Source organism: Leiobunum rupestre, chromosome 9 (genome assembly GCF_980474605.1).
Source record: "Leiobunum rupestre chromosome 9, qqLeiRupe1.1.hap1, whole genome shotgun sequence".
In the NCBI taxonomy this organism is placed as follows: Eukaryota; Metazoa; Arthropoda; class Arachnida; order Opiliones; family Sclerosomatidae; genus Leiobunum; species Leiobunum rupestre.
Window position 1 is genome coordinate 12,308,012 of NC_143392.1, and position 72,089 is coordinate 12,380,100.

The window sequence follows — 72,089 nt, forward strand, 5'->3', positions numbered from 1 at the left end:
CAAAAGGCTCAAATTATCATTTTAAAAGCATATACAGTTTATAGAACCTCAACTGTGTTTAAATTTCAGTCTTTTCCCGCCAATTTACATAGTAGTAACAAGTACACATGTATTCGGAGAAGCTACACTCCATTAAAAATTAAAAACCACTCTCTAGACCCCTTTTCGTTTATCTTTGCCCCCTCCAACTTCTAGAACGTTCCTACGCCCCTGCGTCATCGAATCTCAAATGCCGATTATGCTCTACGTCTGATAAACCGATGGCCATTATTTTAGTGTTCAAACAAACCGGTTTGAACAACCAAGACTTAGGAGCTAAAATGAACTACAATATACTGTCAGATGCTGTTAATGCAATTAATATGCAAATTAATGAAGTTTTCGGAGACTCCCGTTCTAAAATAAATTTGCATTGTAAAATAAAATAGCAGGTTTATTGGAAAAAATAGTTTAAATTCAGTTAGATCTTTTCTGGGGCATCTGCAAGGTTGGAGTCTTTGCAGATTCTTTTAAGCCTAGGCCTAACTCTTCTTAGTCTTCTAGGCCTAACTCTTCTAGGCTTGGCATGGGTTTTAATAAAGCTGGTCGAATATCCCGTTTCGACGATCACTGAACCGTATTGGTCATTTTCCCCAACCTTTTTTTTTTATAAACTACTCATTATTTATATATTTTATAACTTCATCCGCACAAACCGAGTGAGTTTCTAAATTTCAATAAAGCTACATTGTACATTGGCTTAAATACATATGTTAGTAGCCAATAGTGTGACTCCCAAAATTACTAGGATGAATAAAAAGGTTAAAATCTAACGTAGTCCACCTTTTTACTGGTTCGTGGTGAAACAAACCGTTAGTGAAGATGTTTGAATGGAATAAAGGTACAGTGGCATACTTATGAGTAATTATGTTACATATGATATTATGTTATTATTACCATAATTGATCTTTCTAGCCAAACAAAATAGAGACAGGGGACTATATTGGGGCTATTCTCTTCCGGTAATTTCATGACGTCAATATTGTTAACAGGAAGTTCTCAAGTAAAAGCGCAAGAAAATAGGGGGGAAGTAAGTTTCTGCATTTGGTTTCTGTAGCTTTGGGCCATGAAATAAAATAGATCCCCGGCGAATAGGCCAAGGATTCTATATTTTTAGAAGGATAGGAAGTGACTAGGTTCCCTGTATAAACGGTCTGGCGGGAAGCGCGTGGAGTTTTACAAAAGAGGGACGTCACTTTTACCCCTTTTACTCACCCCTACGGCCAAATCGTTCAACGGCGAAATGGGCTTATCGCCTTCACGGTAGCGATATTTGACCTTGGCTGGGTAATTTTTGGAAGAAGCTACTGCGCAGTCGCGCGTTTTCTTCCCGGCGCGAAAGCGCCATCACTTCCTATCCTTCTAAAAATATAGAATCCTTGACTAGGCTAAGCCTTACAATAATCATGCAAGCAAGAACCAGCAGTCGTGAGGTAAATTCAGTAAAAAGCGCCATCTGAAATAACAATTCGAAATTATCAAAACTTATACTGTAGTATTTTAAAAATAAACATACAAAATACGAAACGTGATGAAAAAAGACATCAGCGTTAAGACACGACGTTTCGGACTTAACGAAGTCCTTTGTCAAGTGTAGTGGGATTAATAAGAACAAGGGTATTTATAAATATTAGCAGTTGGTTAAATGACGTCATGTTTCTAGGTAAATTTGTATACAGAGTAGTGACATAAAGTATAAATCTAACAATATTTTTAACAAATACATTTTTTTTAGAATTACAACAATTAAGTTTATGAAGATGTAGTTATAGAGACTACGTCAATATTATCGATATCCCAAATAGGAGATATATCACCGTCTTTATCTAAGTTTTTTTTCGAATTTAACGGTTTAATATACAAACAAATCAAAGGCCTACCAATGGGCGGCCCCCTTTCACCCTTGTTAGCAAACATGAATATGCAAGACCTCGAAAAAAGATTCATAATAGATCATAAAAATCAAATACTATTTTGGTTTAGATTTGTCGATGACATTCTAACTTCAGTCACGGACGAACCACTTAATATACTAAATATATTAAATACTTACGATAATAACATTCAATTTACGTTAGAAGAACAAAACGACCATACAATAAAAAAAATTTTAGGTATAAAAATTACAAATACAATCAATTGCCCCCTAAAAACACAACTGTACCAAAAACCTACCCATTCTGGTCGTTTCTTAAATTTTCGGTCATTTCAACCATTTAAAATCAAAAATAATCTAGCTTATAATATGTACAGTCGCATAAACAAATATAATTTTAATAACCTCAATGACAAAGATACTATTGATTCCCAATTAAAAATTAGTGGATACCCAACTCGCTTGATAAAAAATTGTCGTTTCAAATCTAATACGCTCACCTGTAAACAATTTAAACCAAATAAAAAACGCATATACCTCAAACTCCCATACCTAGGCACTAAAAATAACGCCCTCGAGCGGAAACTTAAAAATATAAATATTAACGTGGTGTACCAAAAAGGAAATTCGTTCAAAAAATTATTCAAAAATCCAACAAAAAATTTAATTAACAATTATAACAAAAAACAAAATCCCGACGGTGTAATATACCAAATCCCTTGTGGCGCTTGCCCCAATAAGTATGTTGGAGAGACTATGCGACCAGTCCTAACCCGAATTAAAGAACATCAACGCGCAATAATTAACCGCGACCCTCACAATAGCCTAGCACATCATACAATAAACTCCGGTCACATTATAAATTTCAACAACAAATCAATTTTACACACCGAGAAACATAATTTCAAACGTAAATTCGTAGAAAAAATTTTGATTAAAAAATTAGGCAATTTAAACTTAGATAAAGACGGTGATATATCTCCTATTTGGGATATCGATAATATTGACGTAGTCTCTATAACTACATCTTCATAAACTTAATTGTTGTAATTCTAAAAAAAAAATGTATTTGTTAAAAATATTGTTAGATTTATAATTTATGTCACTACTCTGTATACAAATTTACCTAGAAACATGACGTCATTTAACCAACTGCTAATATTTATAAATACCCTTGTTCTTATTAATCCCACTACACTTGACAAAGGACTTCGTTAAGTCCGAAACGTTGTGTCTTAACGCTGATGTCTTTTTTCATCACGTTTCGTATTTTGTATGTTTATTTTTAAAATGTTTTAAAATTATTAAAGTATTTTCTAAATAGTACAATCAATCTCATGAGTTGTCCGTAATAAATTCATATATTTTTATTTAATACCACCATGACAAAAATCAGTTCTTTTATTCATCTTTTATTATACTGTAGTGGTCGGCATTATCCATCCATTACCCGATGAAATTTCGGTTATTTTTCAAAAAACCGCCAAAATCGGTTCTTTTTCTCCGTTCTTCTACTTCTAGTTAATTGTAAAGATAATTTAAGTAAAAAAAATCAAAAAACAAATTAAATCCGATAAAATAACTGGGCCATTCCACGTGAATTCACCCAATGATGTTACCATGGGTCAAGCGATTTTTTTTTAAATTTTGCACACAGTTTGGTCAGTATTAGGAACGACTATTTCTGAGTCTTTAGCTAAAAGTTCCTAGTAATTATTGAAATACGCCCTTACAACTACTAGCCCCGGTTTTTCGTGTGGTGCGTTTACGTAATTCGCCCCCCTTGATTAAAAGTTGAATTTTTTCTATCTAAGCAAAAGAAATTAATGTAAAATTAGTTTCTTAGATAAATTGGGGTGCAGAACGCAGTAGTCGTATTAATCGTTTTGTAGATAGCAAAGTCTATGAGTTAAAGGCGAAAAAGTAAAAAATTTCAGGGGTAACGTACTAAACACTATAAGATGATGTGGAAATGTGATAAGTTGACATTTTAAGAAATACCTAGAGAGCGTACAAGCGTAGCTTTCCAGTGATACGAAAAAACATACACTTATTGGATTTTGACATAATTTACCAAAACAAATACCGATTTTTTGATATTTTGAAAATTTTCAATTTATTTAAAAAAAACAAGTTATTATTTTCTTACTAATTGAAGAGTATTGAATTAAATACGGATATCTTGGTATAATTTATAAATAAAACATACACATTAAACATTGAATATAGTTATTTTAAATGTTTATTGCATAAAATCATAAGTTACATACTAAATAAAGTATGACACTTCCTATTCACCCAATGCAATTTTTTTATTGATAGTCTGTTTCGCCAATGACAACGTAAGTCATTATGTGACAAAGGATTAACAAGCTTTCGCGAATTGCGCTTATTCTTTGAAAACTAACAAGTAACGATACCCGCGAAATCGCCGAGTGAAAATTGAAATGCTTCCAAAGGGTAAATATAACGCTTACTTTGAGGAAATAATGATGAATTATTAAACCGGGGGGATAAAAATAACTATTATTAACATCCGCTTAACTTGATAAGGTAGTTATTTTATAATTTGAAACATACACGTGTTTTCACTCGTATCAGAAACTGGCAGCTTTTTTGCCAAAGAAAATTGTAAGAAAGGGAGCTTTTCTTGTTGCAAAACGTTCGATTACGCAATCGCTCTATGACAGACTACTATTAAAAGAAATCGCTCAATGTCTTACTTATTACTTTACTTATGATAAAAAATATAAATTACTGTTTGTTGGGTTGAAATTTTTGACCTCGGGGTTCTCCGATTCACCTCTAACGTTCCCGTGGGAGTTGAAAAAATGTCAAGGTTATAAGGGGGGTACACCCGTTTCGTATTACTCCCGAACTTAGTAGACGTAGCATGCGGTTTTCTAGATTTTTTTGGACTGTGATCTCCGCAGTAACAATAGCGGCAGTGTAGATTGCATTTTAATGGATCCTCGCTTGTCCGTAATGGAATCTTATTAGCTTTAAAATATCTGATAGTAGTACTTAGTATCTTGAGTAGATATATTTTTATATGCTGCTCTGTCGGTGAAATCAACAACGAAATTTGTCACATTTATGTGTATACAAGGAAAACTGGATTTGTCTCAAACTGACGATGAAAATCTTTACCTCATTGCAGTAAGGCCAAGCATAGACAAAGGTTGTATAAAACCGTTATGTTACCACCATTATTGCGCGATGCTTACAAGATATTCATCACTGCAATTAAAATGTTGTGATCCATTTCAAGTGCACAAAAAACCAATACGTGGTCCTACTCTTACAAAGGTTATTTCTTCAGAAGATTGTTTAATTATCAATCAAATCACGGAAAAGAAAGTAAAACCAGGTCAGAAACTCTGTAAAAACTATTGCACTAGATTTATTACCCTAAAGACTTCCAGTCCAGCTACAATGTCCTACTCGTCGCCATACCTGAACACCAAGACTTGGTCTCGGGCTCAGTCTCACCAAATCTTTTGTTTGGCCTTAGTCTCGTCTCGGTCTCACAATAATTTCCCCAAAAACACGAGAGCTCGTCTCGGGCTCATAAGTTTTTTTCCCTAAATACGAGAGCTCGTCTCGGGCTCATACGTTTTTCTTCTAAATACAAGAGCTCGTCTCGGGCTCATTAATATTTTTTGAAACACGAGAGCTCGTCTCGGGCTGGGCTCATATATTTTTCTGTTACTAACAAGGGCTCGTGTCAGTCTCATAAGAATTTGCATAACTCATTCCAATCTTTTAATAACTTTTTAAATCTTAATATTTTTTCATATAGATAAATAAATAATTCCATAAGTAATATAAGAACAATAAGTACTAAAATTAGCAAATATTATAACGTAGCTTATATTCAGTTATTACATCACCTTTTTTTAAATCGGATGTTTTTCTTTCCTATCCCCTATCAACTCAATCAAGAATCCATACCTCTACTCGGAATGCTTATCCTTCCGTACCGCGTATGGTAAGATCACTCTGACGGTTTTGGCCCCGCCTACGAGAGTAAAAATCTCCCCTCTCACGTTGTTGTTTGTGAAGTTAACATAGTGACGTCATAAAAACCGTCCGCCGGGTCCTTGCCTTTCCCTCTAGGAGTAGGAATAGGAGTAGGAGCAAGGGCTAGGCTACCTTACACACGCCGGTGACGCAGCACAGCACGATACAAAAGTCAAACGAAACAGCCGGGCAACCAGGCCTGGTACGCTCTTCACTACAACAATCTTCGAAAATTCTAGAAGCTAGTTTACTTTGGATCAATCAGAAAACGAGTGGGTTAACTCACGTTATCCGAAATAGCCAATTACGTAAATTCCGTGTTAACCCAGTAGGTGAGAGCTCTATTCAAGGGCGACACGGCCAACTGCGATCACGTGCTGTTCACGCTTTAGCCATAGCGCAAACAGCACGTAATCAAAGTTGGTCGTGTCGGTGAGAAAGAAAGCGTTACGGTTAGGGCCGTTTTGCTCTGCGCCACAGCGCTCCCCAGTGGCCAAGGGAAACATAATCGAGCAAAAACGGACACAACCGTCTCTTAAAAATTATAAGGTCTCATATCCGGCTCGTTACAAAAATATGGGCTCAGCTCGGGCTCGTAGTAATACACTATACTATATAGGACTCAGCTCAGGCTCAAAGAAATTTACTATATTTTAATGGTCTCATCTCAAGCTCAAATAAAATGACCACAACGTTTTGGTCTCTTCTCGGGCTCGTATCATTATCATAATAAAGCCTGGGCTCAGTCTCAAATCGAGCTCGGGCTCTTAGTGTGAGACGAGCCCGTTTAGCTATGCTCGTCGCTATAACGGATAGTTTAGGAGAAGGAAGCCAACCCCTTTCAAATCCAGAAGAGATAAAGTCAATAGAGCTGGAGACTTTGAATGAGTCCTTACAAGTTTTTGAAACATCGCGTATAAAGTTGCATGGATCAATGTCAAATCAGCGACAGTCGTATGGACAACGTAAAGTTACGCAAACTATGTATGGTATTAAAAGCAAAGTATTCAAAGTGCCCAATATTAGTGAAGACGCTTCTGACCCGTGTTCTTCTAGTTCCAGTGATTTTGATTCATTTATTAAAGAATTAAAGGAAAAATTTGGAAATTCCAGTACAAAAAGACAGGTTGAAATTACTCACTATAGTCCCTAAATCGTGGTCGATAGCGAGAGTATCCAAAGAGTTCAATGTATCCGAACACATGACGAAAAAAGCCCGTACACTTAGGAGTGAGTTCGGAATTTTACCAGACATAGATCAAAAACGTGGTAATAAATTATCTATGGATGTACAAGTTAAAGCTTCTTCATTTTATGAAGAGGATTATGTATCGAGAATTATTGTGTCCTGGTAAGAAAGAGTTTGTAACGATTCGACTGAACGGGACTAAAATTCAAAAACATAAAAAAGGCTCCTTTTATCCAACATACGAGCGATATACAGGGTGTCTCAATTTGCTCGATCAGGCCATTTTTCTCAAAATGTATTTATGCTAGGGTTCTGACATTTTCAGGGTTTATTTGTTAGGTATGGAAGGCATTGGTTACTAAATTTCAGAAAAATCGAACGATTTTGTGCCGTTTTGGAAAATTTATTTTTTCACCAGTAGGTGTCACGCAAAATGTTTCAATAGAAAAGTTGTAGGGCATAGTCGAAAGTGTAAAAATAATTTTGTTTCGGTTGAAAAAGACCTATTTTTCACTGAGTTGGAGGTCGGGGGAAAACAAGTTGTACTAGCAGGCAATAGTCTTTAACGAATTGTAGGTAAGATGCATTTCAGTTATAAGATTTCGAAAAATAAACAAATAATAATTAGCCCAAGTGACAAATGTTTTTTAATGACTTCTACAAAATGTTTTCAAAAATGCCACCTTCTGATGCAATGCACAAATATGCACGATGTTGCATATTGCGAAATGCTCCCCGAACCATTTCTGGAGTCACCCGGCGACATGCTTCGATGATTCTTTGTCGTAAATCTTCAACGCTCGTCACAGGTGTTTGGTATACGTAGTCCTTTACGAATCCCCAAAGAAAAAAGTCGAGTGGTGTTAGATCAGGGGATCTTGCAGGCCAACGAACAGGACCAGTTCTTCCGATCAATCTTCCAGGAAACTCGTCGTTTAGATATGCAACCACGTCACGATATTGGTGAGGTGGCGCCCCATCTTGCTGGAACCAGATGCGTCTGTACTCGGCCAGAGGAATGTCATCCAACACGTTGGATATTTCATTTTGAAGGAACTCCAAGTAGTTTTGACCGTTCAGACGATTTGGCAGGAAGAACGGGCCAATAATTCTGTCACCTAACAGACCAGCCCACACATTTAAGCGAAACTGCACTTGGTGGCGGTGAGGAAATCCCCAGTGTGGATTCTCGTAGTCCCACATATGTTGGTTTTGACCGTTGAAAGGCCCATCTCTTCCGAATGAACATTCGTCGGACATCAGTAGTTGATCGTGAAAATCCTGGTGTGCGTCAGCCATGAGGCAAAACCAATTGCAGAAGTCGAGTCGGCGCTGTCTATCACCGTCATGCAGTCCTTGGTGAAGTGTCGCTCGAAAGGATGAAAATTATGTCTTTTGAGTGTTCTCCAAACGTAGTTTCAATCCAACCCTAAGTCAAAGCTGGCAGTCCTGACGCTCGCTCGAGGATAGGCGACGAAGTAGGCAAGTATGGTGTTTTCCATGTCAATGTCCTGGAGACCACGACCACGAAACCTCGGATTGATATTACCCCAGTTGTCGAAGTCGCGGACCACTCTAAGAACCGTCGTATTACTTGGTCTGCAATTGGGAAATCTTCGTCTAAATAACTGACTTACTAGAGTAGCATTACGACGACCTTCTCCTTAAAATAATTCTAGCGAATGAGCGCGTTGATCTCGAGTGTAAAGAGGCATACTGGACAACAATCGGCCAAGCTGAGATAATGTTTTAACTTTGAAATGTAAACGCTTGAAATACTACTCGGACAATTGATATTTCACGTTAAAAAACAACAAAAGAAAAATAAGCGTAATTTTTAGTCTACAAATCTTTGTTTGGTGATACTATTCGTAACCACGTCGAAATGGAAGACGCGGTCTGTGTCAACTTTGTCTAATTAGGTGTTGAACGTAATAATTTTCTTTAACAATAACTTTTTGCAGATCTGATTATTAACTGCATAGCTGAAAGCATAAGTTCCCTAAAATAAATGTACATGTGTGTTGTGATTATGTACGATTGTTTACGTTAAAGGCTATTGCCTGCTAGTACAACTTGTTTTTCCCCCGACCTCCGAACTCAGTGAAAAATAGGTCATTTTCAACCGAACCAAAATTATTTTACACTTTCGACTATGCCCTACAACTTTTCTATTGAAACATTTTGCGTGGCACCTACCGGTGAAAAAATAAATTTTCCAAAACGGCACAAATTCGTTCGATTTTTCTGAAATTTAGTAACCAAAGCCTTCCACACCTAACAAATAAACCCTGAAAATTTTAGAACCCTAGCATAAATACATTTTGAGAAAAATGGCCTGATCGAGCAAATTGAGACACCCTGTATATACAATTTAAAACTATTCACCCAGACTTGAAAATTGGATTTTCCACGTTTTGTAGCCTTAGACCAAAGTGGTGCTCAACTGTTTCGTCCAAAGGAGTCCATAATGTATGCGTGTGCGAAATTCACCAAAATATAAAGTTTGACTGTTGCTTTACCTGTTAAAGTTGATTATAAAGCGCTTATTTTGAAACCAGTTTGCAACATCGATGCGCGACAATGCATGCTTCACGGTTGTGAAAAGTGTCCTGGAAATGAGTGGTTTTCGAAATATCTGATGGTATTATTCGAAGAAGCCGAGGTAGACCACGATGATGAAATTTCGTATAAGTTATGGATACATGTAGATGGTCGAACCAAACTAATTGACATTAAAGAAAGCGTGAATGATTATGTTGCGAATTTTTGTGAGCGTGTGCAGAAAGCGATTCCCCATCATTTCATTAGCAAATCACAGGCTTCTTACCTAAGGAAACTTAAAGAAGAATTACCAGAAAACCACGTTGTGACTCTTCTAGACTTTGCAGAAAACTATTCATTTATTGACCAAGACGCTGTCCAGGGTTTTCACTGGGAAAATAGTCCAGCAACATGTTTACTACTTCAGTGATGGAGCCGCGTCACAGTACAAAAATTGTAAAAACCTCTTAAATCTTTCCCACCACGAGTTCGATTTTGGCGTAACTGCAGAATGGAATTTCTTCGCGACTAGTGACGGAATCGGAGGAACAGCAAAGCATTTGGTTTCAAGAGCATCGATTCAGGATACAACAGAAAATCAAATTTTAACGCCTATTCGGTTCTACGAAGTTCTTTAAATCTAAAAAAAAATGATAAATATTGTTTTAATCGCTTTAGCTTACTTAGATAGAAATTTTAGATAGATTTTATTTGCAAGTAAGCTAAGAAATTAAGCGGGTCATATAAATTATTGTAAAACGACGAAAAGAAGTTTTTGTTTAAGTGATGTTTACCTGTTATTTTTTACAATTGATAATTTATATAATATAAGTATTGATTTTTTGTCATGGTAGAATATAATAAAATATTTATTTATTACGGAAGACTCATGAGGTGATTGTAATATTTAAAATTTAATAAAATAAAGTTTAAAATACTTACAAATTTTCGGACGAGATGGATAATACATTAACGTTAGGACAATTGTGCTGAAAATGAAAACAGCAAAACACAAGATGATATTTGTACATTGGTGCTGTACACTTTGTTAAAACTTCAACGTTTTTTTATTAATAAACAAGTTGGCAAGCCAAAATATACCTCTCCTCGGTAGAATTGTCCCTAGTGGTATTAATTTCTCGAGATAACCCTTAAAGATATATCTCCGCAATTTAGAGTTATTTGTTAAAAATATTAACCCATTTCTATCCCGCCCGGTATAAAATTTTAATTATAATTAAAATAATTGAGACGAAACGACCAATTTTAATTTATTCAGAATATCATAAGTTAAGTAGTTACAACAGTAAGTTAGACGTACTATAACAATGCACAATTGAATTAAACCCTTTTACAGAACAAGTTTATCAGTTAAATATAATACGAAGCAAATTTTAATGAAAGAAATATCTACAGAGGCTTTTTGGAATTACTCGCTTACGAAATACTTGCCGCATCTTTAACGCTCATTTTATTTCAACACTCGCCCTTGATGAAGATACCGTAGATATCTGGTAGTGGACGACTCGTTCACTTCCTGTTGACGTTGTGACGCATACCACATGAAAAAGACCAATGCCGTCCAATTTCCAATATCATATAATGACTCGCACACCCAAGAAATCATTGACTGCGTTAGAAATCGTAGATATCCAAATATCCACACCAAATGTATTTACAAGAAGCAAAAACCTTACCATCAACAAAGCACAGAGAGCCACTTGACTAACCGCCACCTCTTAAAGCAATTAACGTTAAATTATCTCCTTTGAATTAACAGAACTATATATAGGTCGTTAAGAAAGTGGACCACCCACAGGGTCTACCCTTTAACCCTCTAATCTCGGCTGACTGCGCTAAAACAAGATTTAACCTTTAAAAAATACCAGATTAGGCCTTCATAAATTCATTAATAAAAAAAGACTTTATTACCTATTATGCTTACGATGCCTGTCTTAATTTCAGTGAATCTAAGCAGCTATCGGTGGTTCTGTGGTAGAGCGCTCGACTGCCAAGCCGAATGGTCTGGGTTCGAAACCTGGGTGGCGCATTTGTTTTTAATCAATAGAGAAACGCTAAATTAGAATTTCTTCGATGCAATAATTTCAATTTCAATTCTATTTCAATTAAACCAAAATTTCGTACTCTATTAAATACGCTTCCGATAAAGCTGAAGGTCTAATTTTCAATAAGGCGTAACAAGTGTCGGTGGTTCTGTGGTAGAACGTCCGCCTGTCAATCAGGAGGTTTCGGGTTCAAATCCCGCCCGATGCGATCGCAAATTGATACTAAGACGAATACCGTGTACAACTGGTGGAAACCCTGCCATTGGACGTTGAGAGGTAGCATTACACTCAGCATTCGGTCCGTCCCAAAGTCATTAAGAAAAAGTTGGAGAGAAAACGCCCATATAAACACAACAGACTCAACATGCACAACCATCAGAACACAAACACAACGAATTCAACACTTATAACCTACGCATAAACATTACAAAAACGTAATACACCAAACCGTCACGACGGTGAGCGAAAAAACACCATCCAAACCAAACCGCAAATGCATCCGTTAACGCTCACCGTCACACGGTGGTTTTGCCAACCCTTTGAGAAACTGCGTACGCAGTGATTACACTTTGCACCGAAAATGCGAACGCGTTCGCAGTCCTGACAGACAGACAGACCCACCCACAGACCCACCCACAGACCCACCCACAGACCCACCCACAGACCCACCCACAGACCCACAGACAGACACGGTCGTTGTATAACCCCTCCTAGGGGACTTTGTCCCCTCGGAGAGGTAAAAACTCGGTTTACGGGTAGTAAACAATTGTGGTTGCCATTACGGTTATTTAGTTTTTAGTGTGTTTTGATATATGCATACAGCGTCGGTTACTAGAGGGCGATAGTCAAAAACTACACAATTTTAAAAACCTAGAAAATATTAATAAAAAATTGATATCGAATTGAATTATTTTACATTTAAAATTATTTATTATCCACTCAAATACCTGTCCCTTCTCGGCCGCAACGAATGACTCAGGGATATCACCTTCTTTACTCAGCGTAGCTGAGCTTTTTCCTATAATTTATGTCCCTTCTTACGAATTATACACGCATATATTTCTTGGAATGTTTTATTTGTTAGATTTTATAAATTATATAGTTATTTTATATACAGGGTGTCCACTGAAAATGAACCCGGGCAAATATCCCAAAATCTGTTTTAGGTACGATTTTGAAATTTTCAAGTCGTATACAAGATGTAGGGGGAAACCTAATGCGAAAAAGTCGATGACCTTGAATCATGTCTTCAAGGTAATCCAAAAACTAACGCGAGAACCGTAAGTGTTAGAAAGTTGGTTCCAATTAGAAAAAGTGTTCCACGTCACATTGTAGGTTTAATTAGCCTTGATTCGATCGAATTTGACCAATAGGAAGTCGAGGAACTGTTTTTCAAAATCACAAAAGTCGTTAAAATGAAAATTGAAAGAAAACGCACATAACTCGAAACCAATTCGTGTTAGACAACTTTAATCAAAAATAACTTCTCACCAATGACGATCGCGGACTTACTTAACTTAACTGAAATGTGTGTCGGAACACTTAATTTTAGCTTTGACGGCCTCTATTACAAACAAATACAAGGCCTAGCGATGGGGTCACCGCTGTCTCCTATACTCTGTGAAGTTTTTATGATGGAACTCGAATTAAACTTTTTTAGTACATTATATATTGACCTGAGACTACGGCTGAGATACGTCGACGACACATTCATTGTCTGGGCAGGCAACCAAACACACTTTGAAAGTTTCTTGGACGATTTAAATAATTTCAACCCCTATATAAAATTCACGGTAGAATTCGGTACAAATAATAGGAAAACCCTTCCGTTCTTAGACACAGAAATAACAATTCATGAAAAACAAAGCACTAATATCAGTCTTTAGAAAACCATTCTCGGTATGTGTTCCACCCCACTACACCTCAGCACACCCCAGAAGCCAGAAGACTTCTACTTTCTACTCCTTTGTTTTTAGAGCGTATAAGATATGCAATACGAATGAAAATATTAAAAGAGCACTTGGATATCTAAAACAAATCGCGACGGATAGAGGTTTCAACACCGACATTATTGACAGAGCTGTAACGAAATACCATAATAGAATGACGATAACCAACTCAACTACACTCTTGTCCCAGAAAAAAAAACAATTTCCCGCAGAATAACTTTCCCTTATTACCCAGGTTACTCCTCGGTCATAGGTAACGTTATAACCAGGGAAACGGACTGGGGAGTAGCACTAAAACCACAGAATAAGATATCTAGCCTTTTTACGAACTTAAAAGACCAACGAGAAATTTTAGACTACCCAGGAGTCTACAAAATCACCTGCAATTGTTCAAAATGTTATGTAGGCCAAACGCAACGACGCCTAGCGACCAGAATAAATGAACACATCAAAGATATAAGTCACCAAAAAACCGAAAAATCAGCCCTTGCCTCACACTTAAAGGAAAATCCATCTCACGTCATTGACTTTAATGAATCGGTGAAACTCATATCAAAAATCGAAGAAAACTTGAACATAGTGGAATCATACAATATCGCCCTAAATAAAAACATTATGCTAAACAGAGATTTAGGCCCCCGACCGGACATTTTGAAAATTTGGAATTCTATACTGTACTAACAAAATTAATATAATTCGTATAACCCTCTTAAAAATTGTGTAATTCCACGACTCATATTTACTCTAATTTTTTCTTAAAATTGTGTAACTTTACGACTCATACTTACCCTGGATTTCCTCGATGATACGCGGACCAAAGTTGGAACTTCAGATTTGCTTTAACGTTTGATAACGGCGGCGTACTCGCATAGTGCCGAAACATGTAACGTGTGACTTTTTGTATATTTTGTATATAATAATAAAAGTTTTTATAGTGTATTGCAAAACGTTGACTTCAATGAAAATTGTGAATAGTTTAAAGCCTACATTGACACTTATCATACCAAAAGTATATTAATGAACATTTAAAAATACATTACAAATTTTTTTATATTTCTTTCCACTAGGCTTACTGTGTTGAAGTGGGTTAAATAATTAAACTATCGTATCCATAACAATAACAGTTTAATTCGTTAATAATAACAAAACATGATGGTATAAAACAACACTGACAATTAAGCGGCCTCTCATGTGGGCTAGAGTTAGAGAGAGAGTGAGCAGAGTAGAATCAGAATGTGTGCATTTTGTACAGGCGCCCCCTAGTGGCGATATATAGTAAATGTTAAAGTTTAGGGCTCCCCCTTTATCACTCCCCCTCTTTAACATTCACAGCATTAAGTTACAATAAGTTAAACCAAAAGTAGCATAAGACCCAAAAGTGTGTCAGAACGGTATAGTTTTTAATGAGAGTTTGTTGCAAAGTAAACAAGTTGGCAAGCCAAAATATACCTATCCTCGGAAGAGTTTCTAATTTTCAGTGAAGTGTACAATGTATCCGTGGTTCTGTGGTAGAATGATCACCTGACGTGCAGGAGGGCTCGGGTTCGAATCCCGCCCGGTACTAACGCAAATTGAAAAAAATTTATACTACACCCAATGACAACAAAAACGGGCCCTTTTGGAAAAACCTTTTCCCTAATTCTAAGAAACTGCGTACGCAGCGATTACCCTTTGCCCCGAAAATGCGAACGCGTTCGCAGGCCTGACAGACAGAGCCACAGACAGACAGACAGACACGGTGGTTGTATAACCCCTCCTAGGGTACAAAGTCCCCTCGGAGAGGTAAAAAGGGAAACGAAGAGGGGGTCGGAAAACACGTCATCAAAATCGAGTTACTCCAGCGCCACCGAGTGAGGCGTTTTAGAACGTATGTCTACGGGCGAGTAAATCGAAGAGAGAAAATCGCGCCAGACTAAAGACTAAATATAATGTTGCTAGTACTATTCCAACTAGTAGGTTATGTAGTCTATAGTGTGACTAGGTCTTACTAGAAATTTAATAGGCGCGAAGGTACAGCTGACACACTTTTGGGTCTTATGCTACTTTTGGTTAAACGTTACTCTATATCAATCATGAATATTCAATAAATTTACACAATGTACAAAAGCAGTTTTGTTGAGGGATTTCGTTAAGATATCTGCAACATTATCTGAGGTTTTTACAAATTGTAAGGTAAAATTGTCTTTATCAATATTTTCTCTTATGAAATTGTATCGCAAGTCAATATGCTTAGTGCGTTGGTTTTCGATATTATTTTTGGTAAACGCGATGGCTGATTGGTTATCACATAATACTAGGGGTTTGTCAATATGTGCATTAAAAGTTTTAAGCTCATGGATAATCGGCTGCAACCATAAAAGTTCCTTTATAGCCTCAGTCAAAGCAACATACTCAGCCTCTGTCGTAGAGAGTGCCACGGACTTCTGTTTCATGGATCTCCATGACACTGGTGTTTTTCCAAGATAAGCAACATAACCGCAATGAGAACGTCTGGTATCTCTGTCTGCTCCCCAATCGCTATCACTGTATATCACCAACTCTGGATTTTTCATACCATGATAAACTAGCCCATGATTTGCTGTTGTGATTAGATAGCGCGTTAGTTGACTTAGTCTATACTAATGAGTATGTCCGGGATTTGAGTTGAATTGCGATAATGCAATTACCGAAAATAGAATGTCCGGGCGCGCCCTCTGTGCGACGAACATTAAACTTCCAACCAAAGCACGATACGGAACATTTTTCATGAGAGCCATATCTTCTTCCGTGACAGGACAATCCTGTTTTGTCAATATGGTATTATGTACCATTGGTAAGCTCACCGGTTGTTCCAGGCATATTCCAAATTTCATCCCTATTTTGTTGATATAGGATGTTTGATGTAACTTTAAGGTTCCTTCCTTGAACTCCAACATGACTCCCAATAGTTTACGAATTGGTCCCAGACATTTTATGTGGTACTTTGTAGACAATATATCATGAGTTTCTTGAATGTAGCTGTTATCTTTCGCCAACACTATGAGGTCGTCAACATAAGCCATAAGGATAATTTTGAAAGGTATGTAATAAATACAATTTGTGCCTCTCAACTTAGAAAAACCCAAGTCAGTGAACCTTTTGTCAAGTTCTCGAAACCACTGTCTGCCACTTTGTGGTAAGCCATAGAGTGACTTTTGGAGGATTAGACAATATTGAGTAGGATCTGCCTTAGTATACCCTGGCACCTGTTTCATATATACGGGTTTATCAAGGTTGCCATACAGATATGCATTTGTCACATCCACGTGACTATGCACCCATCCGAAACACATGACAAATAGTGAAATAAATAGTCGTATAAGTGAAAAGTTTACGACTGGAGAAAAGACTTCATCATAATCGACGCCTTCAATTAATCCAAATCCTTGTGCCACAATCCGGGCTTTATATCGGACGATTTTTCCATTATGGTCCTTTTTCAATGCATAGACCCATCGGCATCCCATTATTTTACCACTTGGTTTCTGGACTATTTCTGCTACCTGTCGTTCTTCGAGGGTCTTCATTTCTTGATCCATGGCTTTTTGCCATTCATTCTTTTGAGGTGAAGTGAGAGCTTCTTCGTAATTTTCGGGTATCTTAACTTCCATATAACAAACTTCAAATACCTCTGCTACATCTGCCGGAGTAATACCAGATAGCATCATTGAAGTCTTGAGGGTCTTAGAAAAATCAAAAACATTTAAGTCATAATTCATCTTATTTTCCTGCATGTATCGTGTTATATCAGGCTTTGATCGGAGCTGAATACCATCTGGGTAGTAATAATATACGTCTCTCTGACCTGCTGTTGACCCTGATTTACGGGTTCTAATTTCTCTTGTCCAACCCGGTGGTAATCCAATAACTGGTTGTCTCCCTGTATGCTCCATGGTTATTTGAACTGGATTTTCTGTATTGTTGTCAATTATATCTATTTGTACTGGTTCCACTTCTGGCTTCACTTCCATTGGTATTTCAGGTTCCTCCTCAATTGGCCAAATTACAAGATCTCTCTCATCTTGGGTAGTATATCGAATATTGTCAATACCAATCTTGCTTTCTGCAAATGTAACGTACGGTTTCGACTCTATTACGGTTCTTTCTTCAGGCAACCATATTCGATACCCTCTTGTATTTATGGCATATCCGACGAGCACACCAGGTTTTGCTCTTCTCTGAAAATTATTTTTACGGGGTTGTGGTGGAACGTGTAGAAATGCTATACATCCAATGCGTTTCAGAAATCTCCCACTCGGTTTCGTTTTTCGCCAGAGCTCTAGAGGTACTTTATTCCCCAACTTTGCATGTCTGGAGCGATTCTTCAGTGACACAGCAGTGTGTACTAACTCAGCCCATAAGAAATGTTGCAATTTGGCATCGTCCATTAGCGCTCTGACTGTATTAAGCAGAGTTCGATTGATGCGCTCTGCGACGCCATTCATTTGAGGGGAATACGTATTGGTGCGTTCATGTTTGATCCCAGCATCCTTACAATATCTTGTGAACCGATCTGCTAAATACTCCAGTCCATTATCAGTTTTCAGCGCTTTGATTGTAAACCCTGTTTGATTCTCCACATCCGCTTTAAATTCCTTGAACCTATCAAATGCTTCGCTTTTATGCTTCATCATGTATACCTTTGTATATCGGCTTTTATCATCGATAAACGTTATGTAGTACCCTAATGAAGTAACGGGTGACGGGTCCCAAACATCAGAGTGAACAAGTTGTAATAGTTCTGTACTTCGTATATTCTCAAGTGTGCTTTTCGCCACCTTGCAGAGAACGCAAACTCCAAGATTGCCCTTTGATAGTTCCAGACCTTCGAGCATTTTATGTGCCGCCATGTATTTCAGGTCTTCTTCGTTCATATGGCAAAACGTGCATGCCATAAGTGAGTTCCGCTAACCTTCTCGCTCCAGTCCGGTGAAGCGGTTATTGATAAATTTTCTACTATCTCCTGCTCTTCATCTACATCTTGAGGTCCATCCGGTAAGACAACAGCTTTGACAGAGTAGAAATTGGCATTGGTTAAAGGCGCTTCAAAACCGAAAACTCCATTCGCAAAATATGCAGTAAAACGTGAGTTCTCTATTATGGACTTGAAACCAGCTTGATCAATGAGGCGGCCAGATATCAGGTTTCTGCGCATCCCGGGTGCGTGCATTACTCCTCGTAACTTAAATATATTCTTCTCCATTTGCAACCATATATCTCCACGACCAATGACATCAGACTTGCCTTCTCCCATGGCTGCTTCCGTAACAAAAGGTGAGTAGGTGTGGAACCAATCTCTACATCGACAAAAATGGTGAGTTGCAGCGGAATCAACTATCCATTCATTTGCACTTGTATCTGTTATAAGGGCTGACGCAATGAAAGCTCCTCTGCTTCCCTTTTTTGTTTGCAGTCTATCATCTTTCTTATTCTCTTTTGGTTGAGACATTTTATTTCTACAATCTGTGGCTCGATGTCCCCATATATGGCAGCTATTGCATCGACCTTGAAATCTTCTACTTGGCTTTGTGTTACCAAAATCTTTCTTCACTTGCGCTGAGAAAGCATTTGATGCTTGCGATGAAGTTTCGTGTAAAGTCTGCCGGCTATGTTCTGCAATGAGTTGATTCTTTATTACGCTTGGTACGAACTTTGCATCCGGAGCATCGTATATAATTGAGACTAAACTTTGATAGGACTCGTGCAAAGATCCAATCATTTGGTATGAAACTTCCTTATCAGCTACAGTCTCCCCTGCTTCCTCTAATTGCCGTCTTGCATAATAAATTCGTCCAATAAAAGCTGGCATTCCTTCACCATCTTGATATTCTATGTTGTAGAATTGTTTTCGTAGCATGCCAACGCGGGCTCTGGAAATTGGTTCAAAAGCGGTTTGTAATGCTTTCCACATGCCTGCTGCTGTTTTCTATCCCTCTATCAGGCTTCTAAGGTCTTCAGACAATCTAAGGGCGATAGTAGAATAAGCCTTTGCTTCTCTCAGTTTAAATTTCTGTTGTACCTCAGCTGCCGCTGTTGCTCCTGGTGGAGATTCTGTTTGATCCACGATCTCCCATAATCCTTGATTTTTCAGCAGCATTCCCATCTCAAACCGCCAGCTCCGATAATTATTAATTGATTGTAATTTCCTGACTTGCCCCAACATCGTTAAGCTGCCGTCCGCCATTTTCTTTATTCTACGTAACTGCGTTGTTATGAAACCAGGCCTTTGCTGACGTTGTCGTCACACTATTCTATTTGTTAATTTAACCCTTTGACTCCCCAGCAGAGATGCCATTTGTTGAAGTGGGTTAAATAATTAAACTATCGTATCCTTAACAATAACAGTTTAATTCGTTAATAATAACAGTTTAATTCGTTAATAATAACAAAACATGATGGTATAAAACAACACTGACAATTAAGCGGCCTCTCATGTGGGCTAGAGTTAGAGAGAGAGTGAGCAGAGTAGAATCAGAATGTGTGCATTTTGTACAGGCGCCCCCTAGTGGCGATAAATAGTAAATGTTAAAGTTTAGGGCTCCCCCTTTATCATACTGTTTAGTAGAATCGTAGACATATTTCTCCAATTATCCTTCTTTATAATATTTTTTTTAGTAGTACAAAATTATATTTTTCAAAAACAGTTTCACGTGAGTACAATACAGCTAGTAATGTTGTTCTACATTTTTTAGTTATGGAATGGTTTTCACTAATCTTTTCAGTTGCCTTAAAATCCCGTATTAGGTAGCCTGAATTTCTTAGTAGAAAATAAATGAAACGAGAAAACACCCTTGATTTAAATGGAAACTAAAATACGGGTCACATGAAACAAATAACTTAATTTAAGTAAATACTAAATGAGAGGTCAAGCGTTTTTTTTCAAATGGTGAGTGTACTTCGGGTAGTAAGCCAGCTCTAGACATTTCGCCACCTTTTTTAAAGCAACAGTTTTTTAGTTCATTCACGTTAACTATTCCAAAAGTGATGGTGCCACATGAAGCTGAAGGACAACAACAGCGTTTGAATTTAGTCACGCCTTTAGATGAATGTCCAAATTTATTTGGTTAGTTCCCATCAGGACCTAAGTACTTCGAGGAACTAGAGAAAAACACTAGAACAAATTCGTCAATATTTTTCGGAACTTTACAAGAATTGCGTCTTGTCCTTACAGTGTCATGTCTCCAATACTTTGTTGGACAAACGTCTTTCAGACTCTTTGAAAAGATTTCGTAACTCTTCATTTTTATCAAGTAATATATCTTGATCTTTAAGATTTTTTCAAATTTAGTATTATCAGTCCAGTTGAATGGAATTATAGGAATATGCGAAGAGTTCAACCAATATGCTAACTTAGCAGGGTAACTACACGCTGCTTCCAAAAGTTCAGTGGCTTTGACGAATCCATGATATTAAATATGGTTTTTTTATGATGAACATAATTAAATTCAAGCTGTATAATTTGATTTTTGACTTTTCATACTAAATAGCATTTGTTGCCAAGGTACGAAAATTGTTCCTGACTATTGTGTAGACATTTAGAGCTGGCTTCCCTAAGATACTTTGAATTTAATACGAACAACGTACTCTATATCCTAAGTGAAACTAGCTTTAAGGAAAATATATACTTAAAGGACATGTGTTAAATTATAAGGAACGAAAATAAATGGGACTTCTACTACAAAACGCGTGGGATTTAATGTCAGCTACTCTACAAATATACTAGGAAGACGTAAATCTATACTCAATCTAATTTTTATTAAGTAGAGCAAATACAATCGTTTTAAATTCTAATGAGAAAAATCAATATGTTAATGCATGTTCTTGCAATATTATGACAGTATTTTGATAACAAAATTAAGGACAGACTGTCCATATTTTGTGTCAAAAATACTGTCCAAATTATTTAGGCGCGGTTGGCCTCCAACATATTATTCGTTATTTTAGCCTTTTTTGTTAAAGGGTATCGATGTCCTGCCAATAGTATAAAAACTAATTAAAGGCAAATTCACCCTTAGTATTTTTGTCGCCCCGAAAGGGTTAAAAATTTTCAGCTCCCGCTTTGCCTTAAGATATTTACGGCACTGCTAGAAAATCCCTAAAATTATAGGGTCTACGACAAAGATCGCCTTGGAGATAACCTCCCCTTTAGCTGGTTTTAAAAGATTCGAATATTCTGTCAATATCGTGTAAGGACTAATTAGAGTAGTTTACCATTAATTATCTGGATCATTTGCAACTCTTGGCAATACATGTATATTACTCTTATTCTCAATTAATATATATTAGTTAGCCAAGAATAATTTTTAGCGTATTCTTTATGTCAGCACAATAGTGATATATTCCTTCTTCCGCTGTGTGTTTCCTTAAGGACCTCAGGTATTTGCAATTCCATATATTTCGCAAATTTACTCTTTTTCTAGAAATTAACCATAAACGTTAGTTAAAGTGTTGTAAAACCTTTCTTGAAGATACTTCGCTGTCGTTGCAAACTGTCCATTCCGTTCCAATAACAGGGTTTTTTAGAGCAACTATGTAGTGGCCACTTTCGCAGTCACTTCCTTTGTGAACTACAGCGGCTTTAGGTTTAAAAAAGATTTCATTAATTTTTCACTTTGTCAGAAATGAATCCTTTTATTGGAGTGTCAATTTTAAACCTTTCAGCCCCTCTATCAGAAAACCTCGCCAGATTAAGAAAGAGTATACTTACTGGAAGAATATAATGTCGTTCGACGGTCTTTCACTTCATTTTGACATTGGACACATTTATTTTCAAAAAGTTCCCAGTGTTCCAACAAATCGTTAAAAATTAAGCTACTTTTGTCAGCCAAAACATTAACGAGGTACACATAACCAAAAATTAATTTTCTATAGTAACATTTTCGTCTTTAAGCTTCTGTAAAAGACTAATAAAAAATTCTACGGAGACCTCTTGATTAAGAATAACAATCCAAATAAGAATGAATTAACTCTGAAACCAGATCGTATTTGGGACATTTACAGCTTAAAAAGAGTCTGATTTGATACTAAAAAGTTACAACTTCGTTTTTGGGAAGGGATAGCAATCATATACCGATGATTTTCGTTTCTTCGTTAGACTTGGAACCAAATCTTCATCGACTATAATTTCTTCAAGGTAATTGTCATTTGCACTTCTTCCTTCTGTTGCTCCTAAACCAGTACTTGATAAATTATAGGAACTCAATTTCGGACCCTGGCCGAGTAGAATGTCGAAAACCAGTGGCGGACTTCGTCTAATATTTTGGGCTGCCAGAAGACAAAGGGCCGCAGCTTTAACAACTACATGTATAACGCTATCATGTTTGAGGGGCCTACACTCTTAAAAATGAAGAGTTAAAAAAATTGGGTTGTCTCACTGCAACCCAAATTTGGGTTAATAACAACCCAACATAAGTTAATTTTTTTAAATTTGTTAATTTTTTATGGGTTGTTTTATTAAACCAAAATTAGGTTAAAAATTTGTTTTGAAATCCATATAGAATCTTTTTAAATCTCATTTGGTTTCAAAATTTTCAACAATGGTTAGCTTATTCCTACCGATTCTCATATTTGTTGAAAAGTACATATTTTGTTACTTTAATAATTAAAAATAAAATGAGTTGAAAATACAAAAAAATGCATAAAAATAATACAACGATACGGACATATAGAAATTTTCAGTATGCACTCTTTGGGGGGAAATCGTTATTATTTGTAAATTTCAGAAAAATCGTGAAATGTTTCACGGTTTTAGAAATGTTAGTTTTTGAAAGCTACGTAGTAGACGAAAAGTTTCAATAAGCAAGTTGTAGAGCATAGTCGTTAACCTTAAATTTAATTGGTAGGGTGGAAATCGGACATTTCGTCACTGAAATGATTGGTCATGAAAAACAAACACGCTGGTACTACCACGTAGCGTTCAAAACCTAACACTTCTAAAGTCGTGAAAAATTTCATGATATTTCTGAAATTTACAAAAAATAACGATCTCCCCGAGAGCGTACATACTGAATATTTCAAATTTCTAGAAAGTATAGATTTCAAGGAAAATTCCTGGGCCGATCAAATGATGACAACCTGTATACGAAAAATTAAACGTCCCTCTTAGATATGAAGATTTTTTCATGGAGAAATTGTAGGAGTAGAAGTTAAATGGAGGACACACATGGATTATTATTTATCAAGGCAAAAACTGTCTTGAGTTTTCGACCCGCGGGTCTTTGTCTAACTAACTTGAACGAAACCAATTTTCTTATACAGGGTGTCCACTAAAAATGAACCAAGGCGAATATCTCAAAATCTGTTTTAGGTGCGATTTTGAAATTTTCAAGTCGTATACAAGATGTAGGGGGAAACCTACTGCGAAAATTTCGATGACCTTGAACCATGTCTTCAAGGTCTACCAAAAACTAACTAAGTGTTAGAAAGTTGGTTCCAATTAGAAAAGTGTTCCACGTGACTTTTTAAGTACAAATAGCTTTGAACTGCTCGGATTTGACCAATTGGAAGCCGAGAAATGCTAGATGAAAAACAAGAAGGTCGTTAAGTTGATAACGTGTCGAAAGCGAGGTTCGGGAGCTGATAACTCTATATATACTCGTGTTAGAGTACTGAAATTTGCTACACATCCTCATCAGGATTGAGAGTCTTTAGTTTAAAAATTTCAATGACCTTGAACAAGGTCTTCAAGGTCATCAAAAAACTAAAGCGAGAACCGTAAGTGTTAGAAAGTTGGTTCCAATTATAAAAGTGTTCCACGTCACATTGTAGGTCTAATTAGCTTTGATTCGATCGGATTTGACCAAAAGGAAGTCAAAGTAATGACCTTGAACCATGTCTTCAAGGTCAACCAAAAACTAACTCGAGAACCGTAAGTGTTAGAAAGTTGGTTCCAATTAGAAAAGTCTTCCACTTGACTTTTTAAGTACAAATAGCTTTGAACTGCTCGGATTTGACCAATTGGAAGCCGAGAAATGCTAGATGAAAAACAAGAAGGTCGTTAAGTTGATAACGTGTCGAAAGCGAGGTTCGGGAGCTGATAACTCTAAAGATACTCGTGTTAGAGTACTGAAATTTGCTACACATCCTCATCAGGATTGAGGGTCTTTAGTTTAAAAATTTCAATGACCTTGAACAAGGTCTTCAAGGTCATCAAAAAACTAAAGCGAGAACCGTAAGTGTTAGAAAGTTGGTTCCAATTATAAAAGTGTTCCACGTCACTTGTAGGTCTAATTAGCTTTGATTCGATCGGATTTGACCAAAAGGAAGTCAAAGTAATTTTTGAATGTCTTTGAAGACATGGTTGAAACCTACTTTGATGATAAAGTGGTGATTCACAAATTTCATATTGAAACCTAGTTTCTAAAGACAATGGATCGCGAGATAATGTTTTCACACCTTAAACCAGGTCTTCAAGGTCATCCAATTTTACAAACTTAAAAAACTCCCACCATATTGAGTTTGTCTAGGAAATTTCAATATAACACGAATTGGTTTCGAGTTTTGTGCGTTTTCTTTCAATTTTAATTTTAACGACTTTTGTGATTTTGAAAAAGAGTTCCTCGACTTCCTATTGGTCAAATTCGATCGAATCAAAGCTAATTAGATCTACAATGTGACGTGGAACACTTTTCTAATTGAAACCAACTTTCTAACACTTACATTGCTCAAGGTCATTGAAATTTTTAAACTAAAGACCCTCAATCCTGATGAGGATGTGTAGCAAATTTCAGTACTCTAACACGAGTATCTTTAGAGTTATCAGCTCCTGAACCTCGCTTTCGACACGTTATCAACTTAACGACCTTCTTGTTTTTCATCTAGCATTTCTCGGCTTCCAATTGGTCAAATCCGAGCAGGTCAAAGCTATTTGTACTTAAAAAGTCACGTGGAACACTTTTCTAATTGGAACCAACTTTCTATCACTTACGGTTCTCGAGTTAGTTTTTGATTGACCTTGAAGACATGGTTCAAGGTCATCGACATTTTCGCAGAAGGTTTCCCCCTACATCTTGTAAACGACTTGAAAATTTAAAAATCTTACCTAAAACAGATTTTGAAATATTTGCCCTGGTTCATTTTTTAGTGGACACCCTGTATATATCGTATCGTAAAAAACTTAAAAGGTTATCAATCGTTAAAAAAATTTATTTTTATTTTTAACAATTGATAACTTTGTAGGTTTTTTACGAAACGATATATATAAGAAAATTGGTTCCTTTCAGATTAGTAATTTCTCCATCGGTCCTTTAAATGATTCATATCTAAGAGGGACATTCATTTGGTCTTATATAGGCGGACGAAAATTTTCAGTTCAAAAACTTACCTACCTTGCTGCACGGCAAATCACGCGATTAAAATTCAACCCAAGGTGGGGTAGATTTCAACCCAAAATCAAGTTGAATTTTTAACCTTTAATGGGTTGAGTCTAAACAACCCAAATTTTGGGCTGGGTAAATACGGACCCAGGTTTGGGCTGAATTTTAACCAATTTTGGGTTGAAAACAACCCAACCTTTTTAAGAGAGTACTTCATGAACGGTCCGTGGGGTCCACTTTCCTTCGGGTAGGTTCACTCTATGGCCAGTCCGCCACTATCGATAACTAAAAGTAAAACTAGCTCGTGCAGGCGGCGATACTATTTTCGATTATTTCCACATATTTGGAAGTAACATAGAACACGCGGTGAAATAAAAACCAAAAGTTTGGACAAAACTAAATTAAGAGATTTCTAAATACAACGGTGTTTCCTTCCAATTGAGACAATAGACATAATAGTCCTTGTCACTTGTCACTGTTAACAGTGGTTTATTTATTTTTTTTTCGCGGCTTTTTCAAAAGTAATAGTATTCGAAAAGTATTCGGTTCTTTCGGTTTGGTCCGGTTCGGTTCTACATGAAACCTAAACCGAATCGAACCGGGAATTTCGGCAACACTACCCGGAAGCATGGCTTTTAGTAACCCATCGGTTTGCCCTTCACAAGCACCCAATTGAAAATATCAATTAGAAGGGTCCGTGAGCACATAAATTTCCCCGGGGCCCGAATTGTCATTGCACGGCTCTGTTTATTTTTTAAGCTAATTTAATCAAAACGTAACATAATTTGATATTACATGAAAAAATTACCAATAGCATATCTTTATTATCAGCTTTAGTCTTTTAGATTATTTTAACAAATGAAATGTTTGAAAGGGTACTCGTGGTGAGGAAGTAGTTCAGTTCGGAGAAGAAAGAGAGAGAGGCTGTTTATGGTGGAGAACTGGCACCCAGCACGATGAGTAATGTAGAAGACTGACAAATAACATTTGCGTCAGCTACTACTCTCACCTAAGATAGTACACTTTACAGTACATATCACGAAGAGAGAAAAACAAGAGGCTGAAGTATAAAAATAACTCCAACGAAGTGCTTCTAGACATGTTAATAGAACCATAAGGGAATGAGATAAATATCTATAAAACTTAGTCCTTTAGAAAAAAAGGAAAATATGTAAAAGGAAAGGAACACCAGAAATTCTGTCGAACTGTATATCACGGGGAATGACAAGTAATTAACTTTATCTGACATTGTGAGTGGTTTTTCTTTTATATTTGTTATTACGCCATTCATTTTTCATGATATTAGAAATACACAAAGTATAAGTTAATCTAAATTTAATAATCAATTATTATTAATATCGGTTAATCCATATGCAACAATCAATTATAAGTATGGCCTGAAGGCATTTTCGTTAATGAAACCTTGTTCACGAGTTATTTCCAACTCTGTGGCGTCATATCCGCTTTAGGGAGGGCAAATGGAAATTAGCGCCAAGAGAATATTCTCGATGTAAAGCAGTTTTGTAAACTGAAAGAAATATCCAATTAGTAAAGCTGTATTTAATTAATAACAAAGTGCCAAAACTGGCACTTTCGCTGTTCAAGCAACACTGTCGCAATCGTTTACGTTACTTTTTCAATTTAACAATCAAGTAGCTACCATGAGTCTGCTAGATGCTTACAATTACTATTTTCACCGGGTTTGCAACCTCATCACAATGAACTAAACCCAAATTATTTGATCACAAATTCGCAGTGTCAATTAAGACCTAACGACTGCGACGGTGAGATATTACGCTAAGACAGTGGTCATAAATCGCGAGAGCTTAAAATAACTTTAGTTATTTCATTTACTTTAAACCTTCTACAAAAATAATAAAGGTGCTTCGTAACTTTTGAATTATTAATAAACAGATAAGTTCAGTTACCGTTTTGTAAGGTACTTTGTTGTTAACACTTGACTTTTTGACATTCTAGAAACTCAACCTAATTAAAAATTAATAAAGCAATTCTTTCATTATCCTAAAAATATTTTTATATAATTTTTAAATTGACATATGAACTGATTTGTTTCTTTTCTTAGATACCATGTCGTCACTTCCATTGAAGATTTTAATTCAACTACTTAAGCCTTACGGGCCTAACGCGAAAAAACGGAAAACGGTCCACTTCACGAGCTCACGCTGCTCGCGAGCTCGTGAAGGCGGCCGTGACCGGAACCATAACTCCGAAATATTTAGGAGAATATCGCCAACTGGCAAAGACACCACTTAATCAATTAAGTTTTTCTTAAGTTTTAAATTTCAACAAATCATTGAAAATAGTGCAAAAACGACACCAAAACGGTTGTGTAAATATTCACTTAATAATATTGTTATATTTCAAAATACACTCTCTACACGAACGTTATCTTACCTTATTGATAGGTGGTTAGGTTCAATCCCTTTTTCAAATTTTCGTACCGTTAAAGTGATATCCAGTCTTTGATAGAAGTGATAGTTCAGTTAGGCTAAAAATTAATTTAAGTGTCTCTTTGAATTTCTTAACCATCTTGTTTTTATTTTAGCCTAAAAAAGAAATTTAATTTCAAATCTGTGAAAAATTCGGGAATTTTTGTCACCGATCTTCGCTAGAAAAAAGTCCTAGTGGAATTCCCACAGTCCCTCAGAGGCATCAACTATGGTCAGAAAGAGTGGTTCTAAACACACTGCACCTGAACAGAATATGGCCAAAAGAGGAAATACAGCTAAAAGAATAAAACTGATAGCGAAACACAGTAGCCCCGGAGGAAGCACAACCCTAAATAGAAATAAAATTTCTGGACGTGAGCAAAAGTCAAACTCCTTAGTTGTTACCACTCAATTGCTAAACACATCCAATGACGCAGACCGTGTTTGCTCACAAACAACAGCCAAACGTGTTTTAAAAAGGTCAAGTACAGATGCAAATGGTACTTCGACAGAAAAACGCGCGCCTAATACCAAAAGAATAAAGACCGAACATGGTAGTTCCGGCATCAATACCACCCCAGAAATAAAAGAAATTTCGGCTTCCGGTTCGAATGCAGCCAATGACTTGGGAATTCAGGGTTTGCCACCATGCTCTATCTCCAGGGAAAGTTATCAAAACAATCAGCCTTTAAATAAAAGATTAATTATGGCTTATTTCTTAGATACCTTGAATGCCTCGAATCTCCCGTCGCTTTGCTCCTATGCTACAACCAACTCAACTACAACTTACTCATCTTCAACCAACTCAACTACAACTTATTTAGCTTCAACCAACTCACCTACAACTGACTCGAGAACAGAATCAATTCCTCAAGGTCTTAGCACAACATTCAGCTCAAGCCACAGCGTGAGATGTAAGTCGACTATTACATCCAGTTCATCTACATCAACAAAAGGAACGCAAAGCCTTACTCTTATGATTGTACTTTGGTTTTCTGCTATCTTTATTTTATATCTTGGCGCGTTATTAGAAAACCAATAAAACGCTCAAAAATTATTTTTAACGACATTCGATTTTGGCCCTAATCGGATTTAAAAGCACAAAATTACTTTATCACATTCGCTTTTGGCCCTATTCGAATATAAAAGCACAAAATTAACTTATTACATTCTCTTTTGGCCCTATTCGGATGTAAAAACACAAAATTCATTTATCACATTATCTTTTGGCCCTATTCGCATATAAAAGCACAAAATTCATTCATCACATTCTCTTTTGGCCCTAATCGGATATAAAAACACAAAATTCATTTATCACAAAAAAACAAAATTCATCTATTGCATTATCTTTTGGCCCCATTTGAATATAAAAGCACAAAATTCATTCATCACATTCTCTTTTTGCCCTATTCGGATGTAAAAACAAAAAATCCACTGATCACATTATCTTTTGGCCCTATTCGGATATAAAAGCACAAAATTCATTCATCACATTCTCTTTTGGCCCAAATCGGATATAAAAACACAAAATTCATTCATCACATTCTCTTTTGGCCCTATTCGGATATAAAAGCACAAAATTCATTTATCACATGCTCTTTTGGCCCTATTCGGATATAAAAGCACAAAATTCATTTATCACATTATCTTTAACCCTAATCAGATATAAAAGCCCAAAATTCATTTATCACATTCTCTTTTGGCCCTAATCGGATATAAAAGCACAAAATTCATTTATCACATGCTCTTTTGGCCCTATTCGGATATAAAAGCACAAAATTCATTTATCACATGCTCTTTTGGCCCTATTCAGATATAAAAGCACAAAATTCATTCATCAAATTCTCTTTTGGCCCTATTCAGATATAAAAGCACAAAATTCATTTATCACATGCTCTTTTGGCCCTATTCCGATATTAAAGCACAATCATTCATCACATTCCCTTTTGGCCCTATTCCGAATTTCCGATATTAATGCACAAAATTAATTCATCACATTCTCTTTTGGCCCTATTCGGATAAAAAAGCACAAAATTCATTTATCACATTATATTTTGGCCCTATTCAGATATAAAAGCACAAAATTCATTTATCACATGCTCTTTTGGCCCTATTCCGATATTAAAACACAAAATTTATTCATCACATTCTCTTTTGGCCCTATTCAGATAAAAAAGCTCAAAATTCATTTATCACATGCGCTTTTGGCCCTTTTCGGATTTAAAAGCACAAAATTCATTCATCAAATTCTCTTTTGGCCCTTTTCGGATATAAAAGCACAAAATTCATTTATCACATGCTCTTTTGGCCCTATTCAGATATAAAAGCACCTAATTCATTCATCACATGCTCGTTTGGCCCTATTCATATATAAAAGCACAAAATTCATTTATCACATTCTCTTTTGGCCCTATTCAGATAAAAAAGCTCAAAATTCATTTATCACATGCGCTTTTGGCCCTTTTCGGATTTAAAAGCACAAAATTCATTCATCAAATTCTCTTTTGGCCCTTTTCGGATATAAAAGCACAAAATTCATTTATCACATGCTCTTTTGGCCCTATTCAGATATAAAAGCACCTAATTCATTCATCACATGCTCGTTTGGCCCTATTCATATATAAAAGCACAAAATTCATTTATCACATTCTCTTTTGGCCCTATTCGAATAAAAAAGCACAAAATTCATTCATCACATTCTTTTGGCCCCTATCGGATATATATTTGTTTTGGGAGATACACACACACCGGCGTCGACCCGAGGCCTTAGACACCAGCACACACACAATAACTGATTAATCAGGGTGAGATATGTGTAACGGCCACGCCAACGGGGGGATACGTGGGGACAAGGGTTGGAACACCCGTGGCGGAAGTATCCCGACCACCCGTTAGGGGATTGGTGGTCATCCTCACACGGCCTACCACAAACTCTGCCACCCGGACGCTTGGGATTACAGGAGTGAGCCACTACTCCCGGAAACCTATTCGGATATAAAAGCACAAAATTACTTCATCACATTCTATTTTGACCCTATTCGGATATTAAAGCACAAAATTACTTCATCACATTCTATTTTGACCTTATTCGTATAAAATGCACAAAATTACTTCATCAAATTCTCTTTAGGCCCTATTCGGATGTAAAAACACAAAATTCATTTATCACATTCTCTTTTGGCCCTATTCGGATATAAAAGCACAAAATTACTTCATCACATTCTATTTTGACCCTATTCGGATATTAAAGCACAAAATTACTTCATCACATTCTATTTTGACCTTATTCGTATAAAATGCACAAAATTACTTCATCAAATTCTCTTTAGGCCCTATTCGGATGTAAAAACATAAAATTCATTTATCACATTCTCTTTTGGCCCTATTCGGATATAAAATCACAAAATTACTTCATCACATTCACTTTTCGCCCTGCTCGAACTTATCCCTTATCCAATGGGTGGTTTGGAAAGCATCTTCGAGGCTCTTTTTGTCCTTCGACTGATCAGGAGCCGCACAGTCACCATGGTGTCGATTTGCTGTTGCACCATGTCGAAGGGATATCTAAGGACACTTCGAATTCGTTAGGGCAAATTACCTTTGAGAGCTTTTCTTCTCGGGTCGAGCACACTTTCGATCGTTAATTTCTTCCGTCGAGGTATCCTTCTAAAACGTCCGGGACTGACGGTCCAAAAGTGTCAGTGTTTTCCTCCAAAGGTTTTAATTCGCTGTCCATTTGTGAGTCCGAGAAAGTGCCGTCGAAGGACGAGTTTTAGTGGTCTGCTAGGAGCTTTTGCTAACCGGAGGTACGCTTGCAACAAAAAAATCAAAAAATCAAAAATCAAAATTGTTTTATTGACATAGTTAAATTTATATACATTCTTTTGTATGTTGGGCTAAGTCAGCTATGTGACTTGTAAGCCCGGGGTTTATATTAATTAACATTTTTCTGAGTTTAAATTTTCATAATTGGATTAATATAGTTAGAAGCAAACAAGTGAAAAAAAAATAAAAATACACATTTATAAAAAAAAATTCTCTTTTTCTTATCGCGAAATTTTTTATATGATCAGAGAAAGAAAAATATTAGATATCACACATACCAAATCTTTAAAAATAAAAGAGAAAAAACTTAATTAACGATTTAAATTGTATTACTTAAAATTAGGGATTTTAATTTATTCTTAAATAAATATTCTTTGATCGAAATGTCAACATATTTGAGAGTGGTATTTAATAATTGAATGCCCTTATACCATAGAGAATTAAATTTTTTGTTTTTTTACAATGTGGGATGTTAAACATATTATTTGATCTAGTATTGACATTTTTTTTATTTACCTCTACAATTTGTTTAAGACCATGATAGTCTTTATATAAAAAATGTATAGTATCAAATTTGTATTGTTGATATATATTAAGAATTTGGTTTTTTAAAAGCGGGATCGGAATAGTAGGCTTTCAAACGTTCCCCAACCAACACCCAATTCTTTCTCCAGATGAAATCCGAGACCTTCCTTGACGTCGTGTAATAAGGCGGATAGCTTTGGGTACGGTTCTTGGGCCTTTCTGACCATGGCCGGCGTTAGGTGCTTGGATATTGACCCTTTCGTTTCGACCAGTTCCAGTAGAGGCTTCCGGTAATTTCTGATATCATTTTGGAGGTCGCGGTCCTCCTCGTATCGTTTGACCAGGGCGTTGATGGTCTTTTTTCTGGCTTCTTTGGTGGCGTTTAATTTCGGAGCCATATTGAAATTTTGGGATAAAATATTAGGCTTAATTTGAAGTTCGACAAAGCGCGAGAAGCCCGATCTCGTGCTTTGCCGCATAGCAACGCTAATTCAAAAACACGCGCATTTCTTATAATCAGTCAAAAAAATTATTTGTCCGATACGAATATACCAAAAATATTTAAAATAATACAAGAATATACTATAATGCAAAAAAATTTTTTTTGAAGACCATAACATTTGAACTGGATTAGATTATAGTTTTTAAAATTTAGAATATATTTTCGGGGATGTTATAAAGGCTAGTACGTGTCATCATAAGTAACATTATACCTCTAATTATTACAATTGTGGCACTGGTCAAGTATTTTTTTACATCCTTTCTTCACCCGGAATTTAACCCTCCTTGTGATTTTAATTTTTCTATTGATCATCCAATCAAAAGTTCAAATTCAGCCAATCTAATAGTACTCCAAAAAATTGCGTCTGTTGCCTAAGTACGCATCAAGCCTACAAATGGTCGTGTTTGAAATCTCGCGCCAAATTCCCGGAATATTACTTAACCGGAAGAGGGTTTAAAGTAGTTCATGGCGCCACTACCAAGTGGCGCTATTTTGAATTTTATTTCGAGTCACTGGGAAGAAAGGATGTAGTAAAATATTTTCCCAATGTTACTTATAGTGTCATTTATATAGCTTGCTATGAATCGTACCATATTCCCTGTTGGCAAACCACACGTGCTCCGAAACTCTCTCGGAACTATGGTATAAAAATCACTAGGATAATTACAAGAGTCAAATTTATAAACATGTCAATATATTTACAACCGAAACTGTCGAAGGGACTGTCTTAAATTACTAAAATTTATTTATTGTTTTATCTTTAAAAAACCAATCATACTACTAAAAATTATAAAAACTAGTATTAAATTGTTAGTGTACCTTAAAATATTTCCTAGTTTTAGCTGACGGTATAGAATTATGATATATGACGTAGCATTTCCGCTGTATTTAGTTACGCTTGTACGTAATAACAATAGCGTTGCCGGAAGCAGGAGTCCATACCTCTACTTTTAATGCTTATCCTGCCGTATCGCGTATCGTAATTTCACTCTGACGGCTTTGGCCCCGCCTACGAGATAAAAATCCCTTTTGCACGCGCTCCCTTCTCACGTTGTTGTTTGTTAAGTTAATATAGTGACGTCAAAAAAAAACCGTCAGCTACATCGAGACGATATATGCCGCGATAAGCATTCCAAGTATAGGTTAATAGGTTAATAGCCCTGAGATATCCCCGACGAGTTGCTATTCTCTTCTATATTTTCTACGTAGTATACTGTATAAATTTTTAGTTACTAACAATATTTAGAGTCGTGATTGTATGTCTGCTTCCACGCTGGGGCCCGAAATCTACAAAGGGCCCCGAGCTCGAGATTCCTATTTAAAAAGTGACACAATAAAAAAACGAAAGATGCAATATTATTCACGTATTCTACATTGTAAACGCTAAAACCAAAAGGATCTCGAAATTTTTACCGCAAAGGATCTCCAATCGGATTAATCCGCCTCTGCTTCCACGTAGCGGCCAGCGTGAGAAGTTTATAAGCCGCTGGATTTTCGTCTGCTAAAAGAACTGTCTAATTAAAATTGTGCTGTTTAAATCACCTAGTTTGGAAAAAATCGACATATTATTAAAATGGAACGGTTAATTAAAAATACACAAATTCTAATTTCGTTTGAGGGTTTCCGTAATTGGTGAAATTACGCCTCGGCTAAACATGTTTCCTAACTCAATTTTGGTTCAGTTGAATTGTGTACATTCTTTTTAATGCTCCTTAACCTTCAAATAAGGTTGGGTACTCATTGCTTGGATCGGCTTTACTTTCAGATGCTGGAATAGTGATCCGTAGATATACAACATTGAAACACACTCTTGCATAATGACCAAACTTGCCACACTTGGGGCATTTGGCATTCTTATTTCGACTTGAAACCGCAGAGCCGTATGCCGGGGCTCTCGTACAAAGCGCCAAGTTGTTAGTTCTAAGGGTCGCAAAATCGGAGATTTCCAAATGTAGAAAACTTATATTTTGTGCACCTGAGCAATGTAATAATAGCTCGGTAATAATATTCCCAAATGTAAAATCGGATTTTCACGGTAGCTTGAAAAGATCGAGATTTTTTATTTTGCGTCTTATTTTTGTAATTTTCCTTCTGAAGCCGCCACCCACTCGTTTTCCGTCTTCATAGCCGTGGATTTGCAGCGTGTGGCGTTCACAGTGACCTTTTACCATTTTTGCTCTAATACCGAGGGGTCCGCCACTTAAGAAAAAGCGTACAAGATTCGGAATCAAGGAATCTTAGAGTTGATTCTCGTTGATTCCCAAAATTATTTATTCCATTTTATTCCGTGATTCCGCCTTGATTATGTGATTCCATCCTAATTCTTCCGTTATCCAAATTGATTTTTCTGATTTCCCTTTCGATCCGTGGATTCTTTCAAAAAACCGTTGATTCTCTTGATTTCAAGATTCTGCTAAGATTCCAAATACGTAAATTTTGTACGTAAATTCCGTATTTCCTAATTAATCCCTAAGACTCTTACGACGTTAGTTGATTCTGATTAAAGGCCTAGGGTTTCTTCTGCCTGTCACCCTTTAAATTTACTTTCCTTCCAAACAAATACCCTGGAGGTAGGCCAACGTGTTTTGCTGTTCATTTTCGCCCCCTCTCCCCGCCCCAATGACGGTGCCCGGTGCGGTAACACCGCCCTATACACTCTTTTTAGAAACGTTTACTGGGCGCCGCCATTATCGTACAGACAACTAATGAGCAAGCCCTCTACCGCAGAAATTTCATCCACCCAAAACCGGTTTTTACACACAATCCTAAGGATTTGTGTGTATTAGTCTCACGTACAGTGTAGCCGTTGCCGCCGATGCCGCCGATGGCGCCGTGTCACGCATAATTCTTCAACGGTTAGGGCTAGACGTGTCAATGATATCTCGTTCTGATGTACAGACATTGCCATTGATAGCCTTCCATAAAGTTTTCAAATCGGAGCCCAAGAAGTTGAGCATTTGCCCAATTTACTATTTTCGGTGATTTCCTTTATGTGGTAGATATTTTGTTTAAAATTAAGTCCGATAACGTTAAAAAAAATATTATTGGATAGGTTAGGATTCAGCGGACCTATAACTTCGGTTATATCAGTAAATATTAAATTTAAGTATAGTTTTCAGGGTAATTTACGGGACCCCAATTTTCGTGGTTTTATATTTTCGCCTAAATATCTATATATTTAAGTCCGATTTTCATGAGAGTTATATTTTTGAATAGCTGTGGTTTACATTTAACCTAGAATTGCAAATACGTTCCTTAAATTTAATTCTAAGTAAGGTTGTTTGGGCAGCGTATCAATTTCCAACATTGTAAATCCGCGTGTTTATAGAGGTCTACGCGCCCGTTTCCCTTTGGCGTTTTTCAAGGCCGTTCAGAGTGGGCCGCGCTTTCAACGTATGAGCAGAAGTAACAATTAAGTATGACACTGATCGGCCTAGTCTTCGGCGTATAACCATAAGTAACAAATAAGTGTGATCAGAAGTAACTAATAAGTTACTAGAAGAAATAAGTGTGACACTCAACGTCTGACTAGTAGTAACAAATAAGTGTGATCAGAAGTAAAAAATAAAAGTGACACTGATCCAAGGAAACTTCGATGATTTCAAAGTATGACTAGAAGTAACAAATAAGCGTAAATATGTATATATGTGTGACCGTGGATATATTTTGGTTGCGATACCGGCGTTGCAGGTTGCTGTGAATAGCTCAAACAAACTTAACACATTAGAAGGATTGTGTGTATTCTGACCGTCGTACGTCTTGTTTCATCACCCTTCCCGTAGACTGTAAGGTAATGGCGGTCGATTGGGAAGGCACGTTTAAGAGTCTATAGTAAAGGTCTATCATAGATCCCCATGAGAGATAAGGGAGGCGATCTACCGATAGGGGCCCCTGCGGGCGGGGGAAACGGGGGTGAAACGGGCCCCTGTGGGGGTAAGCATTCCCCCCCCATTTTGCGTACCTTTTCGGCGGGTCAAAAGGTTAGGTCAATAGGTTAGATGATTTACGATGTTATACCACCTCATAAAACCTAGGTGGTAACCCCCCATTGTGGGTTAATAGGTTATCTGCCCCTATGCCGGTATGGACAACGATGTTATGCAAACAGCTATAAACCGTTAAATAGGGTGAAACGGGCCCCTGTAGGGGCCCCCATTTTGCGGCAATATTCGGCAGGTCAATAGGTTAGGTCAATAGGTTAGATGATTTACGATGTTACCCTGGGTCAATAGGTTATCTGCCCCTATGGCGGTGTGGACAACGATGTTATGCAAACAGCCGTTAAATGGGCCCGTCATAGTTAATATCTGGAGGCACACCATTTTAGGTCAAAAGGTTAGCTGATTTACGAGGTTAGATGATTTACGATGTTATAACCCATAAAACCCAGGTGTTAACCCATTTTAGGTCAATAGGTTATCTGCCCCTATTCGGCAGGCGGTGTGGACTGACACGATGTTATGCAAACAGCCATTAAATAGTTTCCGTCATAGTGAATGTCTGGCACCTGTCTTTCGAGTTGGTAATAAATAGTTCAATGGGTTTTCGCCGACAAACACTTTCAAACACTTTCGGGCCCCTAAGGGTTGTAAAAGGGTACCGTAAAATAGCGGGTGGTCATCGGTAAAAGTGTTTTGGAAAAAAAGAGCAGTGTGTATACAAATTATAAGGTTTTATTATTGCTCCCAATCGCTAGAAATTGGCTTTTTTTTCCCATTCACTATAAATCGCAGCAGTTTGCCAGAATTAGTTTTATCTCTCCGAAATAATTAATGTACCCAAAATTGGACCGCCAGTTTATTATTCTTTTTAGGGGGATCTCTATGGGCGTTTAACATTACAATAAAGCTAAAAGGTCCAGTTTGGGGTACATTTGGTCCGAAATGGGGTACATAGGGGCGAAAATGGTGACTTTGGTCGTTTTTAGGGTACATTTGGTCCATTTGGGTCCATTTTTGGGTACATCCGAATTGCAATTGGAAAAACGAAGAGCCGTAATTTGTTCCACCCATCCCTAAACTCCTTAAATTTATTGCTATAATTTATTTATCGCTGGCGAACCCTAGAATATAATTAATAAGGACAAGTTATTTAAATTTAATTTAGAACTTTTGTTTACATGATTACGACTAATCCGATATGATATATAATCCGTTTAAATCGTAATTTATCTATATAATTGTAATTAATTCGACATTTTAAAGGGTTGAAACGAACTACCTTCTGCAACTTGTATAAATAATTTAATTAAAAGTTCTAACTCACGTATTTGTAGTGTCTAGCCGCAGTATCGTCTGACATACGAGGGACAGCGACTTCCCACCCCACCACACCCCACAGTCGCATTCGAATCTTCTTTAACTAAGAACTCTCTGCATAATTAATTTTTATAAAGTAAAAAAATAACCTTATTAATAGTTAATTAATAAGATATATAAATAATTATGCTTTATATGCTTTACGTAATGTGTTTACTTCTATATTAAGCTATTTAAAATACCATTATTGGGCTCAAGTACATACCATAAATATAATATAGCAAATTTGAGGGTGTGTATTGACAATATAAATACCAAAACAGTAAAAAAAAATAACCTTGTTTAGCGTTTTTCGATTAGAAATTTATTATCAATGATCGTTATATAGTGATATACCATTTCTTATCTTGATAAGTTTACAGATAGAGGTAACCATTGTTACGTTACAATGTGGTTTTTGTTATGGAACCAATGACAATAAGCTTTAAAATTTGCTTAACTATCTTATCGTGTGTAGATGCTCTAGAATTTTTAAAGAGGAAATGGCTGTGCGATATAATATTATTTTGGCGTATTTCAATAGGTTTTTCTATAAAATGTTCAACGGCCGGTCTCCGTCACGCAACGCCAACTTCACTAATAAAAGTTGGCAGTACTTTTTTATTTCCTCTTGACCATCGAAATCTCATATGTATCTAGAATGCTGCCGCCTACGGCCGAGCTTGTCGCCAGTTCGTTTTGAACCTTCAGCCAATGAGAGGCCGTAGAGTGGTTCCACCAAGGAGGATAATAATTCTCCTTGGTAAATATAATAAAATAGAAACTTACTTTTTTTTCTCTTTGACGGTACAAAGGGATACAATATTTCCATCAACGTGACTTCCCACCCCCACCACACCCCACAGTCGCATTCGAATCTTCTTTAACTAAGAACTCTCTGCATAATTAATTTTTATAAAGTAAAAAAATAACCTTATTAATAGTTAATTAATAAGCTATATAAATAATTATGCTTTATATGCTTTACGTAATGTGTTTACTTCTATATTAAGCTATTTTAAATACCATTATTGTCTCAAGTACATACCATAAATATAATATAGCAAATTTGAGTGTGTGTATTGACAATATAAATACCAAAACAGTAAAAAAAAATAACCTTGTTTAGCGTTTTACGATTAGAAATTTATTATCAATGATCGTTATATAGTGATATACCATTTCTTATCTTGATAAGTTTACAGATAGATGTAACCATTATTACGTTACAATGCGGTTTTTATTATGGAACCAATGACAATAAGCTTTAAAATTTGCTTATCTTTGAAAAAAGTCTCTTATTTCCAAGAACTTGTATAATTATCTAGAATGTACTAGAGCTATTAGATATTTTGGATGAAAGGCGATCTAAAATTTATGCTTGTTTACTTAATTATTTCATTTAACCTCATTTTGGGTATGATCACTCTAGTACAAACATTGATCATAATCGATATCCTGAAACAATCATCAAATTGATAATATTATATTTTTAATGATTAATTAATCGCTTGTTTTATTTTTTATTACCTTAAGACATTTTCTCGTTATTTAATAAATTAATTGTACATTATTTATCGTTATTTAGTTTTTCGTTGAGCAAAGTTTTTTGTCTATGATTATTTGATAAAAAACGTCTCTTATTCACAAGAACTTGTATATATATCGAGAATGTACTAGCGCTATTAGATATTTTGGAGGAAAGGCGATCTAAAATTTATGTCTATTTACTTAATTATTCCATTTCACTCTAGCCTTAACCCAACCAGTGTTTATTCTTTATATTTAAATAAAGCATATGATGTTTTTTATATTGACAACATTCCGATTAAACAGAAGCGTAGATATAAGAAACGGTTTTTATTGGAATATCCATTTCAGAAGACCAACGTCAGTGAATGAATTGGGCTAAATTTGGAATGATGTAATGAATAAGGGAATTATACATAACATAAAACTGAATTGTTGGAAGATACAGGGTTATATCAAATGAAGGTGCTGAATAAGTAAACGTTATCTGAAACACTTAACTTGGAAAGAAAATCAAAATAGGGCTGATATTATTTCTACCCTCAGAACACACATTTTATACTTTATATACGGAGATCCCTCAAAAATCAACAGCAGTTTATGAATAGACTCGGTTCGAGTAAAACGTATGTGTTTGTCTTCTTCGAATATAATCCAAATGGGTCGAAACAAATATATTCAGTGTCCAAGTTGCGAGAAACGAATACGTGGCTATAGATTAAGAACCCATAAATGTAAACGTACATCGTGTACAACATGCAATAAATCGTTTAAATCACAACTGAGTCGGCATATTAGACGGTGCAGTCTAAGCCCTCACAAAGTAAACTTGGGTAAAGTAGAAGCGGAAATTGATAAACAACGAGTCCGCGCAGAAGCCGTTGCTCGATCGGGACTACCATCGCATCTTTTTGGAAATTTGACAAGTGCTTGGGTGGAACAAATGAAAACCCCTAAACGAATAAACAAAGATATAGAACTTAGACCATGGCAGAAAAGTTTATTGGAACATTTAATTCTCTCAGATAGAAAAATAATATTTGTAATAGGAAAAGATGGAAATGAAGGAAAATCGTGGATGTTAAATTACTTGAAATCCCGTAAGCCCGACTTTGTACATTGTCAGCAAGTGACAGTTTCGGGGAGTGAAATGCTTTTTCAATTGAAAAAAGTTTGCTCTGGTGTGAACCACTTTTTCTTTAACACCTTGAGAAGTATAAAAATATGCGACGAACACTTGGCAGTATTTGAAAGTTTAAAAGATGGTGAAATTGTTAGTACGAAATATAATTGTGTGAGTATAAATATTAGTACTCCAAATGTAGTTTGTGTTTTTGGAAATTATATGCCTGAATCTTACGGTTTAAGTTCTGATAGAATTGTACGATTTTATATAAAAAATAATTATTTATGTAAAAATTAATTATGAAATATGTATAGTAGAAATGTTAATATAAAATTTGCATAATTGAGGACGTGTGAATATAAAAATAGTAAACTTAAGGTTGTTTGTGTTTAATTCCCGATTTTTTTGGTATATGTTCATATTATAGCCGTCCTCAGGTTATCTATATAAAAACAAATGGTTGTACAAAAAAATGAAAAGAAAGAATAATAAAATTGTTGATTTAAACCAGAAAAGGTATGTCGGTCAAATGTTTGAGTTTTCTTAAATTTATTTCATATACATTTCTACATGTTTTTATTTCACTGTAATAAAGTCTCTAACACTTATGAATAGATAATTGTATAATTGATTTACAAGTTATTAGAGTTAGAAATTTAGTCTTAGCAATTGTTTTTTCACGCTTTATTTAAGTCAAGCAATAACATTTTTAAAAATGAAAGCTGTTAAACGAAATAAAATAAGCATTTCTGAACTTTTTATATTAATTATGTTTTATTATTTATAACGATATGGATTTCAATACATTTGAAGAAGCGAGTAAACTCAGCTTATCAGACTTGGGCAAAGTGGTTTTTAATTGATGGTGTTATATAATAAAATATACTTCAGCTTTTGAATAAGATTTTTTTCTATCCAACCGATATCCTTTATATAAAAGCTGAAGTAATTTATCCATTCAATTCAACAAGCATTAAAAAACCCGGTTCAAGTCAGAATAGCTGTGCAAAGTACTAATAACGTAGAAAATGTTTTTGGGGGTTCCATTGACCTGATGAAAAATTTTCATAAGATAAAGTTACTGGACTGATGGAAGCTTCAGTGTTTTCAGAGCGAAGTCTTAATTGCATATTCTAAGTTTTTTTAAAAACAAGTTTATTTCTAAAAATGAAAAGGACATGTTTTATCGGGGGCAAACTTTTTCCGTGTGAATGGAGAAATGATAATTAAAGAGTTAGCTATTTACGATACGGAAACGGAGAAGCATAACGTCTGGACCTTTAAACCACCATATCCATATTCCAGTCTTACGGAAGACGATAAATGGCATTGTAGATGGTTGTATTGGAACATTTGTGATCTCCGTTGGGACGACGGACAGGAAGACTACAACAGCCTAGGAGCCATCGCGAATTATATAAAAGAACAAGGGTTAAAGTTTTTTTTGGAAAGGTTTAGTAAAGGCCAAAGTTTTATCGGATTTCATAGGAGTTAACGTCAAGAACGTCGAGGATTTAGACTGTCCTACCATTCTTTGTATAAGTGCTCCTAAACATTGTCATTTTCACCGTGACCCTAATAATTTCGCCGTTGTGAAATCTCACAAAATCGCTGTGTGGTACCGAAAAATCGTGTTTAAGAAAATATAAGTCGTTTTAAGATTATTTTTGCTACTTTTTCATTACATTGGTTTTACGTTATGTCTGTTTTCTAAAATTACGTTTCTTAAATAGCGTAACGTATTAAAGTTGAATAAAGAGTTTTTCATTTTATTTTAATTTTAGTGTTTTTATAATATCTTTCTCACTACATGTGTATTGTTTAACTTCTTTCATTTTTAAAAATGAAATTGCTTGATTTAAATAAAGCGTGAAAATTATTAGTTTCGAAATGATATTTACAAATCTTATCCAATCTAAAGTCCATCGTTCGGGTATTAGTAAGTATTTCATACAAACTAACTTAATTCAGTATTTTTAGAAGTGAAGAGAAAACACATTGTGAAAAACCAAATGAAAAGAGACTTTAAACGGTTTTAAAAATCTTAATATATATATTTAAAAAATCCAACGTTTCGGCAGTGTAGCATATGAAAGTATTAAGTTTCAAAAAGTGCATTTAAATTGAAGTGAGGCCTATTTTGGGATTCCCCTTGTTCCTCCTTCTTTCATCTCAGCATGTTTCCCCTTTTATCATGGTTTCTCTCCAAAAAATAGCCAAAAATCTTAAATCAGTAGGTCTCGATCCTATTTATCTCCCACCGCCCAAATTGTCAGCTTTATTATGTTATAACAAAGAACCAACAAGGCCATCATTTATAAAATCTCCCGTGTTTGTGGTGATTATTACATGGGGGGGCAATGCCGTAGCCCATTTCATCAAAGGCGTAAAGAGCCCCAAAATTATAAACAACCCGTACAATAATTCTCCCCCTTAGCGAACACCTTCGTGTTTTTGGTGCCATAATGCTAGATGGGACTCAATAGACATACTAGCTCAACCCAAAATTACATAAAACTCATTTCAATGTACGCGAATCCATCGAAATTTAAAAAAATAAATCTGCGCAATGTTTAAACCGTGACGATGGTTCCCTTTAACGTAGGCACGTTTTCTCCACTTTTTAAAACGTGTTTATGGTCCTCACCCTCTCACACACACACACACAACAAACCAATTCATCCTCTCGCAGAATCCACCATTCCGACATAAAAGCCTCGAGCGCGAACGAAGATATCGAGCCCATATAACACTTCGACGGGGGTCGACTCGCCTTTGAGAAAAAACGCTCGCGGCTAAAGAACAGTAGCCCCCACTATATGTATGCATAAATATTTTTTCGTCCCAAAGTTTTACCATCGTACTGTCAGACTTGTAAAAATCCCATGAAGAAGGAGGAACAGTTCCTCCGAAACGTTCGATTTTTTAAATAAATATATTGTGAATTTTAAAAACGGTTAAAGTCTCTTTTCACTAAGTATTTTTAAATATTTGAATATCGGAATTGTATTTCGTTGCGTTAAAAGTAGAGTTTAGATGTATAGTCGTTTTAAGAAATACTCGTGATATAGGTTCAAGTGCCAAGCATATTTAAGTACTACAATGATATTAAAATAAAGTTTAAAAATATTTCCATTCTACGTTACTTTAACAACGAATATTCTATGACGTCAAAACACACAAATCCATGTTTCAAAGTCAAATTGACCGCGCAAAACACTTAAATCTATGTTTTCATTTGATTTTTAAATTAACCGCGACGCGCCCCCAGACCGCGCCCCCCGAGAAATCCGGAGGGAATGCCAAAAAACTCCGCAACTCCGGAGAGAACTTCCATAAGTTCGGAGAGCCTGATAAATACCTCCAATTTTGCAGAGTGACAAGAGATTTATAGACGTCAAAAGAAATTATTCGCTCCAAAATAAAAACCGTCAAAAGGAAGGGTTTTTAAATTAAAAACGCGTGAATCTCGATGATATCGCCCATTTTTTCGTCGCACGTGTAATTATTTATTCTGATAATAAAATAGAATCACGTGGACTTAGCAATATTTATCTGCATTTGTCTTAGCCAATAAGATTATCCCTTCCGAGCAAGCACGCGCCAATTTACACAATGAACCGATGAAGATTTTCAAATCAATTTCTTTTAAGATCTATTAGAGGAGTGAACGATTACTCCGGAGAGATGGAGGGAAAAACAATACCACTACGATTGGAGGGTGGAGGGACGGAGGGAAAAACAATACCACTACGATTGGAGGGTGGAGGGACGGAGGGAAAAACAATACCACTACGATTGGAGGGTGGAGGGACGGAGGGAAAAACAATACCACTACGATTGGAGGGTGGAGGGACGGAGGGAAAAACAATACCACTACGATTGGAGGGTGGAGGGACGGAGGGGAAAACAATACCACTACGATTGGAGGGTGGAGGGACGGAGGGAAAAACAATACCACTACGATTGGAGGGTGGAGGGACGGAGGGAAAAACAATACCACTACGATTGGAGGGTGGAGGGACGGAGGGAAAAACAATACCACTACGATTGGAGGGTGGAGGGACGGAGGGAAAAACAATACCACTACGATTGGAGGGTGGAGGGACGGAGGGAAAAACAATACCACTACGATTGGAGGGTGGAGGGACGGAGGGAAAAACAATACCACTACGATTGGAGGGTGGAGGGACGGAGGGAAAAACAATACCACTACGATTGGAGGGTGGAGGGACGGAGGGAAAAACAATACCACTACGATTGGAGGGTGGAGGGACGGAGGGAAAAACAATACCACTACGATTGGAGGGTGGAGGGACGGAGGGAAAAACAATACCACTACGATTGGAGGGTGGAGGGACGGAGGGGAAAACAATACCACTACGATTGGAGGGTGGAGGGACGGAGGGAAAAACAATACCACTACGATTGGAGGGTGGAGGGACGGAGGGAAAAACAATACCACTACGATTGGAGGGTGGAGGGACGGAGGGAAAAACAATACCACTACGATTGGAGGGTGGAGGGACGGAGGGGAAAACAATACCACTACGATTGGAGGGTGGAGGGACGGAGGGAAAAACAATACCACTACGATTGGAGGGTGGAGGGACGGAGGGAAAAACAATACCACTACGATTGGAGGGTGGAGGGACGGAGGGAAAAACAATACCACTACGATTGGAGGGTGGAGGGACGGAGGGAAAAACAATACCACTACGATTGGAGGGTGGAGGGACGGAGGGAAAAACAATACCACTACGATTGGAGGGTGGAGGGACGGAGGGAAAAACAATACCACTATGATTGGAGGGTGGAGGGACGGAGGGAAAAACAATACCACTACGATTGGAGGGTGGAGGGACGGAGGGGAAAATGCTGGAGTGATAGTCTTCAGGCGGAGGGACGGAGGGAAAAAGAGTGCCACTATGACTGGAGGGTAGAGGGGTGGAGGGAGAAGTGCTGGAGGTTTTTTCGATTCCCTCCAGAACTCCGGAGTTTTATTCAGGACTCTCTACGTCTAACAAATAATGTGTTTAATGAAATAAAGGCTTCCTAAAATACATGACATTTTATTTTATGAAATTATGGAAATGTTACCATTTTTTAGCCAATCAAACAAATTCATAAACTTGCACAAGTAACACAAAGATCGGGGTTATACAGGGTCTTTTTTTTTGCTCGGAAAAGTGTTTTTTTTCAAAAACTATTTATAGTACCGATTTCAAATTTGGAAGGTCAATTCTCTATACCGGGGGACATCAGTTTGAGAAATTTGAGCGTTTTCGGTAATGTTTTTCACCAATTTTGAAAAATTATTTTTCGACCACTAGGTGCGAGATAAAAAATTTCTATTATAAAGTTGTAGGCCGTCATCGAAAACCCTTAAAAATTGTTCACTCGACGAAAAACAATTTATTTATCAGTGAAAATTCGAGCTTGAAAAATTTACAAGTTGGTGAAGCCAAATTACGATTGTTTGAAACGATAATTGAAACCGAATTACCTAATCCAGTTGAAACTTTGGTTAAAAAAACGACCGGATTTAAAAAACACGAGGCTATAGGTCAATCCTAAACATGCATTGGGTATTTAAAGGAAAACTTTGGGAGATTATTATCAGTGTTTGATACTATTTCGAACAATGCCTCGTTATTCAGTAGCTGAGCGTACCGAGATAGTTGCCATTTACTATGGAGAAGCAGCGCAAAACCTTAGAAGAGTGACTGAAATCTTCGCAGAAAGACATCCAAATGGAGCACCATCTGTAAATACAGTAAGACGAGCAATTCACGATTTCAATCAATTTGGTAACTTGCAACCTAGGTTTCGCGGATTGGGTCAACCGGATTTAGACTTCGAGAACAATGTACTCGCGTACTTTGTGGCATATCCTCGTCACAGTTGCGCTAACGCCGCTGCTGATTTGGGTTGTTCTGCAAATCGTATGTGGAAAATTCTTCGTAAGAATCGCTATCACCCATACAGAGCTACGCTCCACCAAGGACTAATTGACGGAGACCATCAAAGACGTTATGAATTTAGCAACTGGTTACTAAATGCTGTCCAAGAAGATAGACAATTTTTGCGCCATGTTTTGTTCTCCGACGAAGCGTCATTTTCTAGAGATGGGCCCTTTAATCATCAAAACAGCCATCTTTGGTCTGACATCAACCCACATTGGGGTTTTGAATATCATCACCAGGTTCAATTTGAACGGGTCAATGTTTGGGTTGGACTTGTTGGAAACCGTTTGATTGGTCCCTTTTTCCTGCCGACGAACCTCAACGGCCAAAGGTATTTACATTTTCTACAGAACGAACTGAGTGACGCAATCGACGACCTTCCATTGGCTGAAAGACGTCAGTTGTGGTTTCAGCAAGATGGCGCCCCTCCGCATTTTTCCCGGCAAGTAACTGAGCACCTCAACAACGAGTTTCCTGAAAGGTGGATAGGGAGAAATGGTCCAGTGCATTGGCCAGCAAGGTCACCTGACCTAACACTGGATTATTTTCTCTGGGGATTCGTTAAAGCAAAGGTATACGCCACGCCCATTGAAACTAGGGAGGAACTCATTAGACGAATAATCAGTGCTTGCCGAGACGTCACACCAGAAATGGTAGAGAAAGCGTTTGAGAACTTAATTGTCCGCGCACAAACCTGTGTTGCAGCCAATGGTGATATTATTGAAAATGTTTTGTAAAAAATTATGTGAATAAAATATCTGCATTTAAAAACCAAACGTGTACATTTTTTCAAGTGTGAAAACTCTACTACGTTTGTATTAGACTTGTTCCCTTTTCAATTATCGTTTCAAACAATCGTAATTTGGCTTCACCAACTTGTAAATTTTTCAAGCTCGAATTTTCACTGATAAATAAGTTGTTTTTCGTCGAGTGAACAATTTTTAAGGGTTTTCGATGACGGCCTACAACTTTATAATAGAAAATTTTTATCTCGCACCTAGTGGTCGAAAAATAATTTTTCAAAATTGGTGAAAAACATTACCGAAAACGCTCAAATTTCTCAAACTGATGTCCCCCGGTATAGAGAATTGACCTTCCAAATTTGAAATCGGTACTATAAATAGTTTTTGAAAAAAAACACTTTTCCGAGCAAAAAAAAAGACCCTGTATAGAAATATTGTACAATTATTATTTCAAATTTTAATAAAATATTATAATGATTTGGTTCAGTAATTTGATATTTGTGTGCTGTATTAGAGTTTTATCATAACGGGCGTTTAGCTCGCCCTGTTACATATAGCAGTATAGTTGGTAATTTGAAAGTTTAGACTGTAGCTTCCTTTTATAGGTCTAACTCGCAATTCTGAAAACGCGTGCTTGTTCTAGACTCAATTATCTCACGTTAAGATTGGGTTATAAATGAGATAGTGTTAAGTACTAAATGTATAGGGAATCGTGTGAAACATGCTATCACGTTCCAGAATATTCAATGAATTTGTGTTTTTTTGTGTAAATATGTCTATACGTAGGTGGGTAGGTACGGGTGTGGAGGGAAGACGATAGGTGTGTAGAGAGAAACGAAAAGGTACGGTTGTTTAATTTGTACTTTTTGGCAGGTATGTGTGTAAATGTATGTGTTTATGTATGTAGGTAGGTAGGTATGTATGTATGTATGTATGTATGTATGTATGTAGGTAGGTATGTATGTATGTATGTATGTATGTTAATAGATAGGAGTATCTGCATGGTTTTAGGTAGGCATATATAGAAAATTGTATGTTTTAGAACCCATTGGCTACAATAACAATTGTGAAATACCGCCTTTGGGGGGAAAGGTGAGCAACATCACCCTTCGATAATCCTGGGCTCTGATTTCCGTATATCAAAAATATGGTTTATACTCGAGACATAGTTATTTTACTTACGAAATCGAATATTAAAGTGATAATTTTTCTAAGTCTATTACACTTTTTTGGTATTGTTTCGGTGCAATATAAACTTTAAAATAGTCAAAAAAAATAACATAATGTGAAACCGTTTCAGATTTGACAAGTTTGGTGGAAAGTCTCAAATTAAACCTCAAAAATTTTGTGTAATGTTTTTTTATCAGATTTGGTTTTTTTCGTTAAAACAAAGCTACTTCTACAGAGCTACAAATTTCCTATCTACGTTTTCAGTGGTTTTATAATGATTTAGTTTTCTTTTTTAAACTCAAACTTCGTAGTCCGCAAATAAATAATGTCAATAGACCCATAACAAAAGAGGGGCCGCAGACGAGGCTTAAGGGAGACCTCTGGACGGAACATCCTGTTTGTGACGTTTTGCACCACGTGACCGCCATTGAAATATACAGGCGGAAGTAAGGAAACGGATGTTCCGTCCAAATGCTGAGCTGCCAGGTAAAAATGTTAATTTTCGGCCCCCCAACTTTCAACACGGGTCTATTGTAGCAGTCGTTATCCGTGACGATGGAAGTTACGCCCAGAACGAAGTTCTTCAAACTTCTCACTAATGCCAGGTGTAGGGTGTACAGAACAAATCTAAAGACACTGTCACACCAGGCTCGCACCAGGCCGTAAAAGTCCGTTTAAGTCTGTTTCGTTGCCAGTTTTGACCAATGAAATTCAGAAAATCTCGCCATGAAACCAGGATTCGAGCGATCGTGTGACCGTGGCTTATACTTATCTTTCGGCTACAATTATTTGAACACTAGACTCGCTTGTCAAAGCGCGCAAAAACATTTTGACATAAATACACCTTTCACCGTCTTTCAAAGTAGGTTTTGATCAGTTTCTAATTAAACCGAGGCTTACCAATACATTACGGTGTAATAAAATTAAACTAAAACTGGGAAGCGAATAATCTACAAAGGTGTAAAAAGTGTAAAAGTTTTGTCCCGATGTAAGTTAAAAATTTCCGCCTAGTAAAGGCTGTCGAGTATTTTAGACCTAATCTACGAACTAACCCCTGAACCTAGTATGAGACTTGCTCAAGCGTTACCGTTAACAGGGCTCAAAAATAAACAAGGACGGCCGAGCCAGCAGTGTGGAAAAAGTGGCTAGTTTTAGGAGCAGAATCAATGCATTTAATAATACATTTAGTGAAAATCTGACTCGGGGATGGAGACTCAGGTTTCCCAGAGGTATCGCGGCCATTTTGTGCCCCCCCCCCCCCCAATCCGTAGTGTCTATGCATGTTTTTCAATTTCTAAAGAACCACAGTGAAGGGAGGGGACTTTTGCCACGGATTGCGTGGAGGCCCGAGATTTGTAGCAACGCCACTGCTTGATACATGTACCTTAGAACACTCTGAGTAAAATGTTACTTATATTATAAATATAATATAATATAATATAATAATAAGGTACTATATATATGGTAATAATAATACTATACAGGGTGTCTCAGTTTGATAGATCAGGCCATTTTTCTCTAACGGTGTTTATCCTGCGGTTCTGAAATTATAAGGGTATATTTTCTTAATTTCAGATTTTTCACGGTTTTGGAAAAATTAGTTTTTCACCGGTTGGTGTCACGCAAAATGTTCCAATGGAAAAGTTGTAGAGTATAAATGAAAATTTTACAATATGAAATATATTGTAAAATTTTCATGTTTACTCTACAACTTTTCCATTGGAACATTTTGCGTGACACTAATCGGTCGAAAAAGACCTATTTTTCACTGAGTTTAGAGGCCGTGAAAAAACAAGTTGTACTAGGAGGCACTAGCCTTTAAGAAATTGTAGGAAACATGTGCATTTCAGTTATAGGTTTTCGAAAATAAACAAAGAACAATTCGATCCAACCCTAAGTTGAAGCTGGCAGTCCTGACGCTCTCTCGAGAAGAGGTGACGTATTAGGCAAGGATGGTGTTTTCAATGGCGATGTCCTGGAGAGCCCGACCGCGAAACCTCGGATTGATATTACCCCAGTTGTAGAAAAAATAAAAAATAAGCGTAAATTTGGGCAACAAATCTTCGTTTAGGATCTTACTCGTAACCACGTTGAAATGGAAGACGCATTTTTTTGTCTACTTTGTCTAACTAGGTGTTGGACGTAATCATTTATTTAACAATTACTTTTGGCAGATCAGAATATTCAGTACATAGCTGAAAGCGTAAGTTCCCTACAATAAATGAACATGTATGTTGTGATTAGTAACGATTGTTTACGTTAATGGCTCAGCCTCCTAGTACAACATGTTTCGGAGATGGGAGTGCATAGAGCGGAGGGATACATTTATGCCTTGGAGGGCCGACGGAGTAAATTGTTTCATACAGAGGGTGGAGGGTGGAGGGTGGAAAGTGGAGGGTGGTGGGAAAACATTTTCACAAACACCCTATCCCATTTTCTCCGGATCTTGAAGTTTCTCTCCGGAGTCTTGCATACCTCTGGCGGGACGTAAGCCGGAAGATATTTTCACTCCGGAGTGTGGAGGGATAAAGCGTGGAGGAGGGATTTATGTTTCGGAGATTGGAGGGAAAGTAGCGGAGTGGGACATTTATGCCGTGGAGGGCTAACGGAGTTAATTTTTTCACTCCGGAGGGGTGAGAATGGAGTGTAGAGGGGAAAATGTGTTCCTCCACGTTCCCTCCTGTTCGCTCCGAAATTGGAGTTTCCCTCCGGAGTTTTGCCCTTGTATGGTCTCTCAAAGTTTTTCTCCAAGAAAATAGTCGCTAGTTCGTTTTATGACCATTGGGCGGCGCCACTACCGAAAATTCGAACGAGAGTTTTCCCATGCTCTGATTGGCCAAATTTGAATTTCTTTGGCGCGAGTCTGGCTTTTAGGGACAAGGGTCGCCTTGCATGGCCCAAAGCTACAGAAACCAAATGCAAAACGTACTTCCCCCTATTTACTTCCATTTTCACTTGAAAACTTTCCGTTAACAATATTGACGTCATGAAATTACCGGAAGAGAAAAGCTCCAATAAAGTCCCCCTGTCTCTATTTTGTTTGCCTAGAAAGATCAATTATGGTAAGTATTAATAACATACTATCGTTAAAATTACCGGCGTTTAATATAGGCTTCGAGCTAAGAAGGAATGGCGCCACCTACTTTAATACCTGTCAACTTAATGTATGAAGAAATAGCAGATAACGTTTGAATATGAATGTTCTTTAACCGTAACGTTCAGCTTTTATATCGAGATAATTTAGAATGAACAGACAGCATTCACACACTCGAATTAAGACTCAGTCGGTAGGCGGCGATACTTCTTACTAAAATTTAAACTACGCGCGAAGCTTATAATTACCGCCGCTTTTGTATTAATATTAAAGCGATTTCAGCTCCGAAAATCACCGCTTGAAAAATTCCAGGCGATCTCTATCGCCCCTCGTTGCTTTCGCGCCGTATTATTTAAAAATACGTCTTTTAGCGCCATCTCTTAGGATAGACTAATTTTATTAATATAAATTATATTAATGTCCCACTGTTTAATTATGATATGTCAAATAACTGAGGAGATTTTCCTGTTAAATATTAAAAAAATAAAATGAAATTCATATTCTAAACGATTGGCATATTCGAAAATGTAGGCAACTTTTAAAGCCTTATTGGTAGCTGAGGGTCGTGGCGAACTCCGGTAATCTTGCGTCCAAGAGGCTGAAAATTTGGGATTGCGGAGGATATCAATATGTGTTATGTGCCAAGTTCATCACTCATAGCTCCGCAGAGGTTATGGTGTCTCTTATGAGTTTGGAATGGTTTGTGGTTAGCCTATAGAAAACCGCTGGAATGTTTTGTGGTTATCCTGTTGTAAAACCACATTTGGCGCCTAAGCGGAAGCAGTGAAGTTGATGAACGGAAGCGCGTAACACATACCTCTGTAGACCAATTTTTTATGGTTATAATTCAATTTAAATGTTAAACAAGGGCTATAATTTCGGGTGGGTTTTAATTGGTGCAGCTCCGTTTTTGACCTGAAAGTAGAAACTAGGACCCAGAATTATTTCACGGAGTTTTTAAGATGACCGCCTTGTTCAATAATTGAACTTGGTAAAGGAGCGCTTTTAAGTGAAAATAGTAATTAAACATTTATTATACCTTTAATGTTTAATACTAATTAAATTTGTTGTAATATTTCATCACAGATTATCGGACTTGGAGAATTTACTTCTGTGTATTATTTATTTGAAGAAGTTCATTTTAATCTTTAATATCAAGGTCTACTCTCACAATTATTATTCAATCAACCATTTCAAAGAGCCTCCGTTATTAAATGTCGAGCTACACTAAAACCAAAGTATCCTAAAACATTTTGGAGATAAGTTCGGGAAACGCTATTGGCTAAGAATATGCCACTTTGTAAATTTTTACGCTAAAGAGTGGTTCCGACATCTCACGGAGTTTTCATAATTGTTACGAATTGTACTTTTATTTACAATTTCAAAATCCAAGTACAAAAGTTCATTTTCGGAGTTTTTAAAGTCATTTTGGTACGTTTTAAGACTCCATAATATCAATTAGGACCGCTACTGAATTCATCTTTGGTAATGTTCCGATGCAGAACACAGTCCGACTGTGCGAAGGGTAAACGATTAACACAAAATCTGCCGAAGGGTTTGACGAAAGTGGTGAGAGGAACGGACTGCGGGTCTAGCGGCACCTGCCAGCATCCACTGTTGCAATCGAGTAATGAAGATAAGTACTATTGCTCCCGCTAATCTCTCAAGAATATGATATATTGTTCACGAAGGATTTATCTATTAGGCTCTATAAAGTCTACACAAATTCTGATTTCGTTTGCTAGCTACGGCCCTGATTACGCCTTGGCTAAGCATGTCTCCTAACTCAATTTTAACTTTGGCCATTAATGGAATTGGTACTCGATGTGGCGCGGGCAACGCATACGGTGTGGCGTTTGGTTTCAGTTTGATTTCGTACATTCCTTTTAATGCTTCAAATAAGGTTGGGTACTAATTGCTTGGATCGGCTTTGCTTTCAGATGCTGGAGTACAGCGACTATGTAATCTTAGACCAAGAAACACAGGGACGTCGCGCGGTAGATATTTCGCGCCCGAAGCTTCGTTGCGGCTGCCTATTTCCTATTTATTACGCGCTGTGTCGCTAGTAGGGAAGGTGAGTAAATTTTTATTGGCTATTTGAGTCACGTGCACAGCCCTACAATCTGTCAGCACGTGGCCTGCAACAGCGTGGCTTCAAAAAACGAAATTTCTGATATGCTTTTTAATATTTGTGTCCCTAAAATATTAAACAAATATAAAATAATTTAAAAATATGTAACTCTTAGCTGATTATTTTTTTCAAGTTCTTTAAAAAACTTTATTTTTATCTCTCATGGATGGCGCCTATTGACAATCTGTATCACCTAACTCCCCTCTCCCTATCGCAGCCGCAACAAAGCCCCGCCGAAAAATAAAGCGTTGGGTATGCTATGAGCAAGACGTCCCTGTGTTTCTTGGTCTCAGATGTAATCGCATTACCCTAAACCCTGAAATGGCATCGAAACTCAAAATATACAAACGCTCTAGCTACAAGCCGAACTCTACCGATTAACTAAATTTAGAATGAAATAGCAGCATACCACTGTTGAATTTCCATCTTTCAAGAAGCAGGTTCGGACGTAGAATTTCAAACTTTTTCAAAATTCAAAAAGGCTTAAATTGCGTTTAAAGTCAATCCTACTATTAGAAATTAAGTTATTAATTGTTAAAGATTATTTTAATTTTTTTGGTGTTTTTCGAAGCCAATTTGAAACTCGACTACTTGAGCTAAAATTTTAAAAATATATCAATACAAAGATTTTAAGAGTAATTTAATAATTTAATTCATAGCGAGTAATGAGCGGATGTTACTGGAATTTTTCTGACTGAATGCGGATCGAGTCGATATTTCATAGATAGTTAGGGAAAACTACAAGAAGAAAATATATTTCAAACTATAACACGTTTATGACATAACTATTTACGTAATCATTGAGATATAGTGAATTAACTAATTACGATGCTTTTGTTTAAAAATATAACGGGGACATCAGTAGGGTTATGACCTTAAGCCCAAATATACAAGTAGATTTCTAGTATAAAGTATAGGTCATTAACAGCGTGCTGTAGAGGTTTTATCTGGAAATCATCCTCCTATTTCACCGTAGCGCCTCGTGTGGATTTTTGAGTAAGCTTAGTGCACCCTACCAAACACGTAGGGTTATACTCCCATTAATGACGGAGGCAACGAGGACTCCCCTATCCATAGATGAGGGGTTAGTCTATGCCCCTATCTTTCTTGCGAGGACAAGGCGTAGCTACAAAACAAAAACTCTTTGAAATGTTTGATTAAATAATAGTTTTGAAAGTAGTCCTTGATATTTAAGATTTAAATGAAATTATTCAAATAAATAATACACAGAATTGAATTCTCCAAGTCCGATAATCGGTGATGAAATATTACAACAAATTTAATTAGTATTAAACATATTAAAACATTAATAAATTAATTAGGTTATAAATGCTTAATTACTGTTTTCACTTAAAATCGCTCCCTTACAAAGTTCAATCATAAAAACTCCGTGAAATAATTGTGGGTCCTAGTTTCTACTTTCAGGTCGAAAACGGAGCTGCACCTATTAAAACCCACCCGAAATTATACGCCCTTGTTTAACAGTTAAATTGAATTACAACCATAAAAAATTGGTCTACAGAGGTATGTGTTACATGGTTCCATAACTTGCATTCATCAAGTACGCTGCTTAAGCTCTAAATGTGGGTTTCAATAGGCCAACCACAAACCATTCCAAACTCATAAGAGACGGACCAACCCTCGCGGTAGGGATCGTACGGGGACCCCGACCCCGACCCCGACCTCGACCCCGAACCCGACCTCGACCCCGACCTCGACCCCGACAGTCGGGAATCACCGTCCCCGATTGGGTCGGGGTGGGAAATATTTTAGTCGGGGTTTTTTAAAAAAAAAAGTCGGGGTTTATTTTTTCGAAAAAACAAATATTATCGTTTTCTAAATTGATCATTTCCGATTTTCAGTGTATGTAGTGTGTACTACTATCTTCATTCTAATACACGTTTTTTGTATTAAAATAAGTACATATTCAATTATTTACAATTTTACATTATTACAGATTAATATTTACATTCAAAATTTAATTATTGTTAATAATTACAAATGCAAACTATCCCCGACCCCGTCCCCGTTTTCCGGGGTTTTTTATCTCCCCGTCCCCGACCCCGTCCCCGACTAAAATATCTCCCCGTACGATCCCTACCTCGCGGAGCTATTATTAATCAACTTGGCACATAACACATATTGATATCCTCCGCAATTCCGAATTTGCGGCCTCTCGGATTCAAGATTACATGAGTGCGCCACGACCCCCAGCTACCGATATAGCTTTAAAAGTTGCTAACATTTTCGAACATGCCAATCGTTTAGAATATGAATTTTATTTTATTATTTTATAAATTTTAACAGGAAAATCTTCTCAGTTAATAGTATTTGAAATATCATGTTTAAAATGTGGGACATTAATATAATTTATATTAATAAAATTAGTTAAAATTATATATAAAGCGAGCAGGCCCGGAAGGCCCAGGTCGGCTGGTCGGCGATAGCCGAGGGCCCCCGGCTCAAGGGCCCCCCAAATTGCTTATAATAAATTTTTCCTAAAAGTCCTTTAGACGCGTTTGACGTTTCAAATTACTGCGCGCGTAGAACCTAGTACACTTAAAATGTTATTTGTTGTGCTATAAATAAGCATTTAGATTTATATTCCATACCCTCCACACCCAGTGGTGTAGTCCTAAAAAACAAAGAACCGGGGCGCTACCTGGGTACAGCCAACTTCGATTTCGCGCGTGATCGAAGTTGGCTGTACCATCCGCTATAAATGTACGTCTAACTTCAATTTTTATTGTGATTGAAGCTATCAAGTAACGATTGGAAATTATTATTGTATTTTCCTGCCGGCAAAATTTACAATAAATTCACACACCCTTTATTCGAGAAAAACGATTTACGAAATAGAAGCAAGGTGCGCCCTGGCAAGTTGAAAAAAAGAGGCAGGGCGTGCCCTGGCAAAATCGAAAAACCAAGGCGGGGCGGCGCCCTGCCTTTGAAAAAAGCACCGGGGCGACGCCCTGGCCCGACTACACCACTGACCACACCACCCGGTAAGGGGGCCAATCTTCAGTCCCTAGCGAGGGCCCCCAAAGGAGCCAGTCCTGGCCTGAAAGCGAGATACACGAAGAAGAAAAAAGAGATTGAACGATGCTACAACCACCCCCTTAAAGAGAGAGTGACCTAACAAAACAAGTTGGTCTCATTCGATAGATCTTTTTGACGCCCACGCTGTGCCGTTAATTTTTGCCCCCTCCAACCAGCCTTCTTAAGGGGAGAGTGAACGAAAAAGGCAAGTTGGTCTCCATCGATAGAACTCTTTGATGCGCACGCATTGCCGTTAATTTCCGTCCCCTCCGACCAACTCCCTTAAAGGGAGAGTGAATGAAAAAGACGAGTTGCACTCTTTCGATAGAACTGTACGACGCGCATGCAGCGCCGTTAATTTCCGCCCCCTCCAACCAACCCCCTTAAAGGGAGAGTGACCGAAAAAAACAAGTTGGTCTCATTCGATAGAACTCTTTGACATGCACGCATTGCCGTTAATATACGATCCCACCGACTAACACCTTTAGAGGGAGAGTTAACGAAAAAAACAAAGTTGGTCACATTCGATAGAACTCTTTGACGCGCACGCAGTGCCGTTAACTTCCGCCCCCTCCAACCACCTCCTTAAAGAGAGAGTGACCTAACAAAACAAGTTGGTCTCATTCGATAGATCTTTTTGACGCCCACGCTGTGCCGTTAATTTTTGCCCCCTCCAGCCAGCCTGCTTAAGGGGAGAGTGAACGAAAAAGGCAAGTTGGTCTCCTTCGATAGAACTCTTTGATGCGCACGCAGTGCCGTTAATTTGCGCCCCCTCCAACCAATCTCCTTAAAGGGAGAGTGAACGAAAAAGACAAGTTGGTCCTATTCGATAGCATTCTTTGACGCGCATGCAGCGCCGTTTATTTCAGTCCCCTCCGACCAACCCTTACTGTAAAATTTTCCATAATATTTTTCTAAGTGTGGATGCTGTAGCAACTCCAGCCGACATCCTACTTACGTAGTTAAGGAGTCAAAACCTTTGGACAGAGCTCCTTTATGAGAACGACGAGCACCGAGCAGTCCAAGTTACCCGGCACTCTGGCACCGGAGATCCCGGTGTGACTCCTAAAGGCCGGGAAACAGGACCGCCGTGCCCTCATACGGAGGCCCGCAGCCCCAATGAAGCAACCAGTTATAGCCCTATCCAACCCATTGAGGGCCAAGGGTTACAGGCAGAAGAAAATCATGACCTTTAAAGTTATTTATTTGTTTATATTTAAAGGGAACAGGAAATGGAATATTATGCATTTCAAGCGATCCGCAACCTACGTTGTAGCATTTTAAATTATCAGACTGATAATTATGTTTTGTATCCCTCCACCAGCGTCAGCGTTCACTTCGTACTCGCAGTACACCCAACGTTTACCATTTTTCTGTAAATTAGCTTGCACATCCCTTTAAAATGATACTACTTAAAATAGTAAAACTTCACTTTTTTCGGAAGACATACGCGGCCCCCAACCATCCCCACGGGCCTTGGGAGGCTTAAGCCCCATCCCCACACCGACCTCGTTATGGATTTGTAAACTTCATGGCAAACAAAAGAAATAATAGACGAAGAAGCGAAGATTCAGTGGCGCGATTCTGATTCATATCCTCCACGATTCAACAAAAACCATTCCATCACTAGAGTTTGATTCTACAGGTGATTCCACGATTCTGGTATGATTCCAGATTCTTGAGATCAGTTGCCGCCCTAGCAAGTTTTTCAGGTGGTTCGAGATCTCATTGTGGCGCTCCCTCTCCCCCAATATGAAATCGCTTATTCGTGACAGCGCGAGATCAGGCGTTTCGGTCTTGTGGTCACAGCTTATTGGTCCCGATCTATCGTTGCATTTTAGGCGCATTCCCCTATGACGGTGCCCGGTGCGGTCGCACCGCTCTAGAGCCGCCGCTGTCTTTTACCATAAGCCTATCATAAGTAAAGGTCTATCATAGATCCCCATGTTTACGGCATTGTCACGCGTGAAGAAACTTAACGTACGAAGATATGGCAGTAGCGACATCTTCTTTTTAAAAACTTGTACTCCTAAAATATTATTTTATTTGGTAGAGCAGCCGTGGTCAGGTTGATAAATGCCACTTGTTCTCAAATTTAAAAATAAATACCTTCAGAAACACAACTCTTATTAAGCAAATACAAGTGTTCATTTTAAGATTGAAAGCGATAAAATTGTGAATAAATCTTGGTTACGGTGCTAAGGGTTCGCGGTGGGGATTTCTCCAGCGTGGTTCCAACTTGTAAGTTTAAAAACGTTCGTTTACGGCTTGTGTGCATTGATATTGCGAAATTTATTTCAGATATGCAGAGCTGAGGACGTAGCCACTAGGAGGTGCAGATTTTGAATACCTACCTCTTAATAACGGGAAGTACGTTTCTTAAAAAATTTCGTGAGGCGTCACTTTCTCGATTTCTTCTTGCCGTTTCGTAGAAAGCGGTTATGGCGGGAAACCGCGGATCGCTCCACCTAGGAGCAACAAACACAGCACCCCACACAAAGAGAAAGCAACCCGTCAAAAGTCGTGCATTTTCTTGTGTTCATTTTTAATTGGTTAGCGCCTGCTTTCGTCGGAAGGGGAAATTTGGGAAATTGTCTTCCCCCTTTCCGTAAAACCAAAAGTGACATAAGACCCAAAAGTGTGTCAACTCTACCTTTGCGTCCATTAAATATTTACTGTCTCACAATAGACTACATAACCTACTAGTTGGAATAGTACTAGCAACTATATATTTAGTCTATGGTCTGGCGCGATTTTATCTCTTCGATTTATTCTCCCGTAGACATACGTTCTAAAACGCCTCACTTGGCGGCGCTGAAGTGGAGGAAATTTCAAATTTTGATGACGTATATTCAACCCCCTCTCCCAATCCCTCTCCTTACTTCGCGACAAGCTCTCATTAAACATTATACCGTACTGACACACTTTTGGGTCTTATATCGCTTTTGGTAAAACGTGCAGCGTAAGGAGGGTCGGCGTTAGGGGGGGCGCCCGAAAATCTTGTCTCTGTTTTCTCGACAAAACAAATGGCATTGGACACTCTTATGTATCCTTAATTAACTAAATTAAGTAACATAACAGTACACGAAACTGTAAACCTGATCAGATGATCTGTCTCGACTATCGAGCCTCTCAACGTTTTTCGCCCAGCAAATAGTCTTTAGTTCGTTTTATGACCATTGGGTGGCGCCACTACTGAAATTGCGACCAGCCCCCACTTCGCACACAGCAGTGGGAATAAATAGCAGTCCAAGTAACCCGGCACAGCTGGCACCGGATATCCTGGCGAGAGCCCAAAAGGCCAGGAAACAGGACCGCCGTGCCCTCATACAGAGGCCCGCAGCCCCACAGAAGGCTACTCAGTCCACCGAGGCGGCCAGTTTGCCTGGACCCTCTCCGTTAGCCTGGGCCGAAGCCCAGTTACCAGCCCACACCGAACCGAAGCCGAAGGGGAAGATAGGACCATTTGGACGGAGCTAACATCTCCCAGTGCGCCACCGCCCGTGGTGGGTTACAAGAGCCGGACCTTGACTCCCCGGGAAGGCCACCAGTTATTGCATACTCCGACCCCTTGTGGGCCGAATGTACAAGACTGACAAATAACATTTGTGTCAGCTACTACTTTCACCTAAGATGGTACACTTTACAGAACATATCACGACGAGATAAAACAAGAAGCTGAAGTATAAAATCACTGTCAATAGAACCAAAAGGGAATGAGAGAGATATCTAAAAAAACTTAGAAAACTACGGAACAAATTGATAACGTACAAGGTTAATTTGTTTTTACCGAGTTAAATTTAGGGTTTTTACAGGGGTGATTTTTTAAGTTTTTTACAGAATTAATTAAAAGGTTTTTACAGAGTTGATTTTGAGGTTTTTATAGAGTTGATTTTAAGGTTTTTACGGAGTTAAATTTAAAAGTAATTACAGATATACATTTAACATTTTTCCAGAGTAACATTTAAAGTTATAACTTGCCACTTGCGGTAATAGAACGTTGGGCAATTGCTAACGAGATAATTAAAGGCATATTACACAAAACAGAGTGCTTGATTTTTAGATAGAGTAAGCGTTATTGAGCCACCTCTAAATTTTGCTCAATTTATTTATTTTTATACATTGCAACTGTTAATAAATAAACAAAATAAGGACCACCCGAGAGAATATATTAAAGGAGAGGAACACTAGAAATTCTGTCGAACTGTATCTCACGGGGAATATCAAGTAAATAACTTTATCTGACATTGTGAGTGTTTTATCTTTTTATATGTTTTATTACACAATTCATTTTTCATGAATTTAATATTACAAAAATTAATAAGTTTTTAAAGTTTAATAATTCTGAATGATTAAAATCGGTAAAACCATATACAACAATCAATCTTAAGTATGGCCTAAAGGCATTTTCTTTAAAGAAACCTTGTTCACTGGTTATGATTTCCAACTCTGTGGCGTCATATCCGCTTTAGGGAGGGCAAATGGAAATTAGCGCCAAGAGAATATCCTCGATGTAAAGCAGTTTTGTAAACTGAAAGAAATATCCAATTAGTGAAGCTGTATTTATTTATTAACAAAGTGTCCAAACTGGCGCTTTCGCTGTTCAAGCAACACTGTCGCAATCTTTTACGTTACTTTGGCAATTGAACATTCAAGTAGCTACCATGAGTCTGCTAGATGCTTACAATTATTATTTTCACCGGGTTTGCAACCTCATAACAATAGACTAAACCCATATTATATGATCACAATTTCGCAGTGTCAATTTAGACTTAACTAGTGCGACGGTGAGATATTACGCTATGACAGTGGTCATAATTGCCTTTGGTCAAATCACGAGAGCTTAAAATAACGTTAGTTATTTCATTTACTTTAAACATTCTACAAAATTAATGAAGGTGCTTCGTTGCTCTTGAATTATTAATAAACAGATAAGTTGAGTTACCGTTTGGTAAAGTACTTGGTCGTTAACATTTGACTGTTTGACATTCTAGAAACTCAACCTAATTAAAAATTAATATAGCAATTCTTTTAATCTCTTAAAAATATTTTCTAGTAATTTTCAATTTGATAGATGAACTGATTTGTTTCTTTTCTTAGATACCATGTCGTCGCTTCCATTGAAGATTTTAATTCCACTACTTAAGCCTTACGGGCCTAACGCGAATAACCGGAAAATGGTCCCCTTCACGAGCTCACGCTGCTCGCGAGCTCGTGCAGGCGGCCGTTACCGGAAACATAACTCCGAAATCGTCGGCTGAGAGCAAAATCCACGTAACAATGTACACAAATCTTAAGAAATTACATGGATTGTGCTCTCAGCTGACGAAATGTTAAGGAGGATTTCGTCAACTGGCAGAGACACCACTTAATCTATTAAGTTTTATTTACGATTAAAATTTCAACAAATCATTGAAAATAGTGCAATAACGACACCTCAACGGTTGCGTAAATATTCACTTAATAATATTGTTATATTTCAAAATGTTCTCTCTACGCGAACGTTATCTTACCTTATAAGGTGGTTAAGTTCAATCCCTTTTTCAAATTTTCTCATAGCGTAATAACGAAATCCAGTTCTTGATAGAGGTGTTTATCAGTTAGGCTTAACCTTATTTGAAGTGTCACTTAAAAATTCTTAACCGTTTTGTTTTAATTTAAGCCTAAAAAATAATCGAATTTCAAGTCTTTGAATAAAATCGGGAAGTTCAAGTGGAATTCCCACAGTCCCTCATAGGTGGTTCTAAACACACGGCATCTGAATTTCCACCTGAACAGGAAATGCCTAAAAGAGGAAATACAGCAAAAAGAGGTAATACAGCTAAAAGAATAAAACTAATAGCTGATTACAGTAGCCCTGGAGGAAGTACCACCCCAAATGGAAACGAAATTTCTGAACGCGAGCAAAATTCCACTCAATTGCTAAACATATCTAATCACGAAGACCGTGTTTGCTCACCGACAAGAGCCGAACGTGTTTTAAAAAGGTCATGTACCGATGGAAATGGCACTTTGCCAGAAAAACGCGCGCCGAATACCAAAAGACTAAAGACCGACCATGGTAGTTCCGGCATTAAAACCGCAAAAGAAAGAAATGAATTATCGGGAGTCGACGTCGTTAGCAATTTATCACCTAAGTTGTCCACGCTGGCTTCTGGTTTGAATGCAGCCAATGACTTGGACAGTCTTTGTTTGCCGCCAAGGGAAAGTTATCATAACAATGAGCATTTAAATAAGAAATTATTAATGGCTTATTTTTTAGATACCTTAAATGACTCGAATCTTCCGTCGTTTTGCTGCTTTGCTACGAACAACTCGTTTGTGGACACAATTTTCTTTACAAGCCACAGCGGGAGATGTTATTCGACAATTACAACCAGTTCGTCTACATCTACAAAAGGAACGCAAAACCTTATTCTTATGATTGTACTTTGGTTTTCTGCTATCTTAATTTTATATCTTGGCGCGTTATTAGAAAACAAATAAAACGCTCAAAAATTTTTTTAACGACATAAGACTCTAACCCTATTCAGATATAAAAGCACAAAATTAATTCAATACATTCTCTTTTGGCCCTATTCAGATTTGAAAACACAAAATTCATTTATCACATTCTCTTTAGGCCCTATTCGGATATAAAAACCCAAAATTCATTTATCACATTCTCTTTTGGCTCTAATCGGATATAAAAGCACAAAATTACTTTATCACATTCTCTTTTGGACCTAATGAGATATAAGAGCACAAAATTCATTCATTCATTCTCTTTTTGCCCTATTCGGATATGAAAAAACATAATTCATTTATAACATTCTTTTTTGGCCCTATTGGGATATAAACGCACAAAATTCATTTATCAAATTCTCTTTTGGCAATATTAGGATATGAAAACACAAAATTCATTTATCACATTCTCTTTTTGCCCTATTAGGATATGAAAACACAAAATTCATTTTTTGCCCTATTAGGATATGAAAACACAAAATTCATTTATCACATTCTTTTTTGACCCTTTACGGATATGAAAGCACAAAATTACTTTATCACATTATATTTTAGCCCTTATCAGATATAAGAGCACAAAATTCATTCATCACATTCTCTTTTGGCCCTATTCAGATATAAAAACACAAAATTCATTTATCAAATTCTCTTTTGGCCCTATTAGGATATAAAAGCACAAAATTACTTAATCACAGTCTCTTTGGCCCTAATCGGATATAAAAACACAAAATTCATTTATCTCATTCTTTTTTGGCACTTTACGGATATAAAAGCACAAAATTCATTTATCACATTCTCTTTTGGCTCTAATCGGATATAAAAGCTTAAAATTACTTTATCACATTCTCTTTTGGACCTAATCAGATATAAGAGCACAAAATTCATTCATCACATTCTCTTTTGGCCCTATTCGGATATAAAAACAAAAAATACATTTATAACATTCTTTTTTGGCCCTATTCGGATATAAACGCACAAAATTCATTTATCAAATTCTCTTTTTGCCCTATTCGGATATGAAAACACATAATTCATTTATAACATTCTTTTTTGGCCCTATTCGGATATAAACGCTCAAAATTCATTTATCAAATTCTCTTTTTGCCCTATTCGGATATGAAAACACATAATTCATTTATCACATTCACGTTTGGCACTATTCGGATATAAAAACACAAAATTAATTAATCACATTCTCTTTTGGCCCTAATCGGATATAAAAGCACAAAATTACTTTATCACATTCTCTTTTGGACCTAATGAGATATAAGAGCACAAAATTCATTCATTCATTCTCTTTTTGCCCTATTCGGATATGAAAAAACATAATTCATTTATAACATTCTTTTTTGGCCCTATTGGGATATAAACGCACAAAATTCATTTATCAAATTCTCTTTTGGCAATATTAGGATATGAAAACACAAAATTCATTTATCACATTCTCTTTTTGCCCTATTAGGATATGAAAACACAAAATTCATTTTTTGCCCTATTAGGATATGAAAACACAAAATTCATTTATCACATTCTTTTTTGACCCTTTACGGATATGAAAGCACAAAATTACTTTATCACATTATATTTTAGCCCTTATCAGATATAAGAGCACAAAATTCATTCATCACATTCTCTTTTGGCCCTATTCAGATATAAAAACACAAAATTCATTTATCAAATTCTCTTTTGGCCCTATTAGGATATAAAAGCACAAAATTACTTAATCACAGTCTCTTTGGCCCTAATCGGATATAAAAACACAAAATTCATTTATCTCATTCTTTTTTGGCACTTTACGGATATAAAAGCACAAAATTCATTTATCACATTCTCTTTTGGCTCTAATCGGATATAAAAGCTTAAAATTACTTTATCACATTCTCTTTTGGACCTAATCAGATATAAGAGCACAAAATTCATTCATCACATTCTCTTTTGGCCCTATTCGGATATAAAAACAAAAAATACATTTATAACATTCTTTTTTGGCCCTATTCGGATATAAACGCACAAAATTCATTTATCAAATTCTCTTTTTGCCCTATTCGGATATGAAAACACATAATTCATTTATAACATTCTTTTTTGGCCCTATTCGGATATAAACGCTCAAAATTCATTTATCAAATTCTCTTTTTGCCCTATTCGGATATGAAAACACATAATTCATTTATCACATTCACGTTTGGCACTATTCGGATATAAAAACACAAAATTAATTAATCACATTCTCTTTTGGCCCTAATCAGATATAAGAGCACAAAACTCATTCATCATATTCTCTTTTGGCCTTTTCGGATATAAAAACACAAAATTCATTTATCAAATTATCTTTTGGCCCTATTAGGATATAAACGTAAAAAATTCATTTATCACACTCTCTTTTGAACTTCGGATATAAGAGCACAAAAATCATTCAATACATTCACTTTTGACCCTAATCGGATATAAAAGCACAAAATTACTTAATCACATTCTCTTTGGCCCTAATCGTATATAAAAACACAAAATACATTTATCACATTCTATTTTGGCGCTAATCGGATATAAAAGCTTAAAATTCATTCATCACATACTCTTTTGACCCCATTCGGATACAAAAGCACAAAATTACTTCATTACATTTTCATTTGGCCCTATTCGGTTGGAAAAGCACAAAATTACTTCATCACATTCTCTTTTGACCTTATTCGTATAAAATGCACAAAATTACTTCATCACATTCTATTTGGAACCTATTCGGATATAAAAGCACAAAATTACTTCATCACATTCTATTTTCGCCCTGCTCGAACTTTCCCCTTAACCAATGGTCGGTGTCGATAGCATCTTGGAGGCTCCTTTTGTCCTAAGTCTGATCAGGAGTGGAGATCCGCACAGTCACCATGGCGTCGGTTTTTCTGTTGCACCATATTGAAGGGATATATAAGGACAAATTACCTTTGAGAGCTGTTCTTCTCGAGTCCAGCACACTTTCGATCGACAATTTCCTCCGTCGAAGTAATCTTTAACAACGTCCAAAAGGGTCACTGTTGTCCTCCAAAGGATCGTAATCGCTGTCCAGTTGTGAGTCCGAGGAGGGCCGTAGTAGGACGGCGTTACTTCAAAAGATGGTCCCCCGCGTCCGAGTTTTAGTGGTCTGCTAGGAGCTTTTGTCCGTGGCCGGACCCTGGACCTCCGATCATTCGCGCTCTCTCCAAGGCGCTATCGAAAAGATTGAAATTTTGGGCTATCTGGAGGAACGCTTGCAACAAAGCGAGATCGGAATACTAGACTTTTAAACGTTCCCCAACAAACACCCAATTCTTTCTCCAGATCAAATCTAGATCTTCCTTGACGTCGTGTGATAAGGCAAACAACTTTGGGTTTGGTTCTTGGGCCTTTCGGACCATGGGAGGCGTAAGGTGCTTGGATGTTCACCCTTTCGTTTCGACCATTTCCAGTAGAGGCTTCCAGCAATTTATGATATCATTTCTTATTTGGTCGCTGTCCTCCTCGTGTCGTTTGACCAGGGCGTTAATGGTCTTTTATCTGGCTTCTTTGGTGGCGTTCAATTTCGGAGCCATGTTGAAATTTTGGGATAAAATATTAGGCTTAATTTGAAGATTGTCAAAGCGCGCGAGCCAGATCTCGCGCTTTGCCGCATAGCAACGCCCATTCCAAAACACGCGCATTTTTTAAAAAAAGGGAAATTGCTTTATTTGTCCGATACTAATATACCAAACATATTTAAAATAATACAAATATATACTATAATGCAAAAAGTAATCTAATTTGGATTAGATTAAAGTTTTTAAAATTTAGAATATATATGTGGGGATGTCATAACGGCTAGTACGTGTAATCAATAGTAACATAATTCCTTTAAGTATGCCACTTGTGGCACTGGTCAAACATTTTTTCTTTATCCGTTCTTCGTCACCCGGAAGTTAAACCCTCTTTGTGATTTTAATTTTTCTATTCGTATTCCAGTCAAAATTTCAAATTCAGCCAATCAATTAGTACTCCAAAAAATTGCGTCTGTGGCGGAACCATAGTGTTGCATAAATAAAGTGCGTTTGTACTTCTAGGAACCTTGGCCTAAGTACGCATTAAGCCTACAAATGGTCGAGTTTGTAATCGCGCGCCAAATTCCCGGAATAGCACGTTACCGGAATAGGGTTTAAATTAGTTCATGGCGCCACTACCAAGTGGCGCTATTTCGAATTTCATTATGAGTCACTGGGAAGAAAGGATGTAGTAAAACATTTGTCCCAACCTTACTCATAGCGTCTTTCATAAAGCTTGCTATGAATCCTACCATTTTCCCTTTTTAAATCACACGTGCTCCGCAAACTCTCTCGGAAATATGGTTTAAAAATCACTAGGATAATTACAAGAGTCAAATTTATAAACATGTCAATATATTTACAACCGAAGCTGTCGAAGAAATTGTTCATAAATTACTCAAAATCATTTATTGTTTTATCTTTAGAAAACCAATCATTACGAAAAATTATAAAAAATAGTATTAAATTGTTAGTGTACCTTAAAATATATCATACTTTTAGTTGACGGTATGGAATTATGATATGTGACGTAGCATTTCCGCTGTATTTAGTTACGCTTGTACGTAAAACAATAGCATTCCCGAAAGCAGGAATCGATACCTCTACTTGGAATGCTTATCCTGCCGTATCGCGCATGGTTACTACATGGTAAGTTCACTCTGACGGCTTTGGCCCCGCCTACGAGAGAAAACCTCCCCCCTGCGCACGCTACCTTCTCACGTTGTTGTTTGCTAAGTTAATATAGTGCCGTCAAAAAGACTGTCAGCCACATCGAGACACTAAATATGCCTGGACAAGCATTTCAAGTATAGGTATGGATTCCTAACGGAAGTTAATAGCTCTGGGCTGACCCGACGAGTTGCTATTCCTCTTCTATATTTTCTACGTAGTATACTTTATAAATGTTTGGTTACTAAAAATATTTTAAGTCGTGATTGTATGTCTGCTTCCACGCTGGGGCCCGAAATCTACAAAGGGCCCCGAGCTTGAGATTCCTATTTAAAAAGTGCCTCAACAACCAAAAACGACAGATGCAATTATAATATTCACGTATTCTACCACTCCGCTACTCCAATTTTTTACGTATTTCCTAATTGATCCTTCGTACTCTTAGTTGATTCTGATTAAAGGCCTAGGTTTTCTTCTGCCTGTCACCTTTTCAATTTACTTTAATTCCAAACAAATACCCTGGTGGTAGTCCAACGGCAAAACACATTGGCCTACCACCAGGCTATTGGTTTGGAAGGAAAGTAAAATTAACGGGTGACAGGCAGTATGTCAGAATTTATAGCCCGGTGTACCTAGTAACAGAGACTATACCACCAGAGGCCTATCATCATAGTGCCCAACGCCAGCGTCCCCAAGCCTGGACAGGTGACAAATCCAGCATAAGTAGTAGAACCCCACTACTGATGGTCGCACCTTTGACGCAAACTACTCAACCCAGCAGAATGTGCAGCAATGGGTGGACCATTTCCCACTTCGCACACAGCAGTGGGATGAAGAGTGCACACTCAAAACTTACTGTTGAAAAAACAGCAAATACGGTTTATAATTTACAGCAAGGTGCAGTTGAAGTGGGTTAAGAGCAGTTTGTCGTAATATTTACAGCTTTCTGCTGTATTTTGAAGAAAACAGTGGCGACTGTAAATATTCATATTCGTACTGTTTTTTAAAATGACAGTTATATTAAAATTAACAATTTGAAACCGTGGTTGACGTTTTACTTCAAAAATGCGTAAAATTTACCCCACGTTGCAAGCGCTAGTATATAAAACAACTAATTATTATTTATTTGTCAAAACATTTTAGTTTTAAATTTAATAATATCCGATAAAAAAAAGAGTATACTCTTTTGTAAAAGTAGCACCCCACGCAAAATGCTATATTAATTACAACCCTTGTTCATCGTGTGCTTAATAATTTTAAACTAAGTTAATAGTTTACTTTCCTTTGGTTTTCCCTATAACTTTAAAGTACAAAGGCTCGAGCTTAACACGATCAACCAGAGTTGTAGTCATTTATGATAATTCACATTAGATAATATTATTGGAGTATGAAAACATTTTGGCAAAGTTTTTGTTATAATAATTTAAATAATTGAATTTTTTTTTTAATATTTCTAACATGAATTGATTAATAAAATATTTCAAAAATTATAAATAAACCAATGTGACTATGGTTAAATGTAAAATTTTTGATGAAATTTTAAGGTTGTGAATAGCTTCTGTACTAAATACGTTTAATATCTAAAACAACGGCAAACACTTAAAGGGAGAGTGACCGAAAAAAAGAAGTTGGTCTCATTCGATAGAACTCTTTTATGCGCACGCAGTGCCGTTAATATACGACCCCACCGAACAACCCCTTTAAAGGGAGAGTTAACGAAAAAAACAAATTAATCTCAAACGATAGTACTCTTTTATGCGCACGCAATGCTGTTAATTTCCGCCCCCTCCAACCAACTCCTTTAAAGGGAGAGTGAACGAAAAAAACCAGTTGGTCTCATTCGATAGAACTCTTTTATGTGCACGCAGTGCCGTTAATTTCCGCCCCCTCCGACCAACTCCCTTAAAGGGAGAGTGAATGAAAAAAAAAAATTGGTCTCATTCGATAGAACTCTTTAATGCGAACGCCGTGCCGTTAATTTCCGCCCCCTCCGACCCACCCCCTTAAAGGGAGAGTGACCGAAAAAACCAGTTGGTCTCATTCAATGGAACTCTTTGACGTGCACGCAGTGCCGTTAATTTCCACCCTCATCGCCCAACCTCTTTAAAGGGAAAGTGAACGAAAAGAACAAGCTGGTCTCATTCGATAGAACTCTTTTATGCGAACGCCGTGCCGTTAATTTCCGCCCCCTCCGACCCACCCCCTTAAAGGGAGAGTGACCGAAAAAACCAGTTGGTCTCATTCAATGGAACTCTTGGACGTGCACGCAGTGCCGTTAATTTTCGCCCCCTCCGACCATCCCCTTAAAGGGAGAGTGAACGAAAAGAACAAGCTGGTCTCATTCGATAGAACTCTTTTATGCGAACGCCGTGCCGTTAATTTCCGCCCCCTCCAACCCACCCTCTTAAAGGGAGAGTGACCGAAAAAAAGAAGTTGATCTGGTTCGATAGAACTCTTTGATGCGCACGCATTGCCGTTAATATACGACCCCACCGAACAACCCCTTTAAAGGGAGAGTTAACAAAAAAAAACAAATTAATCTCAAACGATAGTACTCTTTTATGCACACGCAATGCTGTTATTTTCCGCCCCCTCCAACCAACCCCCTTAAAAGGAGAGTGACCGAAAAAACCAGTTGGTCTCATTCAATGGAACTCTTTGACGTGCACGCAGTGCCGTCAATTTCCACCCTAACTGACCAACCTCTTTAAAGGGAAAGTGAACGAAAGAAACAAGCTGGTCTCATTCGATAGAACTCTTTTATGCGAACGCCGTGCCGTTAATTTCCGCCCCCTCCGACCCACCCCCTTAAAGGGAGAGTTAACTAAAAAAAACAAGTTGGTCTCATTCGAAAGAACTCTTTTATGCGCACGCAATGCTTTTAATTTCCGCCCCCTCCAACCACCCCCTTAAAGAGAGAGTGACCTAACAAAACAAGTAGGTCTCATTCGATAGATCTTTTTGACGCCCACGCTGTGCCGTTAATTTTTCCCCCCCCCAACCAGCCTTCTTAAGGGGAGAGTGAACGAAAAAGGCAAGTTGGTCTCCATCGATAGAACTCTTTGATGCGCACGCAGTACCGTTAATTTGCGCCGCCTCCAACCAATCTCCTTAAAGGGAGAGTAAACGAAAAAGACAAGTTGGTCCCATTCGATAGCACTCTTTGACGCGCACGCAGTGCCGTTAACTTCCGCCCCCTCCGACCAACCCCTTTAAAGGGAAAGGGAACGAAAAAAACAAGTTGGTCTCATTCTTTAGAACTCTTTGAAGTGCACGCAACGCCGTTAATTTCCACCCCCTCCGACCTGCCCCCTTATAGGGAGAGTGACCTATAAAACAAGTTGGTCTCATTCAATAGAACTCTTTGACGTGCACGCAGTGCCGTTAATTTCCACCCCCTCCGACCAACCCCTTTAAAGGGAAAGTGAGCGAAAAAAACAAGTTGTTCTCA

At 37.3% G+C, this 72,089-nt stretch overlaps 1 protein-coding gene and 1 long non-coding RNA gene across 5 annotated transcripts; one reads left to right on the top strand and one right to left on the bottom strand.

Moving 5' to 3' along the window:
• Positions 1-28,620: 28,620 nt before the first annotated feature.
• Positions 28,621-29,510, top strand: LOC149926562 (uncharacterized). The gene is made up of 2 exons (XM_090159262.1): positions 28,621-28,842; positions 28,906-29,510. The coding sequence occupies exons 1-2, from the start codon at positions 28,698-28,700 to the stop codon at positions 29,508-29,510; spliced, it is 750 nt and encodes a 249-aa protein (XP_090015388.1). The 5' UTR covers positions 28,621-28,697.
• Positions 29,511-61,693: 32,183 nt separating this feature from the next.
• LOC149926563 (uncharacterized) lies at positions 61,694-67,533 on the bottom strand. 4 transcript variants are annotated; one of them, XR_016473833.1, is made up of 6 exons: positions 66,684-67,533; positions 66,497-66,605; positions 63,683-63,807; positions 63,550-63,602; positions 62,930-63,079; positions 61,694-61,947 (listed from the first exon to the last, which is right to left on the bottom strand). It is a non-coding gene; the product is annotated as an uncharacterized LOC149926563 (long non-coding RNA). The 4 variants fall into 4 exon arrangements; XR_016473835.1 differs by lacking the exon at positions 63,550-63,602 and having other exon boundaries at positions 66,684-66,774; positions 66,861-67,530; XR_016473834.1 differs by lacking the exon at positions 63,550-63,602 and adding an exon at positions 66,634-66,655 and having other exon boundaries at positions 66,497-66,556; positions 66,861-67,529.
• Between the last annotated feature and the right edge of the window lie 4,556 nt (positions 67,534-72,089).

Excerpts from the sequence above, each read along its gene's own strand:
- LOC149926562 (XM_090159262.1), top strand. The coding sequence starts at position 28,698 with ATGGTCAGAAAGAGTGGTTCTAAACACACTGCACCTGAACAGAATATG. Across the intron at positions 28,843-28,905 it reads TAGAAATAAAATTTCTGGAC|ACCGTGTTTGCTCACAAACA; the intron begins GTGAGCAAAAGT and ends CCAATGACGCAG.